This window comes from Triplophysa dalaica, chromosome 11 (assembly GCF_015846415.1).
Source record: "Triplophysa dalaica isolate WHDGS20190420 chromosome 11, ASM1584641v1, whole genome shotgun sequence".
Taxonomy (NCBI): Eukaryota; Metazoa; Chordata; class Actinopteri; order Cypriniformes; family Nemacheilidae; genus Triplophysa; species Triplophysa dalaica.
In genome coordinates this window covers 3,969,394-4,023,469 of record NC_079552.1, presented here as the reverse complement: position 1 = coordinate 4,023,469, position 54,076 = coordinate 3,969,394, and the positions used below count along the sequence as shown (strand labels likewise).

At 37.8% G+C, this 54,076-nt stretch overlaps 2 protein-coding genes across 3 annotated transcripts; both read left to right on the top strand.

The window, feature by feature from the left end:
- Positions 1–7,824: 7,824 nt before the first annotated feature.
- prkg1a (protein kinase cGMP-dependent 1a) lies at positions 7,825–49,216 on the top strand. 2 transcript variants are annotated; one of them, XM_056761311.1, is made up of 19 exons: positions 7,825–7,956; positions 10,904–11,465; positions 18,721–18,887; positions 25,097–25,210; positions 34,234–34,339; positions 36,370–36,433; positions 38,670–38,747; positions 38,839–38,933; positions 41,638–41,703; positions 42,408–42,482; positions 45,460–45,556; positions 46,058–46,197; positions 46,364–46,453; positions 46,566–46,707; positions 46,799–46,962; positions 47,045–47,167; positions 47,260–47,322; positions 47,640–47,706; positions 47,819–49,216. In XM_056761311.1, the coding sequence occupies exons 2-19, from the start codon at positions 11,212–11,214 to the stop codon at positions 47,915–47,917; spliced, it is 2,004 nt and encodes a 667-aa protein (XP_056617289.1). In that variant the 5' UTR covers positions 7,825–7,956; positions 10,904–11,211; the 3' UTR covers positions 47,918–49,216. The 2 variants fall into 2 exon arrangements, with proteins under 2 accessions (XP_056617289.1, XP_056617288.1); XM_056761310.1 differs by lacking the exons at positions 7,825–7,956; positions 10,904–11,465 and adding an exon at positions 13,941–14,511.
- A 2,142-nt stretch (positions 49,217–51,358) lies between these two features.
- dkk1a (dickkopf WNT signaling pathway inhibitor 1a) lies at positions 51,359–53,276 on the top strand. The gene is made up of 4 exons (XM_056761236.1): positions 51,359–51,601; positions 51,922–52,063; positions 52,151–52,300; positions 52,561–53,276. Exons 1-4 carry the CDS (start codon positions 51,419–51,421, stop codon positions 52,809–52,811), a joined length of 726 nt encoding a protein of 241 aa, XP_056617214.1. The 5' UTR covers positions 51,359–51,418; the 3' UTR covers positions 52,812–53,276.
- Positions 53,277–54,076: the final 800 nt, after the last annotated feature.

The following is a 54,076-nucleotide window of genomic DNA, read 5'->3' as shown; positions in this document are numbered from 1 at the left end:
ATTCCCAAGGTGCTCAACTAAAGAAATACATTTTCTCCATGCACTCAACACAAGCGGTTGCTTAGTGGTGCAGACCCTGTCCGTTTCATGAGGTTAGATGCTATATTAATTTACATGCCGCTCAGGTGTATCGCTGGATTATTAAAACCAAAGTGATTCTTTTCTGAGCCACAGCGCACCTAATGTAAATTAAATCTGTTTGTTCACATGGCCAGGTTTGGCTTGCCATAACTTTGGCTCAATCAGTAAGAGAATAATGGATGACTGAAGGAATGCTTTAAACGTGCAAGTTGACTTGATAGAATACTGTAGTGTACCAAACTCTTTATTCATTTGCTTAAGAGGAGTCAAGTACAACATACAATATAAGAATAAGAGGGTGTGAGAAAAATGCTGGGAAAAGAGATTCACTGTGCTTCAGTTTGAGGCAGCTGGGAAAACAGTGAAGTGTTCTGGTCAAGGAATAGCTCATGGATCGTATACCGAAAGATTTTCCAGTCTCCTAGTTTCTCTCCCATTGTTTCATGGAATGCTAGGATACGCGTTGCCTAATGTGTGACCATGCATTCATGCACAAAAATCCAAAGAGAACCCATCCAATAGCCATTTTCCTGAAAGTGTGAGTTCATTCCATTGCAGTACATTCCATTTGTGGCGGTCTTTAAACACTCCTCTGCATTGTTTTAAGGGAACAGCTTCGAATAGAGGCCCTAACACAAATATGTGAGTGCAGAAACCAGCCGTGGACTCTCAGGAGGAGATCTCTGTACGTAAAATTATGCCTTTATTTTGGGTGTCTGTCCTTGGCCAATGTTTACTCTCATGTCTGACTCTCAGAATGTTTTTGGCTGGGTTTCAAACCCTGGTGAGCTGTCTTGCTGTCTACTGCCTACTGTACCTTCTAAGGCAGCATCTTAACAGAATCCTCAGTAGTGGACGATTTGTTACGCTCTTCTTAGGCAACAACACAAGCAGTCACTGCCTAAGTGCACTTGAGATTTGAAGTCAATATTGTTGTGACCAAACCCCTTTAAGGCAAGATTAGTTCCTGTATGCTTGAAGGGGTGAGATCTTTAAAATGGTTTGCCAACATTACATTTCTTGACAGCGATTACATCGGAAATATAAATGGTTAGTTGACAAATATATTTTAATTGTATCCTATGGTGTGACAGGAAAAATGTAACAATTAAGGAGAAATAATGAAATGTCTCTAGTACGCTATTTTATAGGGTGTTACAACAGAAGTATCAAATATTGCAATACAAAAACATTCATAAATGTATCGTAAAGCTATGGCAATATATTTTTAATGTTAAAATTCAGTTTAGTTTTTCTGCGACAGATCTATTCAGTTTTTAGTAGTTTATATAAAGATGGATGAATTAAACCTTGAATGTTGTCAATTCTTAAACACAGTGGCTATCAAACCGGGGGCCCAAAGATGGAACCAGGAGGGACGCAGATTATCATTATCAGAAATTATCATTACATTTACATTTAAGCATTTGTCAGATGCTTTTATCCAAATGAGTTACATTGCATTATCTTATTTTTTCCTAAGTAAGTGCAATCCCCTGGGATCGAACCCACGACCTTAGCATTGTTAGCGCCATGCTCCTACCTCTGAGCTACAGGAAAGCTATGATAGATTTTATTCAATCAAACATCAGGAAAGCAAGACAACCAACCAAAATAATTGATGTTTCAGCATTGTATAACTGAATATGTATCTAGTTTAATTAAAATTCTAAGTTTAAGATTATAAGTCTTTATTGGGTGGGGCACAAAGCGATGGACTCTACACAAAGGGGGCCTTACATCAAAAGCGTTTGAGAACCAATGCTTTGTCAAAAAACAAAAGGTGAAAAATCTGTCATTTGTGTGTCAGTTTCGTATTTTTCCTATTTTTTTAAATTTCATGATGCAATCACAATCATAAACTATAGTTTCGTGTATCGTATTTTTAGCTGAGCCTATCATTAAACCCCTACTATATTATATTATAAATATTAATAATATAAAATATAATAACAGTCTTTCTGGAATACAACCAAACAATAATATATATTTTTAAATGTTGCATTCATGTCCTAGACTTCGTTCGTACCACCTTAACATACAGCCTACAAGGGACTTACTTTTAAAACAGACTAGTTGTGTGCTGTCCTATCCTTGTTTTACATTCCGTCCTCCCCGTTTCCTTCGTTCTATAATCTCCTCTATAATAACTAACTCTTATAAATGAGTTTCTTTGATGGATCACATGGACAAGGCCTCTTGTCTTTTTATCTCCTGAATTGTTTACGTTAATTAACTTTGTATGAGATTAGCAGATCCTGCTCTAGATATCTCAGCCTGAATTATTCTCCATCATGCACTTGATGTCTGATTGATGCCGATTTTGCTGTTCTGATCATGCAGTGGCTCTTGAATGAACCCTGATTGAAAATCTCCCTTCTTCCCATCATACTGTTGGGCATCACGCAGAGAATCAGGTGTTTTGCAAGAAACAGTCACATTGCTTGCGTATACTTGTAATCGTGTATTTGTCTGGGTTTTAGGGTGAGTAATACTTGGAAAGGCAGACTGTGGGGAGGATGTTTGGAAAGGTTTTATCTGTGTTTATTTGATTAATAGAGCTGTCTTTGAGAAGCTTAAAATGCAGTGTGTTATCTACATGATTTTAACGCTCATCACGTCATGTTTCCATGGACCACGTTTTGCATTACGCTTCAAAGGAAAACTGAGAAACTGATGTTCAGATTATCTGATCTATTTTAGGTTGGATGTTTAAAGCAGCAGTTACATCGATTTTATAGGGCAGAAGATGTAAACCATCAGCTATGAAGACGTATTCTGTTGTATTCTCTTCTTTGATGAAATACGTTTTATGACTTCACCTGCTGGAAATCTATTTTAATCCTAATCAAATTAGCTATTGATGTCACTATAACTGTCAACAGGAAGAGCATCTTGGCCAAGCACAGAGCCGTAGTGCTCATTAGATGTGTCTGAAAGAAGAAAAATTCTGCCGTGCAAGCATAAATATCGGAAGTCATCAAGGCTGTCTGAATTCAATATTTGCATTACAGCCTGTATGCTGAGATGACTTCATCACGACTTCAGTGTTCTTTGCTGTCAGACCTCTGCGTGCAGTTTTGGGGGTTTGTGGATTTTTTCCATTAATACCTGGATCGAAACGCACAGGATTTTGGGATATCAATACAAATGGAGTCTGAATATGATTCATTAGTTGGATAAGTGTGTGAAGTTCTTCTGACTAAAAACCAACCTAAGTATGTTTATTCTTTAGCGTTGAATAGCCTTTTTACTTCTACATTTACATCTAGTCATTAAGCAGACGCTTTTATCCAAAGCGACTTACAAAGAGTTTAGGAAGCGATAAGCGACATGTCATACAGGAGCAATAATACATTAGATGCCAATACAAATTTACCGGTTTCAACAAAAGCTAGACCACTACCTGTTGAGAGAAAGGGTTAGTGTTTCTTTTTCTTTTTTTATTATTATTATACATATACACATTTGCTGAAAAAAACAGCATGCAGGTCCATGGCTGGACTTTCTATATTAAAAGAAATGTCTAATACTAATAACGTTTTTGTATGGATAAAATTTTTTGATTAATTAAATTGGCTTTAAATGTTCGTTTTACCATTATTTCAACTAATCCAACTTTTATAAATTACAGCAATTTACCATAAATTTTAAAATTTGATTTAAAAAAGAAGACATTGACTATTTGATTATACGGTATTGATCAAATTTAAGGCAAACACAAAATCACAGTATGTTACGTGATGCCCCTCTGAAACCTCATATCTCCATATTTTGTGATTTTCTTTGCCATACATCATTGTTATTAGCAATCATTTGTAAATATCTAACCAATAAAATGTAAAAAAGTGATTTTCAACTTTGATAACACAGGATTTAATCAACTAAAAAGTACAATGTTTTTTCCATAACCTGAAAAACAGTGAATTTGGACATACAAGTTTTCAGGGCGGCAGCGATGATATGCGTCCTCTCCGTCATTTCCATTTAAAGGTTTTCATTCTCTATTTCTTTGGCTTGTTTTCCTTTTCTTTTCCTCTGAGAATGTTCGACAGGTGTTAAACCTGTGGAATGTGTGACTGGAAGGGGCAGTAGATCTTGAGGCCTTACTAGATCAAACTCAGCAGAGGTCAGAGGTCACAGGGTCCTCCTGAGCAGTAAAACACCTAAGGCACAGCTCTTCTGTCAGAGACGTGGAACAGAGCGTGTTTACTTAGGGTGAACATTGCACTGAAAACAGATCAGTGGGGCTCCGTCAAGCAATGAAAAGCAGATATTCTAAAACCATATTCTTGAAATGACATTAAAGAGATGCATACTTGGGTGGATTGGTCGTGTTTATGGTAATCATGAAGAAGTTTAGATCACATGGGCTTGTGCTTCAGGCAGGAAGTTGTTTGGAACTCATAGTTTAAGACTTGTTTCAACAGAGTCATGTTGTGATTTATGGGAGCCCTTTTAACGGTCTACATCTATCTTTGGCATGTTGGGGTTTTACGAGGATATTTAAGGGAAATAGTATTTTGGTGGGACAGCTGACAGTAGCTGACCGGCTGCTCACACACTGACTCTGCCTAACACCACTGAATCATGCCTGACATACCTGCCTGAGGCATCCACACACTCGACACAAATGTTTACTGAGCTAAGGGAGGTGACATACCTTTGACTTTTATTATTTTTTTATGCTTTTAATAGTAGCCTACAGTATAGTTTGCTAATACTCATTTTTTATTTGGACAATTTATTTATTTTTGTTTGTTTCATTGAAAGAAAAATAATATCATATTTGATAAATATGCATTTTCTACCCTTATCATAGACCAACCTTAACCTCAACTCTAAACCGTTTATTATTTTATTTTTAGAAAATACATGTATACCTCTACTTCCAATTGAGTCCAATTGACGTCTCCAACAGGAGGGAACTTCTGGGAAGAATTTGATCACCAAGCTAAGTAAACCAACCCACCCACACATGCTTGAACCCATTCATGCACCGGTCACATCAGAATCTTTTGTTTCCCAGAAAGGGTGGGTCCAAAACCCAGGGCATCATATGGACTATGCCCTGGCCAGGCTGAGGCTTGACCGGTCATGTCCATCTGCCCCGAGAAACTGTCATGACTATAAATACTGCACACACTTTCAGAAGTCAGAGTCAACCCAAAAGCAAACAGAAATATAATCATATTTACAGAAATAGTGATGTAAACATTTGCAAAGAGACACACACACGCTGTGGTATATGGATTGAGACTAGCTGTACCCCAAAGCCCTGTCAGGGTGAGTACTCGCACTGTGAAGGGACCCTGTTCTGAACATTTATGGTTAAGTAAATAACATCTGATTCCTCAAGTTAAACTTTCCTCCTCCAGGAATATATAGGCCTATGATTAGAAAAATATGCTTTAGACCGGTTTGGATCCCATATGAATGAGTTTATTTATAAACCCAACTCTTAACACAGCTTAACATTGATTTACTACAGATCGCTAGGGCATAAAACATAGAAAAGAATTATATAAATGTTCTAAACAAACACTAAACCGAAATAACAGAGATTTTAGCATTAGGCTTGATAAGGGAAGGCATATATGGTATTTATTTATTTATTTTTGCTTTTAATCAGACTCTAAATGGCCAGTAAATTTGCATAGATTTAAAGTCCCCGTGAACCGAAAAAAAGTGTTCATTTTTACTTACGTATTTTGACGAATTTCTAAGTGAAATGGAATTTCTAATGAGAAAAAATAGAGGGCGTGGCTTTCGTTTTTCTCTGCGATTTGATTGGATAAAAACAACCGTTGCATTTCGAAATGTAACTGGCAGTAGAATGACAATTGAAGGGGAGGAGTTAACGGATGCTCAGCCCAAGCCATCATTTAAGATGGATACTCATTACAGGAAGGAAGTGCATTTTCAGATTTTAATTTAAGATTATGAGGGCACAAAAATGTAAAAAGAGAATGACCCAACTATTTACAATAAATGCTGCAATATTTCATAAAAAAATAGGCATTGTCATTTTTAATTTCACTTGGAGTTTAAGAAGGTGCCCAAGACTTTACGGAGAAGCGACATATACTGCCACGAAAAAAGTATTAAATTTATTTATTTATTTGTTAATAATATTATTATTTTAATATTCTCAGTTTTTCTGAATTAATTTTTATAAGTAGGCTAGGTAAAATGATAATTTTTGTTCAATTCTGTGAACTACTAACAGCATTTCTCCCAAATTAAATCATATTGTTTCTATTTGCATTTATTTGCACTGTGGAACTGTGGAAAAAGGTCAAAATAACATGATAAGATGCTTTGTGTTGTTTCAGACCTCAAATACTGCAAAGAAAACAAGTTCATATTTACTTTTAAGTGACTTCCCTTTTCACATTTATGTGGTTTTTATCAGTGTGTCTTGTCATGATGTCAGTCTTTCATATTGCTGTTGGATGACTTTATATCACTCCTGATGTTTGATTTTGTTCAAATTCAAGACACAGTGGACTGGAATGACCACAAGACATCTAGAAATGCTGATTAAATGAAAATTTGGAATCTTGCCTTAATTTTTTCCGTGTCTGTGAAGTATGAAAACCAGTATTTTTTTTAAAATTCATTTTAATCATTTTTTATTTAAGCTGCCCAGTTTCATTTAAGCAACGTGATAAATACTGTATACGAGAAAAAAACGAACAGATATCCTTTAGTTCTAGCAAACAACATTAAAATCCGTTAAGAAATAAGCTTTTGAATGTGTACATTTATCATGAGGGTGCTTTCTTTAGTTATAAACCTGGAGTACAACATCCCTGATGATACCGCACAACATGTCTTCAAAAAGAACTGAGCGTTTGTTAGCTTTTCCGCTTCTTAAAAATACACATCAGCTTATACTCCCTGACAGCTTCTCTGCCCTGCCTGCTAAGTAAGACATCTGCCTGTTGACCTTTCTCCAGCAGTTCTTTTCTTACTTGAACGTTACACATACACATACACACCACGTTCACCCTAAACACTGCAGCGCCCACACACAGGAAGGGGCAGCCATGTAGACAGATATGCTGTTTTCCACTGTAGCTACAATTAGATCAGGTTATCAGAGGAAGGATTGTGTCTGTGCTCTTGCTGTGGCTCTCCGAGGTTGAAAGATATGTTTGCTGTCTTTAGCCTCATGGCAGGAAGAGGGTCTCACCGCTGCATGATCTTAGCCAGCCCAACCATTTAAGGCCCGCTACGCTCCTTGTGCACGTGTATACACACACCATCACTCTGCAAATACACTGCAAATACACTGCGCCAGTGTCAACACAAAAACATCTGAAGTATATGTCGGTACAGTAGGTCTGTCTTTGTCCCTGTCCATATGGGAGTAGCCAGAATCTCATATCACAGTATCATTATGAAATATAAGCTAGCTGTATTTTTTGAGTTATCATTACTTAATCAAAACAACCCAACTGTAGTTTTATATTACTTGGAATGCACAATGTAAAATCATGACTTTTTAAAAAGTTTAAAAACGGAGTTATTTGTCATTTTTTGTCACTTTATCATTTATCTAGGGTAATATTTATTTTTATACAATCCAGTCGATTAAAGATGTTCATAAAAGCTATGCTTATCTTCTATTTTTATTTAGAACTTAATGGACACCAGCATCTGTTGGTTGTTGGACTCTTGAGGAACAGGTCAAGAATGAAAGACCTCATTCGACATAAGGGCAAGCCTCCAATGCTACGGCGCATAAATTCCACCAGATGTTGGAAGTTTGGAGGTGAAAACGCAAAGATCCAACATTACAATGGTTTTGCAATGCCTCTGCATCCTGATGGCCATGAGAGCTCTGACAGTAAATGAGTGAGTCAGAAGGTGAGTGACTCAAAGATCTGGACTCTGTTTCCCAAAACCTTTGTATCACTACGTTGTTCTTAAAAGTGGAGTGAGGCCAATATGGTGTTCCATACTCAAAATATTGCTCCGCATTTTACCCATCCAAGTGCACACACCGTGAACACACACCCAGAGCAGTGAGAATATATCGCTATAGGTACCACTCTTAAAGTTAATGTACTTAAGAATAATGTAGCATTAAAAACGTTTCGGTAAATCCACCCCTGTTTATTTAACACCACATACATAAAACGTCCATCAGCTTAGAAGAGATGAACAGCTCCAGTCTAGTGGTTAACTGGTTTGATCAACCATGTCATATTATGACCATATTTCCCTTACTCTTATAAGACGCCGCATATGACAGCTGAATATGTGAAAATTGATCACACCATTTGAGAACATTGTCTAAAACCACTCCTCTTTAAATACATGTGTATAACCTGAGGGCGACGACAGCGTGAGGAACAAAAAGAGTAAGTGAGAAGCTGAGCGAGCGAGATGAAAGCAGAAGTCAGTTCGGTTTATATCTGGACGGATCTCCTCCTTTACAGAATGTGAGCTCAGGTCCTGTGAACTGACAGTCAGTCAAATGTGAACAGGCAGAGACAAACTAATTGGTGTACCTTCTCTTGAAGGTTCGGAGCCGACTGTTATTTTATAACCTTTTCACAGCCCTTGTTTTCTTACGACACATCTGGAAGCCGCTGAGAAGGGCATTTCAACCAGTAACCTCAGAAAAACGACTCTTTATTTCAGAAACGGGAATGTTTACGTATTGTTACTGGTTTCAGGGAATGTGTGATGCTACAGTTTAAACTTATTTATGCCTGCTTCACAAACAAGGCTTAATACTAGTTTCAGACTAAAATGCAAGTTTGAGCTGTCTTAACTGAAAATAATTTGCAATGACAGGTCCTAACACCGTGTCATGTTAGTGCTTTTGTTTTGTCTCAAGATTTACACTAGCATAGTTTTTACTGAAGCATTTTTACAAAAGTTACTTAAATTTCCGTATTTAACTAAGACCAATTCTTGTCTTAAGCTAAGCCCTGTCTGTGAAACCAGGATGATATGTTCACATTTATCTTGAAAATTTGAGCGGTGCTCAAAAAAGAAGATATTTTGAGAAATGGTTCTTTGTCCATGCAATGGAAGTCAATGGGGCCAGTGTTGTTGGGGTACCAACGTTCTTCAAAACATTTTCTTTTGTATTCCGCAGAGAAAAGAAAGTCATACAGGTTTAGAAAGATATCAGGGTGAGTAAATTTCGTGAGCGTTTTCATTTTTGGGTGAACTTTCCTTCAAGTCAATGTTCTGTTGATCAGACTGCTTGTTTATCCCCAATTTGCATCACAGAAAATATGGTGATTATTTGATAACTGAGCCCTGATCTGGTCCATCGTATTGCCCGTGTCTCCTTACTGACTTCCTGTATCCCAGATTTCGGAGTGCAGAGGCATAACTGATCAATGACTGACAGAACGACCTCTGGTTCTGAAGGTATCCTATTTGGTTTCAATGGGAGAGGGAGAGAGAGACAGTGTAGCAGGAAAGAGATGAGTAATGTCTGTCTCCGTTCTTACCCCCAGCGCCTCCCACAAGCCCCGCCCTCCTTAGCCTGTAATCCAATCAGTCTCTCAGGTGCACAGCAATCCTGTGCTAATCATCGTGTCATCATTCACACAGCAGGAGAGTGAGAGAATGAACTCATATCGCATCCTTGTGATTTACACCAAAGTCGAATAACATCTGAAAAATCCTTGTATTGTATATTTGAAAACTACCAAATATACAGTTCTACAGGTAGGCACAATGTTAAATAATTTAAGACGATAATAGTTAAAGGGAAAGTTCACCCACATATGAAAATTCTTTCATCACTGACCCTATTTTGTAGAAAGTTGGTACCCGATCAAGGCCGTCGCCCATTCACTTCTATTGTATAGACACAAAACCAATGGCAGTGAAAGTGAGCCATATAACAACATTTTTCAAAATATCTTCTTTTGTGTTCTGCGGAAGAAAGAATATCATGCAGGTTTGAAATGACAGAGGGTGAGTAAATCATGACAGAATTTTCATTTTGCGATGAATTATTACTTTATTAACTGTACTGGTGAATAGATTGTTTTATTTCCAAAATGTTATAAACAATGCAATAAACCACTGAGAGAGTTCGTAGTGAGTTTATTCTTCAAAGTTTGTCTAAAGCTCCATTTATCAAACCTTTAAATATATTTAATTTCCATGATCATATTTTTTTGGAAAGTCATGGGTTCGATCTTAGGGTATTGCACATGGTAAGAAACAATAGAATAATGCAATGTAAGTCGCTTTGGATAAATGCATCTGCCAAATGCATAAATGTAAATGTTTTCTCCTGTAACTGATTTAGAACTCCCTTTTCGTATCATGGGTGGCTAGTTATGAATGCACAAAAGCCTACTGTATTTCCCTAGAGTGATTACAGATGTTAATGTTGCTATGATAAATTACATTATTCAGCTTCTATACAGGGTCTATGATAAAATGATAATCTTAAAACAGAGAGTTTTGTCCTATTGGAATGAATGATCTAAGGTGTCTTAATATTCCGGTTTGTGATGTTCGTGTCGGGTTACACAAAGTTACGTCATCCTTTAGTCACCTGACCGTGATAAAGAGGCGCTCATTGATTTTGAGGGGCGCCGGGGTCTTAATTGTTTCTTTGATGTTCAAAGCATGTGAATAAAAATGTGATTCATTGTAATCATTGTATTTTATAAGTCTGTAAACTATAGGTGTGTAGTTATAAACTTTTTTTGATGACCATCTTAAAACTAGTAGTTAGTTTATAGTCTATATTTATACATGTGCATCGCCGTTGCGCATTGAAATGTCAGGATAAGGCTTTTTATGTAAGGCTACATCTCGTTTTCTTTAGGTTTGTGTACACCCCCGCCCCTCTCCCCCCACCACAGACACACACACTTTACAAAAGTGAAACTCCGCCTATACTGAAGACCCGTTGGAAGAGGCGACAGCCCGTGCCCGCTGCGTGTTTTTTGACGGGAATGTTTTGGACAGAGGTGGCCGACACCGGGACGGACACAGAATCTCGTCTCCAACCGTAAACACGTGGATAGATCAGCTGTTTTACACTGGATCTCCAAAACCGGTGCGCCTCTGGACGCGTGATACAGTGCGCCTGGTTGATTTCAAGGAATAAAGTTATTTTTGTACTACCTCAGAATGAGTGACCTAGAGGAAGACTTTGCCAAGATTTTAATGCTGAAGGAGGAGAGGATACGAGATCTGGAGAGGCGCCTGGCGGAGCGAGAAGAAGAAATACACGAGCTGAAAAGAAAGCTGCACAAATGTCAGTCGGTTTTACCGTGCGCGCAGATCGGGCGCCGGACGCACCGAGCGCAGGGAATATCAGCCGAACCGCAAACGCACCAGGATATATCAAACCAAAGCTTTCGGAGAGTTGCCAAATCTGACAGGTGAGAAAAAAAAGAAGTGTTAAACGTGTGCACCAGATGCTTGTTTTGTTTTGCACGTTTCTTATGTTATATTTTAATAGTTTCATACTTGGCGTTATTTGGTGGCACCGGTGCGCGTTTGAGCTGGAGGATAAAGGGGATGAATGGAGAAACTCATGATGACAGAGCATCTTTGTGCAGCTTCAAAAAAAGCAGGAGGTGGAAGAGAGAAAGTATCATTGATCTGAACTATCATCATCGTCATCGTCAGCTCCCAGAGGGCTCCGCGCACAGGAAGCCTTGTGCATTATCGGCTTTTAGGGTTTGAACGTGTAGCGCCCAAGAGCCTGTCTGAGGATATTTAATACGCCATTAGAAAGTGCTTTGTTTGACCATATGGTTCCCCTCCCATCAGCCATATATCTCTCTGATCCTGTGAGGTTTTATCAGAAGATTCGGTGGGATTACTAAATTTACACACAAAATATAGTTTTTGCTTTGATTCTTTAAAATCATCATCAACAGATTTGACAGAATAAATGACATTGGATCGCGTTTTCATCTTTATAATATGAAGCAAATTTGCTTAGAGTCACAGCTAGCATATTTAGGATCCTTCTGTAGAGATCCTTTATTCTTTCCATCAATTATATTCTGCTGAAGCTCACGCATCCCCGTGGAACACATTAGCAGCATCACTTCACATTTGATTTGCATGCAGTAATGGCCACCAGAGGGCAGACGTTTGTTGTTGGATATCTTTACATCACTTGATTTGAGGGCCATCTAACTCCAAATGAGTTTAGTAGTCTTTAAAATTGTATTTAAGAAATAATCCCACTTTGAACAGAGGATGTGCAACTAGGTTTTTATGGTAGTATTGTATGCTGACAGATGTGCTAATGATTCCCACCTTAATGATTTCATTAGGAAGAAGCAGAGAGTGTGTGGCTTAATGGGCTCTGAAACCAACCAAGTTGATGAACAAGTGGTGCATTTGTGACTCTCGGTTTTACTAAAAGTAAGAAAAATAACAGACAATTTAAGCTTTAGGCTATGTTTAAGTGACTTGAGCACCTTGCTAGCAATGGAGAGGTACTGTTTATCACAATCACATATTCTCATCTTCATAATCAAAATGTTGAAGTGATCATATGGAATTAAAAAGTGAATTTAAATCCACGCAAGCTCTGTGAACTCAGAAGTAAAGTAGATTTTCACAAGAGAATGTCCAATGTTATTTTATTAGAGTTATCAAGGGTTCATCTCCTGAGCAAACATTTGTGTGGGTCTGCTTATGGTTAGTCAGATCTTGTTGGTCTCGTCTAAAAAAGAGTTGGTGCACTTGTAAGGGTTCCAAAGAGACAACATGGCGGCAATTGAGAGTCTGTGGCAGAAGAGAACAGTCGCACTAGTCATGTTACACAGATCCTCTTTCCATCGATCCACAGACGAAGAACCCTGCAGGAAGGTTTATAGAGGTGAAATTTAAAGCCTCTTGTCCTGGGAGAGGTGCTTTCAAGGGCATTGACAGCAAAATAGAGATGGAGGGACAAAATTGTATTAGAAAAGAAATACATTCCTGAAAAATACATTTTCAAATTATTTTTGGTAGATGTCAATTTGTATGATTATTAAACGGAATGGATTCATGATAAATATTTGGGTGCTGTAGGGGGCCAAAGATATTTAGGTTACAAAAGATGAGAGTTTTGTCTCACTTTAACCAGGTTTTATACTAGATTGTGAAGTTAACACATATTTAATTCACAGGTTTTTGATCCTGCTTTGTAGCTACTTTTCATCATTTCATATCGCTTTATCGTTTCTACTGCGTGTCTTGCCTATTCTGACACCAGAGGGCGCCTTATATCCTTGTAAGTGCCATTTCTGGGTTTGGTACCTTATTCCCATTGTATAACATCTCCTCCATCTCTCAGAAACGGCCTTAAAAGGTTTTGAAGCACTATAGATCTTATAACATGCGATTGATATGCACCAATAAAAATGTGACAACCTGCTTGATATTAATGAAAAGGGTAAGAATATAGTTAAAAATAAAATCTGTATAATATAGTTGACCATCCCCTTACTGTATCTAATTCATTTTATTTGCTTTCTTCAAGTTTACTTTTTATCATACTGAAAAAACGATGAGCTTATAGTGCTTTAAACCTACATGTTTGATATGACATTACTTATATAAAAAATATATAGCATTTTTATGTTTTATTAAGTGATTTAAAATATTTTTCCTCAAAGCATAACATCAACCTGACTTGTCATGGGTGTACAGCGGATTTGTTAAAAGTCAAATAAAAGTTGTATTGTTTGGTTGACACAAGGTGGTTAAACATCACACAGGGGGTTGACTGCTCAGGAATTCCGTTCTGTTCTCTGACGCATGCACGCGCGGGCTCTCCGCTCATTCATCACGTCACTACATGCACGCGACGCGAGCGCGCACGGATGCGTTCTGTTAGCGGTGTGAGGACTTGAGCGCTGTTTCATTTCTTTTCCTCCACGGATGCACTGACGGAGTTTTTCTACGTTTCGTCTGGTTTGGTAGTTCCAGTTAATTTTGGACTAGAAAAGAACGGGACAGAAAAGAATATAAGATAATATAAGAGAGCATAAACGTATAGAATAGGGTGTGTTTTAGTGGGTCGGGTTTTTTTCCTCTAAGTAAAGTTACTAAAAGTGCAGTTTGGTGGAGATCTACTGGGTTTTATTCGTGTTCGGTTTTACTCGGTTCAGAAAGGATGATGATGGGGACTTTACGCGACCTCCAGTACGCGCTTCAGGAAAAGATAGAAGAACTGAGACAGAGAGACGCGCTCATTGACGAACTGGAGCTTGAGCTAGACCAGAAAGACGAACTCATCCAGAAACTGCAGAACGAGCTGGATAAGTACCGCTCGGTGATCCGCCCGGCGACACAACAGGTCCAGAGGCGCACGGAGCTACCGGAGCATCAGCGCACCAAACGACAGGCGATCAGCGCCGAACCCGCTAACGTCCAGCAACTGAGTCACGTGACACTCCCCAACGTTCCCAAGAGCGCAAAGTAGGTTAACGTAATAAAATGAAGCACACAAAATTATTATTATTTTTCCATTGAATTATATTATATTTACATAGTACCACCTTAATGTCAACAATTTCATTGCAATTATCAAATATCACTTTAAGCTATTAATGAAAGTTTGTTGGACTACCAAGTTAAAGTCGCCCAATGCCACAACAAGAATAACATAACAAGGGCTAGCTAATCCAAAAAGAAACATAATGTTATCATTTATTCACCCGCACTCTTTTGTGGAAGTTTTTTTGAAAAATGTCCATAAGGTGAAGTCAGTGTGTCCAATGTTGCTCAACATTAAGATTATCTTCTATTGTGTTCTTCAGAAGAAAGAGGCAGGTTGAGATGAGGTTGTGTAAATGATCATGACAGATTTTTCATTTTTGGGTGCACTATCCCTGACAACATTATATTCGTGTAAAAGCTTACAATCAATTATTCTGTTGCGTTCTTTAAATACCACTTTAAGCTTTACAAAGACAGCATGAAAGTAGCCTAATCCGTTATTCATATTCAAATCATACATTCATCTCAGGGCTAAATTCACTGCCACACATTTACAATTTTAGTTGCCAGGGCAGATTGATAACTTTGAGTGAATCGCCTGCTGTCCATGTGAACACCCTTACATAAAATTACCATGGTAACCGTAGTGTCTGCCAAAACGCAAAAGTATCCCTTTCTTATTGTTTCCTCTTTCTCAATATTTAATATTATGTTATGCATCTCAAATTGTGTAAGAAACTTTATGCATGTGATGCATTTTTATGATAGGATAAAGTGCATCTTTACTGCGGGGACAATAACTGTTACAATGGCTGGAAATACAGTTACCATGGCAACAAAAGGAGGGCAGTATCATGTAAATCCAAAAACTCACAAAGACAAACAAACTCATTATTCTTGTGTACAATGGCATTCGTTGACATTTGCAGAAGCGTATCGTGGATGACACTCCAAGAAACTTTTCCCCAAAGAACCAACCGAACCAATAATAATGTTCCAGTACTGAGCTATAGTGATACTGATGGGATGAAATGCCCAAGGACATATAATAACTGCTTTGTTTAACAGACTGAACATTTATTTGCTTATCAAAGCAGCCTGATACCGTGCAGCAGGTGGATCATTTTGCTCATGTCATTTACATGATCCTCTCTTATTATACACAACAACGTGTCGTGTTGTGCTTTAACTGAAATGGACCTGACCAGACAAAACACACTAAGGGTCTCTGTGTGACAGCCTCATGACACAAACACACACTGCTCTCTGTCAATTCATTTGCATCTAGTGGTTTGGCATCACAGCTACATCATTGTTCTGTTTCAGACCAGCGTGGTCTTCCCCATCTGCTGTGCATCTGACGTTTGACAGCTCAACACTGTATTAATTTACAACATAACCTTGTTTTGTATGGAAAAAGCCTTTGAGCTCCAACGGAGTGGAGACTGTTCTGCCTTTTGTCTTTCTAGTCTTGAGCTGGTGAGCTTTGTAATGAAAGAATATCAACGTTTAAAGAAAAATAACAGAAGAAAAGCTGCCAGAACTTTTTGTGGAATGACCAAAAAGGAATGAACTGACATCAATATTGTTTGAGTCTAGAACCTTAGGACGTGTTGGAAGATTTTATATTCTTGGTCAGGGAGATTACGTTGTTTTTGGATGAAAAATCTGTTTGTCCTTATTATGCTTGTAAATTCTTTGCCAATGCAAGAATGAATCTGTCCTGTTGCTTTCTTTGCTTTTCTTTTCCATAGTGGGAAACACGAATACCCTACTTTCACCTAAAATTGAATTACCAAGATTCTTAACATTTGAATGTCACTCGCGCGGTCTCTCTGCCCCTTAATATCATCCCGTTTTTATTTGATCAAGCTATTTAACTTTGGAGTGGCACGTGATAGGTTAGAAATGATGAAAGACCAGAAGTTTTTGATCTAATATTTTTGATTGAAATATTTTCTCAGAGCTGGTTTTTGATATATTGAAACTGACAGCCGAATATAGTTTGATATATCAAAGATCTGAGTGTTTGTGCTTAAAAGGAACGACTGGAATAGAGTCTTTGACCTTTGGATATTTTATGTAATCTATTTTGGGCTTGTGGTAAAATCTCATAGCTAGCCACTGTTGTGCTCTTCATCGATGGTCAACCAGGATGGTATTTCTGATGAAGTTGGGTGACCAAGGGATTCTTGCTAATAACGAAACCTGGTAGGGACACCAGTTTATGAGAATACAATGGTGGTAAACCGCAGTGCATAAAAATACTGGGTTGGTTCAACCCATTGTTGGGTAAAATACTAGGAATATTGGTCATATTTTACCCAACAATGTGTTCAATCAACCCAGCGTCATGTTTGAAAGGATTGCTGTCCAAATAGCCTTTTTTTTATTAGTTCTCTAAAAGCCAACTCACATCTACCGCAATATTTAAATTGTGTCACATTGGAATTGGCAGTCAAATTTCTGCATGCAATGTGACATGGCACAAGTTATTTAACAGATCTTTAACAATGTCTAATCATTTTCGGTGCATTTTTCTGGTAAAAGTTCTATACAGTTATTATAGTTTTGTATACAAGAGCCATTAACACGTCTACATACCATGACAAGCTGTTAAGACATTACGTCTTCACGTCCACAACTTTTTCAAATAAAATTCTCAGCTTTCAGCCTCAGCATACTTTGTCCTTTTAAGGGAGGCAGTTTGTGGACATGTGTGTTGTGAGTATCCTGCTGCAAAAGGCAGTGAGTTAAAATCTAAGTCAAACAGAGGTTGACGTGTTGTGGAAATTGGGGTAGGCGGTCACAGGGAGCTTTAGAGGTCATTTGCTGTAAATGAGGCAAGCGATCCCTGCGTTTCCGCAGGATATGAAACATCTCCCTTGACTCTCCTCCAGAGAACCGATGTCACAAAATGACACAAAAGTTTAGCATGATTACATAAGTCCAGCCACACACATCTAGCCAAATTGATATTTATGCTCATAAGATTCATATTTTTGAAATTGCACAGAAAAAGAAATGGCGATGTAAAACTGCCTGTAGGAATTTAGATTTAAAGGCGGGGTATCCGATTTCTCTTAACCGTTGTTGATACAGCCCTACCCCCAACTTTCGCCTTCGTCAGCGCTCGGCTCGACTAATGTCCATCCTGTCCACTGTGAACCTTACTGCTGATTGGCTACAAGTTTGTTTTGGTACTCGGCCCGACTTTGTCTAAACTAGCGTAATTCGGAAATCGGACACCCCGCCTTTAAATAAAAATCAGATTTAACGTGTTTAAAAAGAAAGCAAACAGAAAGATACGATGCTTTTCATATTTTCTTTTGAGAGAAAAGACCCCAGTCCTCAGATGTTTTAGAAGAGATCTCGACATTGTCACACATATATATATATATATATATATATATATATATATATAATTTTCAAATTTAACATTTATTTTTAAAATTTTCAGAGATCAAGTTATTTGGTTTTAAGTTTTATAGTCCTATATCCATCATTTATTTCAACAATGTATATTTAGTTAGATTTTACTAAAAATTGCTTTAGAGTAATGTGGAAAATGCACTGCAGAAAGTACTGCAGAGATGTTGAGAAGTCCCTGTTTCTGCACATGGTGGAGCTTGTCTGTGGAATGTAAACAAAGTGGGGATCATATGCAGGGTTTTGAGGGATTTAGCAGCAAAATCATGTGCCTGGCATCGTTAAGTCCATAAAAACAGGAGAGCTGCTGTCACAATAAAAGTGTCTGATGACGAGAAACATTTAGAGGTGCTCGGAAGTGTCATATATACAGCATGTTAAATGCATATCTGCTATGATAATGGGATTTAATCAGGTTTTTGAGACCCTTCGGGTCGTAAAGTTGTAAAAATAAAGAGAACAGGCATAGCCCTTTCATATTTTTGTTGGAGTTAAAAATTTAAGTATCAACTTCTTTTCAAACTATTTATAATCTTGACTTTTGTGGCACATCTGAGGATAGTATGTAAAACAATCTTATTAACTAAATTTGTGTTCTTTTGTGTGCTCATATGTGATGCAAACCTTTGGAATCTGTCCATTGAGATTTATTTATTGAGACTATTTACTATATTTTCTTGTGAAATGTGTTTTCTTAGTGGAGCATCTCCTTCTCTGTACTGAATAACCCATTGCTTTTTAACCCTTCTCATTGTGCAGGTCTAAGGACCTAATCAAGTTGGCTATCCTGGACAATGACTTCATGAAGAATCTGGAGATGTCTCAGATCCAGGAGATAGTGGACTGTATGTATCCGTTGGACCATGACAAAAACAGCTGTATTATTAAAGAAGGAGATGTGGGCTCCCTCGTCTACGTCTTGGAAGGTGAGGGACAGGAATGCTGTCAAAAAAGCTGGGAGAGTTTGAGCTTTTAAGTGAAAGTGACCTATTTGTCAGATACGGTGACCTATACCCGAAATGTGACCTCTGCATTGAACCCATCCAGAGAGTAGTGAACATACGCATAGCAAGTCGTGGTACACCCGGAGCAGTGGGCAGCTATCACTGCTGCGCCCGGTGAGCAAGTAGGGATAAGGTGCCTTGCTCAAGGGCACCTCAGTCGTTACCCGGCGGCCCTGGGAATCTAACCGGCACCTTGTGGTCATGAGTCTGACTCTCTAACCAATAGGCCACTACGGTGTCATTATGTCAATATAAAAAAAAGATGTTTAAAGCCTTCGTGTGAGAACTCGACCAAATAATATCAAATTGGGTGAATAGAAAAGGCTGTGAAAGGGATAACATTTACATCATACAAAACTAGTACTTTATAGGCTGGTAATTACTTTTCATTAATGTTGTTTGTATAGACCATTTTGCAAGACGTAAGCAATGCTGATCCAGAGGCACTTCCTGTTTCGCTTTTTTTACACAACAAAGACGTTATAACAAAATAAAAAATATAAATAAATAAATAATAAACGAAATAAAAAACTGAAACAGGACCAGTGTTGTTTACTTCTGGAAAAATTGTCTTTAGTGTACCAATAATGTAAGAAGTCAAAAACTATCTCACAAGGGTTCGTGCTACTGATCGCTGAGTGGATGATATTGATGCTTTGATTAAATTTTGTTGATTAGGTGCCTATTAAATTGATCTTGTCAGGGAAACCAAATCCTTTGAGAGCTGTGAAGGTGACCACCCACCCCCAAATATGGATAAAATAAAGATTTTTCAAAATAATTATCAGACCTCACTGCTAAAAGACTTTCAAAATGTACTAAACTCTCTATTTGTGAATATGCAGACACATACTAAATAATAAAACAAAACAAAAAATAATGAAACATTTAAAATTCTGAAATGAAAAAAATGCCTTTTTCTTTATCTTCCAATTAAAATGTCTATTCAGTCAAAAATGGCATTACTTAAAAATGAGCCACTTCTGAAAGAACATGAACTTAGGCACAAATGGAGCGAGCCCAGATCACAGATATTTGTACAGATGATCAGAATGTTTCGATGATGGTACAGCTTGAGAATGCTGATTCACAGCTGTTTTATTGTAGGAGACAGCCAGGATGTGTGCATGCGTGCAGATTCAGTGACACCTAGAAATACTATGAAGCAGGAGAATAAAAACAAAGTCTTCTGTTTAGTCTTCTTTTCAAATAAATTACAGTCATTATTCATCAATGCTTTACTTGCTGTTGTTCAGTTTTAGACAAATATTAAAAAAAAAATGTCAGAAGGTATTTGCATAAAGGTATTGCAGTTGAATATGTGTGACTAAACCATTAAGTGCTTTTGAACTCACTGCAGAGTTACACCCAGGGACCACTGCTAATGTATTTCATTACAAACAGTGAAAGTGCCAGAAAAAAATGATTGACTGGCCGTATTGTGTTCTGCAGGATTTTAACATGTTTCAGATTTTGAACGATTTTCAGTAAATATTTTGGTGACACTTATAACAAGCACGTTTGAATTTTCCTTGGACGTTGATGTCAAAATCAATACACCTGTCTCTGATGTCAATACATGTATTACAATATAGTTTTTTCAACAGGATGACCGGACCAGAAGATTTGTTTGTTTTCCTGAAGAAAACAAGGCTCACTTGCTTTGAATTAAGGGATTTTTGGAATTCAGTGCTTTTGTGGTACAATTTAGGCATTCATCCAACAAACCTAATCCTGGCAGGGAGAGAACACATTAAATTGTATGTTCTTTCTGTATGACAATAAGAAAATAGAGTATAAAAGCAAAACTCTATTGAATTAACATTTGCAGATATTACCAAAGCGTATAACAGAAGATCATAGGGAATAGAGGATTGCAATAGAAAGAAAGAAAAAAATCTTGTTTAGAAAACGAAAACAAACAGTACGGCTTCAGTCCTCTGTGTTGAATTATTTACATCTGAGAACAGCAGAAATAAACGCAGTAGATTGCAAAGGCAGTGAAATTTGAGATTCAGAAAGACTTTGATGCCAAACGAATCCTCCATTCAGACTTCAGTTTTAGAAGAAAACATCCGTTTATCCAACTTGAAGTCTGGATCTTACGCAAAGGTCAGTGATGGTGTTCAGAAGATCGATAATAGTGATCTGACCAGCATTTCCTTTTAAAGCCCAAATCACATTAGGTGAATCGTGTATTTTTTGGTCTGAAAGACCTTGATGGGGAAATGTATTAGGGGCTGGTGAGCGTTTAGGCTTTCAGTCACACAAGATGGATGTTTCAGCTAAAATAATTAGTTTGGCCTAACGAAAGGAGTGCCAAGAAAGAAAAGATGATGCCACGCTATTATTGAGCCTTGAATGTCATTTTAGTGTGTGAGCTGAAGTCCCCGTGTTAATTAGCCCCAATCTGAATAAAAAAAGACACGCTTAATGACTGCAAATAATATCAGCTCTTAAATTGCAGCTTGTGCATCTGATGCATCATTTCAGTAGACTACATTACCCTAAAGCAGTGGTTCCCAAACTTTTTACAATGGCGAACCCCTCAGGGATTTAACATCATTCTGCGTACTCCAAATCATGCTCCATGCTGAGTCTGTGTCAATATTTGTTCTTTATTAATTCAAGTGCTGAAAACCCACTCTCTCAAAGGTACGTTGTGGAGAAGTGCAGTAATGTTTTTCGGCTATCCAGAAGTCTGTCTGTCAGTCATTTTTTGTGCAAAGTCAATTCTCAAAGCGCCACTTGTAGATATTTCAACGAGAGTCTCTCGCTCAGAAACAGGCAGGTGTGCTGATTGCAAAGAATGGATGGGGAAATCCAGGTGATTGAACTGTCTGTCTCGGGAAAGTACCGGCACAACTGTGAGGACAGCTCGGAAAGGTGTTTCATTATGTCACGCTTAACGCTGTTAGTAAAGCTGAGTTAGTTTGCTAGCAAAAAATCATGCAATGATAAAAAGGCTTCGGTGTTGTTCTTGTTGAAGCAATTTGTAGAGCAGACTTTTTGATCATGGTCTCAGATTTGTGCTGTCCATTAAATATGGTCGTGGCAACTCTCTGCATTGAGATGTTCAGCTCATTCAGACAGGAAAAAACAACCAGTACTGTAAGCCACCCTTCGTAATTTAAGCGGTTACTCAATTCAAAGGGATGGTCGATAACAATCTCCTCTCCAGTTTCTCTGCCTTCAAACAGTTTGCAAAAAGGTATTTCTTCCATAACTGAACCATCATAAATGTACCAGACATTATAAGAAGATACATTTGTTTCTAAATGCCAGTGCAAAAACACTGGCTGAATGTGTAATGAGATAGTGATTTTGCATATATAACGCAATGTGGTTTGGAAAGTGATGTTGGAGGGACCCTGGGTGAAGTCAGAGGACTGTGGATCCTCGATTTTATTTTTTATTTTATAAGGAGTTGTTGCTTCGTTCCAACCCTCATGCAGTCGAATAACATGAGGTAAGCAAAGACGTGCGCTTGCGCATGAGACTTGAGTAGACGCATATTTTTTGTCTGGATGTCATGAATTTGACCTTTTATGGCACTACCTGACTACTATTTTGCTGTCTGTACACTAGGGGGAGCACGTCTTTATATTTAGCTTGTGAGAAAAATATGCCTGGTTGAATGTCAGGTGCGTTATAAAAGTAAACAGTACATTTCAGCATTTTGTTCACGTACCCCCTCCGTCACCCGGCATACCCCAGTTTGGGAACCACTGCCTTAAAGTCACAATCCAAAAGCACACCGCTAGTTCTGTCCTCAACCTTCTAGCACTATTGAACCATTTAAAGACAATGTCAAATAAAAATAACCAAATTTTCTTTCCTATTAAAGCTACAATTCTGTACATTTTGCCTCTCTATCGCTATCTGTTTGAATCATAAAATTGCATGCCTTACATACTTTTTTTGAAGGGAAATTATTTTGGATTTCTTTTAATGTACATGCCCATGGTATTTGCAGCTTTAAATCTTTTATTATCTTATAAAAACATCTAGATTTTGGATCAAATGGTTGCAAAGGCTTTAACACATTTTGGAATTGCTGCAACCTTTTTGCCAAGCTTTAGAGAATGGCCACATGAAAAATAAAAACCAACAACCTTTAAGTTTTACAATCCGATCAAATCATTATGTGTTAAATCAAGTCCTAACCGTACGCTGTTTCCTGACGAATGTTTTGTTTCACTCAGACGTATAGCATGAAGCTTGCAGAACAAACACAAGACAATCTCCCATCATTTAATATCTGTCTTCAGTGGGCTTATCAGCGACCCGCTCTCTCTATTTCATTTCATGCATTATTTCTTGCCTCCCTGTTTGATCACTTAGCATCTGTCTCTGAGTTAATAATGTTTGTGTAGTACAGCCCATGTCAGAGAAACATCTCTCTCTCTATCTCTCTCTGCCTCTCTCTCTCCCTTATTATCTCTGTAAATCTCAGGCAATAGATGATTAGCTGTAGGGCATTAATAGGAGTTCAAGCTACGCCTGGGCTGCCATGAACAATACCGCTTAATAACCACGACAGGGCAAACACTAAGAACAAATGTGGGAGGGGGTCACTTGTCATCTAAAATATCCAGCTCTGTACACACCCGTGTGTGGTGTGTGTCCGATGTTGCATCATGTGAAATTTTCCATTCTTTGCCCAAGAAAAACATCAGCGCATGTTGGGAAAAGTAATCAGTTGTTCAGAGCAAAGCCCTTGACCATGAGGGTCATAACTTCCTGTCTGTTCTGAAGGAGGAACTGAAGGTCACACTATATTGTACATTATTACTTCCTGTTTCTGCTGTGGGTGTATTAGTTGGGGAAAAACATGTCAGGCAGTTAAATTTCAGCTTTTCAGTTCGAATCAGACCATGAGCTGAATTTTTTAACCTTTTGACTAAAATACTTGATGGGCAACTCCATAAATGTTTGTTTAAAAGACTTATGACGTAGATTAATTTAGTCAATTTTCATGTTTGAAATGTTTAATCATGCCCTGCGGTGCTGATAAGCTGTTTTCATAATTCTTATTTTATTTTCATTGGCTCAGTTAGTGATTTTCACGGCTTTGTTGTGGAACTTTAATGAATTTTTAGACTGCTTTGAATTTTATCTTGTCTGTGCACTGACAATGTAACGGTTATTTGCATGCCATGACCACTTATTTAATGTGATCTTACAGCATGTGGTTTAATGGTTATACATCATGTACACATACATTACAAAATGTTCTTGCATTTCTTATCTTAACTACTTGAATATTGATAAGATTCAAAATATGATCATTTGTATGTTCCTAGAGTGATTAAGCATGTGATCAGAGAGGTCCATTTGAGTGCATTTACGATGTGGTGACAGATGGAAAATTTGATGCAACAAAAATATGAGGAACTATGGATGAAGCTCTTTTTTTGACAGGTGCAGTTTTTATATAGACAGGTCTATCTTATAAATTAATCTGCGAGCATTTGTTTTTGTAACAAATACAGAGTAATGGACGGTGTACATTCATTGTGATTAAGACAAAAACGTATTTCTCTAAAACAAAAAACAATGCAAAATACCGTTTGAGACCCTTGTCAAAGGTTTAGTTGGGTCAAGAGCACATGAAAGTCATTGTACCCCATAATCCTTTCCTGCCAGAGCTGAATATTAATGATAATAGTAATAAAGTCCGGCATGAGATAAGGGTCATCAATTCTCTCTCTCTCTTTCCTCTAACAATCTGATTTCTTCAGTCTTTCATCTCTAAATGCCTGAGGTGACCTTCACACCATTTCTGTATCTTTCTTCTGTTATATGGCCATAGACAATGTCAGAGAGACAGACAGGTGTCTGTTATCACATGTGTTGAAAAGTGAGAAGTGCTTTTAAACTTCCTGTTGTTCGTCCCCCACACACAAAAAGTATTTGCATTAAGAAAATGAATTGTTTGTATTGAATTGTGAACTTCCAGTGACTCCACTATGTTGAATTAAGCCAGTAATGTTGAATAAGAATGTGTTCTATGTGTATTTGTGTGTAAACTTTACTAAATAATACATGACTAAATGTGTATATAAATTGATAAAGTGTTTGGTTTAGTCTGTTATTAATCGCTGTGGTTTGTTTTTATTTACTTTTAGAGGGGAAAGTTGAAGTGACTAAGGAGGGATTGAAGCTGTGCACTATGGGACCAGGAAAGGTCTTTGGAGAGCTTGCCATCCTTTATAACTGCACCAGGACGGCCACAGTAAAAAGTGAGTACACACACGCACACACACACTAGTTTTATTGGGACATTCAATAAACGTCCATTGATTTTATTTCAGGCTTAACCTAATAATCACACAAACCTTTCTGCATTTCCTTAAAATTTCAATAAATATAATTCTGTAACCTATAACCTAAAATTGTCCCCACAAGGTGAAAATCTACTTGTACATTTTACATTACATTTACATTTATACATTTGGCAGACGCTTTTATCCAAAGCGACTTACATTGCTGATCTGAGTATGTGCAATCCTCCGTAATCCATGACTTTGGCGTTGATGATGCCATGCCAGTTATTTTATATTATTTATATTTCTAATTTAAAATAGCATAAGATAAATCTGTCTGAATTTTTAGTTTAATGTGATATAAAAGATTTGATTTCAGGACACATTTGCTTTCTGCCAGCTGTGGGATTCCCTCTTGGGGTAAATAATTCCTGATGTGACTAACGACAAAAGTGTCTGCGCTCCATCTGTGATAGCGAATTGTGCTCTTATCAATAAGGAGGCCAGTCTGAGAGATTCAGGAGGGTTGAGCAAAACTATGATAAAAGAAATGGAAGATTTGCGTTCAGAGAGAACACGCAACACTTACACATTTCTGGTTTGTGTGTCTGTATGTGGAAGTGAATTTGACATAAGTAATGTATGTGCTGAGACAAGCATGGGTACTATTATAGCTGTTATGCATTTAAAAAAACCTTAAGTATTAAGCTTCAGTATGTAATTTATATGCATTATGAAAATGATCTCAGATTAGGAGTTTTCATAGGAGAGGTGTGATATTACTTTCTAAGTGATCAGGATGCAAAATATTTGCTTGGTGGACAATAAAACACGCAGAAAACAACCACCAAAATCCTCTGTAGTGTGGTTGCGCCTGTTGTTCACAAAATGCAAAATTCTAGCTATAATGAGCTCTGTTATCCCATAATTCTTTACTGTTTCCTTTTAACCAGATCATCTCATATGCACAGGCCTGTGTGCTGTTGTGTCTTTCCCCTCATTTTTTATTCCATTTCTCATTTCATTTTTTTGTCCCCTGTGTCCTTTAAAGATATTTTCTTCTTTCCTCTGTTTGGCTCTGTTTCTTCATCCTCTTTTCTCCTGCTCTCTCTTCTCCACTGGCTGTGTTTATGGTTCCTGGTCTCTGGTTAGCATCTGGGACAGGAAGTGAACTGGCGTGGGATTAGAAGACATGCATGTGTCTGATCTCTCTGCACGCGGCCAAATACATAACACGACATACGACTTGCATGCGTGATTGAGTGCAGCAGTGTCTAATCTCACTCAAGAAAAACTGAATAATAAAGTTGATTAAAAGGTTCTTCCCAGGGATGTCATACACTTTGATGCCATAGAAGAACTTTTGTGTCTAAATGCTTCCATAAAGAACCTTTAACATCCGAAAAACCTTTCTGTTTCACAAAAGGTTCTTCTCATGAAAAAATCAGATTATGAAAAGGTACGAAAGAGATGGTTCTTTAAAGATCCTTTGACTAAATGGTTCATTGTGGAACCAAATATGACTTTCCATGGCATCACGGGGAAGAACCTTTATTTTTAAGAGAGTAGAAGAACCATTTTTTGGTTCCACAAAGAACCATTTAGTCCAAGGTTCTTTAAAGCACATATCTTTCTTACCTTTTTATAATCTACAGATTTTTTTCTTTCTTTCTTTTGTGAAACAGAAAGGTTCTTTGGATGTTAAAGGTTCTTTATAGAGCCGTTTAGACAAAAAGGTTCTTCTATGGCATCTTGAATCACCTGTAGAACCCTAACGCTTATTCAGTTTTTAGAAAATGTAGTTTTGATCGCATAGCTAGATGTGTGGTCACTCTCTCTCTCTCCTTTGCCTTGTCTCTCTCACTCGTTCTTTTTCAAACCTGTTGTTGAAGTTTGTTTCCAGTGGCGTTTGCATGTAATTGAGACAGTAAAAGTAGTCCTAGTGTTTCATTCCTTTGAAAGGACCAGGAAGTTTTTTAATCACATTCTATTGCATTGTTGAAACCCCAGTGGATGCTCTTCAGATATTCTAAGAGAAACATAGAGACAACTAAGCAAGTTTATTATCAGCCTGCAGGAAAACAAACACTATGAAAATAAAAGTTTAATATGGCATCCCTGTGCTTTAGAGAGTTTAAATCTGTACTGAACATTTTAGTGGATTAAAGGGAACATGAGGATTGACAACATAAGCCGAAAGATGAAAAGTCATTTTTTGAGAAATAAGATTACTAAGCAATGACAAATTTGATGAAACGCCACTATTCTATGTTTTTTGTAAATTTAAGAAACGATGTGAATATCATGAGTTTGCTTTTTCTGTGGTTAATAAGATTGGTTCTATCTGTTTGGTCAGTTGTAATCATTGTAATCATCGCCATCACATATATTTTTTATTTATTTTCCTAATTTATACCTATTACTGTTGTATTGCTTAAAAGTGAAGAAGGAACATTCTTTGCTTATTTGAGGTCTGAAGAAATACATAGCATCTTTTCTATTATTTTGACCTGTTTCTCCGTATTTATTTGAAATGTGGGAGAAATGTTGTTAGTAGTTCACAGAATGAAATAAAAATGATCATACTACCTAAACGCATACCTATAAGTAGTTCATTTTAAAGTCAGGAAAACTGTCTCTGAATTGGTCTTCTGACTTTAAGAAAGTTTCACAGCAAATAGATAAATATTGAGATTCACCTGAGATCAGGTCCTTTTGTTATTGTCTGTGTTCATGTCTGCGAGCAGTAGCACTGATGCTTTTTTGACAACTGCATCATTTCTTTAAGCTGAGGAAGATAAGCGTAATAATTTCCATGATAATTTCCAGAGGGAACTCAATTCCTGAAGATGCTAATTTCTTATGGGTTTACTACAAACATCGAGAAATCTTCTGTATGTATGTGTGTGTGTATAGACAACCCTATTTCATAAAGTTTCTTATACATCCAGAATGCTCTGGAAATACGTTCTGTATCTTCTCGATAACAAACGTGACCCTGTGCTTCTGATGAAAAAAGTGCAATCTCAGGGAGAAATATTTAGTTAGTGTTATGGATAGAGCACTGGATAGAGAATAGCTTTTTTTGAGAAACACACAACTGGGCCAAGTCTAGAAAGGGAGTGCAATGGGCAGCCCGTGGGGAACAGCAGGCTAGGTGGTATCAGCCCGAGGAGGAATGAGCTGACTGCCGGTTGCTGAGAAACTGGGGTGCCGGACCCGCGCAAAGGGAAGGGGAGAGTAGATGCTGGGAGAGGATTTCCCCCAAGCAAGAGACACAGTTCGCATCCGAGAGACCAATGCCTGTGCAGACAGCAGAGACACCTAAAGAGCAAACTCCCACAGGTGAGGAGATCAGTCCAGTCCGGGCGATTGCACCCGCTAGGTGGGGCAGAGAGCCCGAGTCGGAGGGCCGAGGGGGTAGATGGGAATCTGGGAAACAAACTGAAGGAAGAGCAAGGGGGGCAAAAACAACCGAAAAGATGGAGCCCGGGCAGACATCCAACAAACGAAAGAAAAAATAATCCAAAGGAAAGGGAAATCCGACAGAGTAGAGAGTTCATCCACACAACAAGACAAGAAATTCCTAAAAGCAAGGCTTGAACGTAATCCACACATAAGGGCTAGAGGGCATCAATAGTACTTAGTAGGAACGTCTAATGAATATCGCACGAAGAGCAAAGAAACACAGAGGAATTGATAGGCCAAAATGAATGAGAACACCAGGTAGACAGTGAAAGGCAGACAGGTATACCAACGATGTATATGGTTGAATTTGGAGATTTTAAGGTCCTTTGTCCAACATTACTCAATCAGTCAGACAGTTTGACATTTCACCTCAATTTGCTGCTTCACCAGCTTAAGATTTGTTGTTTGTTTGCTTCCATCATAGAGGCATGGAAAGCAAGAGAAACAGAAAAAGTAAGTTGGAGGAATGAATTTGACCTTCATGTCAGTGTAGCCGATATCTCACACTGCCACTCCGCACCAGTTGGAGTTTTACTTCTGATATGTGCTTTTCTCTGTTTGGCTGAGAGAAAATACCCATTAGGGGTTCGGTTTGCATTTCATTTCACACTGAAGTTGTTTTGGTCAAGTCAAATTTAGCGGAGCCCATCAGTCCGGACCAGAAATGAGATTTTCTTCGGGGGCGATTTCTGTTTGAAACAATCCAGTGGAGAACTGAGCAGCGATGCTGGAGGTGTTTGGCCCCTGATGAAACTTCCAGCCAATGAGACGCCTGCACTGTAGTGGTTCCATGGTGAAGCACTGACCATATGATGTGGAGAGAAATGGCAAGAGCTTTACTCTTTCATTCTCTTTGGCTTTTGTGCAATCTGCTGTTTTGTACAAATTCTTAGGCTGTTACAAAAAGAAAGAACTAGTCAGTGGATTTATCCAAATGCGTCAGTTTGGAAGAATAGGCATAATAGCAATAGTGATAGTCTGCTTTATAGTCTTATTTTTATTTATTTATTTTTTATTTTGCCCTGATCTGAAAATCCCTCCTAAAATTCTCTCTAATATCCGTTATTTTGAGAGGTTATTAGTAAAATTACTCAAAAGCTTATATCTACATGCAGTGTTCGGTTTAATAGTTTATAAACTATACAAGGCACAGATGGCCGTTGGTGTTTAACAGCTGCCTGCCTCTCCCTCTCTAATAGATTATCTTGTTTTGTCTCCTTTGCTTATTCCTGTGTTTGATTCCCTGGCAGACCAAGACTGCTTCGATTTGTTTTTCTTCTTACCGTTGAAATGAATAGAAATTGTCCTTGAGAAATGTTGTAAAGTTTAAAGTGATGCGAGCATTTCTCAGGAGAAGGAGCAGAATGTAAAGTCTCTGTTTCCAGGATACTGCTGCTGATGTGGCTTTATGTTTGAGAATATCTTGTGCTCATATTCTCTTTCCCTGAGGTTCACGGTTTCTGCCATGATGGAGGCAGGCTGGACTTGAACACTAAAATCTTTTCCACCTGACGATTGAAGTCCTGATTGAAGGTTTATGAATCTGAATGATAAGACAAAGGGACTTCCTGGTTATTATAGTGATTCTTCATACTAAGTGTGGGAATATTAGAGCACCCTATGATTTGATTTTGATTCACAGCCCCATTCCAGAATCCTTTTCAATTCATGTCAATTTTCAGTAATAGCATAAGGATGCATAACGTTGATGACTGCAGATACTGACCATTTAGTCTTACGGTCGGACACAGCTGGTGGATTTAATGTTGTTACAGCGTTCAGCATTTAAAATCTAATCGTCAGTGATGACATCATAATAGCCTGTCTGCTTTGGCTGCTGCTGATGTCTGTCTGTCTTACCCATCACATCTCTTCTGGATCAATTATCATGTATATATAACCAAACACTATTCTTCTGCTGCTCTGGTATTTACTTCACAAATTACACCTCATTTAAAAAATATCACATTGTGTCCGATTGTAGTTTTGAAAATATCTCACTGTAAATTAAAAGGTCTGTGTATGTGACATAACCAGCATAACCAATTTTGGGGGAGAGATGAATCTGTACATTATAAGATGGGGAGAGAACGGGTCGTGTCAGGGCAAGTTATGTATTCCCTCTCCCTCATGAATAATATTAACTCGTGTGCTATCAGAGAGCATGCTGGGACATGCGTCCTTTCTGACCATAGAGCTTCTACGACTCAATGTTAATTGAGAACATCTTTTAATCAGCGCCACTGGGTGCTGATGGTGTCATGTTTCAAATGTTCCCACATCACATAGGCAATATAGCTAAAACCAGTACAAAAAATGTTTGCATTTGCTATGGAAAACTATGGAAAAATCATGCCCATCTATTTCAATCATATATCATCCATTGATAAGAAATAAGATCTCTTCCAGGTTTAGTGATGGCCGGTGATTTCCTTGCATGTGATATGCATGCATATAAATGGTTAGTAGATGTGTTTGGCTTAGTGATATGGACATCTGATCTAGCTTCAGATAAATATGGAGTTAATGTGAAGTGCAGCACAAACAATGTTTGTATTTATGAACATATGTTGGATTGTGGCTGTGTAGGTGGATGTTTTTTAGTTGATGGGTGCATCTGATAAATTCTGTTGTGCCAGGGGGCTGAATGTCATTATGGGTCCAAACGGGAGCCGATTTTCTGAGTTTGCTCTTTAATACGCAGCACTGAGTGGGTGTTTCAGAGGGTAAATAGTCACCCGTCTGCACAACGGCGGTTTTGCACTAAACAAAAGCTAAATCTACTGGGGATATCTGTTTATCCATTATGTGGCTCGTCTCTTTTCGGTCCTTGCTCTTTCGTTGTTTGCCAGAGAGGCAAGAAAGAAAAAGCAATGAGCTGAAAGAGAACGATGAGCTACACAATATAAACGGATAGCATTGGTAGGTTTCTGTCTTGGTTTCTTTGTGTATCTCTTTGCTACCGGAGGCAGAAAATAATACAGGTGTCAGAAGAAAGTCTGATGTATTTAGTTTATACCTTTGCTTGAAGTTGGTCTGGCAGAAAACACAGCTTGGTCCCAGCCATAGCTACCTCTCATGATAGACGAATTAAGGGATTTAGGGAATTTTGTTTATACCCTTCTGGCCAACCTTTGAATGGAAAATCATCCATCAGTCGTCTGCACATCTGCAAGGTTTTAGCCTTTCGGTATAATGTGCTAGAAATTGAGTTTTCAAGCAAATTAAGGCACTGCTGACATTTTAGTAAATATAAAAATCTGATTTGTTTCTGTGATTACAGCTCATCAAGCTCTCTAAGATCTGAAAACTCTGGACTTTTGATAAGACCTAGAGTAACTAAAGCCACCAAAGGGAGTAGAGCTTTCTCATAAGTAGCGCTTCAACTCTGGAATAGGCTTCCAGATACTATGCGAGGGTCAGACACACTCTCCAAATTTAAATCTAGATTAAAGACACGTCTTTTCAGCCAAGCTTTCACTTAATGCATAATATGCTAAATAAACCACCGGGAGACTGCATTAATTAGATTATTTACTAGAATGATCTTGCCTGTTTTATAAACACCATGTGTTTTACCTTTTTCGTGTTTTACTATCGGCAAAAGTTGCTGTCTTACTGTAAAATACTTGAGTTCATTTCAGGTTTGTTTAGAGATATTGGCTTACTGTGAACAGAGAGAGCAAAAGAGGACAGTCGACAGACCCAAAAGGGTAGTTTGTTATTGTATTTTAGAAATACTATTTAAAGAATCATCACCTCAAATGTCTCAAAACACTATAAGATATATAATCCCCAAATATCTTAACAGCAGCAGTTTTAAGACTTTTATTTACACCACCACACTAGAAATATTAGTACTAGTACTAATAGCACTACATGTAACTGTTCCTTAGAAAAAGAAAACATGACCGTACTCCGCACGTCTGTGATGATCTTTCCTCATCTGTTTGTGTATTTAAAGAGATTTAGGTTTTGTTTTCGAAGGTTATTGAGAGTAGAGCCAATATAACAGCCCTATCTCATGGAACAATCAGCAAATTGCTATTTTGATTATTAAAGCTATTGTAAAAAGTATCATCTCACATCCAGACAGACCACCTGGGTGCCCTGATAAAAAAGACCACCATGAATTTCCATGCAGGTTAGTCCTGGTGGAAAAAACACAGACTGGGAAGCTGCTTGACCATAGAAATCCCATTGGCTACCCTATATTAGAAACCTGGTGGTCAATGACATATTGACCAGGCACATGAAGCCATCCGCCAACAGCCAACGATACTTTCCGGACTGTTGGCTTTTCTTAAAGCCTCCTTAGAAAGCCAATATTGCCAATATTGTGTTGTCATGATGGGATTTTAATGTTAATCTACTTGCTTTGTGAATCCTAATACATGTGTGTGCGTGTGTGTCAGTGTTATAAATGATGAATGTTATCACCTTAATTGATAAATAACTGATGTGCAGCATAGTTTTGTTTCGAAGGCTGTTTATTTCCTTTTGTTATCAGACTCTATTAAAAGATTTGAGCCCATCATAAAGTCAGATGAGTTGTGCTGGATGAGGTGAGTCAGTGACTATGTTCTGGTGCTCAGTAAATATTTATTGGAATAACTGTTGTTTATTGTTTGTTGTTTTGATTTTATTGCATGATTTTTAGCATTAAATGGTTATATTTAGCGTAAGTGTAAATAATTTCTAGCATCATACAACCAGATTATATATCTGATTAAAATAATTAACACGTTACCATTTCAAATAAGCTTTAATGTAGGCCTACTGTGGCATGCAAATTTTAATAGTAGCATACTAGCATGTTAGCAAAGTACACTTTAAAAGGGTAGATATTGTCCGTTTCTCAATATGTGTTCTTCGGCAGTCTTGTGGCCTTGCGTTCTCGCTACGTCGCCAATAACCGTCACAGTCCAATTCCAATACTCAAGAACACAAGAACAGAGAACGCACGAAAGAACCCGGATGTGTTCTCGATATCAAGGATGGACCGTTTACAGCTTTGCACGCCTATAGAAACCCAGAAGTCCTAGAAGTCACTGCGTCACACAGTTCTGACTATGTTTTAATACATTAAAGTAAGAAATACAACTTCAAAGTAACATCTCCATAACTGGTTCAGAATGAGTCTTATTTTTTATTTTAGACCTTGTTTGATGTGTAGTATACAGCAAATGTTTTCTTTATATTGTTTGTGTCGTCTTTGCATTAAAATATTTAAACGTTCTTTAAACAAGCTATTTGAAAAACAAAACAGTTGTAAGATTGCTGTCGGAGCATATATCTAAAATAACGTTTATTTATCTTACCCATTGGCTTTTTCTTGCTTGAGCATAACATTAACTAAAATGTGCTTATAATGGTTTTCTCTCTAAATGTCCAATGCAGTTTTGTTTCTTGAGCAAATAAATCTTTTCAAAAGTCAATTATTTTGAAGTGCGTTACACAATATTAAAGAGAATGAGTAAGAAGACTAAAGTTAAAGAACTGATGCTGTGTGTTTCTGATGTGTGTTTCAGCTGTGACCGCTGTGAAGTTATGGGCTATCGACAGACAGTGTTTCCAGACTATCATGATGAGAACGGGACTCATCAAACACGCCGAATACATGGAGTTATTGAAAAGGTGAGCAGATGTCTCATCATGAAAGCGTGTGCTCTCTGAAGCCCCTCCCCTTTCTTTACCCCGCCTTCTTTCTTCCCTTCCTTCCTTTCTTTTTTCATCTCTTTCATTTTATCATCAGATATTTAATTTGTATAATGGCACCTAGAAAAGGGAACATGAGGCACATTTTACATATTAAAGATGGAATTCGTCATTGTCAGGATCCTGAGCCAAAACTGGATGAAAGAAATCTTCATCAAAGACTTTGAGATGGAGCAGAAGAGTTTCTTGGAGGCGTCAGTAATTCATTGGAACAAATAGACTCTTAAGCTCCTGAGGTCTCCTCCGTCTCTTTTCATGAGCTTGCTGTCAGTCTTATAAAAATAATTCAAATGAACAGTAATGAAACCATTTTCAATGAATCAACTGATGCGGTTTCATTTAATGTTAATATTACCATATTCCTACTGCTATATATATATTTTTTAATGCATAAGCAGCACTTGTATGTTTTTCATTGACGCTTCACCAGCTGTTCACATTAAAGCTTAGTGCATGTGGAAGCGTCAGACGCTGAGTCAAGCTTGTGTGTCTGCTGAGTCATTTCGGACTTGGTTTTAGCCCAAAGGAAATCTTGTCAGGCAAACATGCCTGTGATGTAACACTATTTGCAGGTATGTGGTGCCATCTGCACAATACTGTAAAAGGAAAAATACATTGTATTTCTCATGGCCCCATTTGTTCTGAAATGTCTAATGCATCTTCTGAGATGTCATTTTAAAGGGATAGTTTGTCAAAAAATAAGAATTCTGTAATGAATTACTCATCCTCAAGTTGTTCCAAACCTGTATGAATTTCTTTTTTTGATTGAGCACGAAAAAAGATATTTAGAAAATATTAGCAACTGACATTTCTGTGGCATCATTGACTACCATAAGTAGGAAAAAACATTGTATATTTTATTTATTTTAATAGGACTCAATGGTGTCCCAGAAATCTCAGTTGCTGACATGCTTCCAAATATCTTTCTTTGTGTTCAACAGAACAAAGAAATTTATACAGATTTGGAACAACTGGAGGTTAAGTAATTTATGACAGAATAGTCATTTTTTTGTGAACTATCCCTTTAAGTCATCTTAGGATTCAAATTGCACTTTATATATAAAAATATACAGTATATAATTCACACAATAATAGTTAAAGCACCAGCTATTAAAAATCCCTTCAGCTGTAACAGCTTTGGTACCTGTGCCTCTCCAGCTCACCTTAATGCTGCACTGCTTCAGTTCTTACATACTGTAATATGAGATTTTAATGGACTCGTGAATTTTTTATGACATTTAAAAAATTTATGCATGAGCTCTTATTGATGTATAAAGATCTCATGACACACGAGATGCAGCTGCGAGTGTGCCCGCGTTCACTGATGCAACAGATAAACATGTACAAATCTCATCAGGCACAATTGAGTCCCGCAGGACGGCGGATCAGATGCCCTGTCCTGCTGTCTTATGATAAACATGATTATTTAGTATTTTATTAATTACAGCTTGTATTATGTGTGTGTTAGTAAGTTATTTACTCTCTGTGCGCACAGAATAGCCAGACACAAACCTTGTCCTCTATTACGTAAGTATCCGGATGCGTTTAGAAGTATTAAATTAAGGTGATTAAGTGATATTATGGTTGGTTCTGTGGCTCTGGGTTTATTCAGAAATGTGATGGTGACCAGCTGTGTCCACTGTCTCGGGCGAGAGAGGAAATTCACCCGCTGCTCGGAATATTAATCAACGCGGAGAGAATGAGAAAAGATAAAAAGTGCTGAACGTGTCTGTGAAATAATGAGACGTTAACATTATTTCATAAGGAATAAAGACCGTCTGGGTTCAAGTCTGGCCTGCAACATGTCCTGATCACATTCTCACATGTGTCTGACTGATTAAACCTGAATATAAAAAGGCCACTACATCTTTAAATAAGGACTTCTGTCGATTCATTTACTTTTACATGTAAGATTCTCCATAATAATGTAAGGTTTGTCTCGGTTGCAGTGTCCCGACATTTCGAGGACTTCCAGAGGAAATACTGAGTAAACTGGCTGACGTCCTTGAGGAGGTAAGAGATCTTCCTGATCCTTGAGCAAACACAGACGTTATTAAACCGAAGTCTGAACTGATCTCCGAACAGTCAGACACTGCAAACAGCTCTCTAGCTGATATAGATTATTGTTTATTCACTCTGTGAGTATCTGCTATTTGTATGTTTGTTTGTTTAGACAGAAGAACAAATACTTGGTTACTTTGAAGACATTTTGATAACTCTAAATTTGATCTTCAAACAGCATAGCGTAATAGCTGCGAATACCTTTAGGCTGCGCTACGATCCTACGAATGTTGTGTACTTTTGGGTATCTTGGATTCTTGTATTTAGTGTCTCAATAACTTAATTTGGAGATGATTTTACTCCCTCTATTACTTCTCAGATAGCATGCGTCTGGCGTCCACTTGTACTTTGCACAAGGCATCAAAAAGACACAATCAATGTTTTAAACTAAATATAGCAAAGGAGGATGGGCCATAGTCGTTGTGGATACCTTAGTCCTCATTCAGTCTGTCATTCACACACATAATGGTCTACATCACCTTACCTCACCCCATCAGCAGCAGAAAGTTTACCGTTGGGGATTGGGCAGCCGTTCTGTGCGTTTAAGGGTGAAAGGTTGTTGTTTTCCAGTCTGTGTGTATTTGTTGATAACCCTGTGACCGTGGTCTAGACCTGGGCCAATATATGACAGAAAGTCACATCAAACACCAGTCAAACTCTCATTCCACGGATGATTTTTAAGAATATGAGGACTCAAGAGCCTCGTAATCGACTTTAAATGAGACGCTGAAATTTTCAACTTTCATTGATTTGGGGAGTCCTATTCAGAACATGGACTTGTATTTAAAGCAGCTCCACAATCACTGTAGCCGACTGATATTTAAAATATCAGACATCGGACCATACTGAATATTTACGCCAGCCTGAGTACTTTCTGTCTCAGTTTATCCACTTATCTTAAAACAGTTTAGCTGCAGTGGCACCAAAAAGCATTTGGATGCTTAAGACACACTTAAAAATGCATGAACGTCATTGGCTTTGGATAACAAAATATCAAACCAATTGGCATTTTTTCCCCCCAGGAACACTACATGCTTTTAAAACAATAAAAGATGTAAAAATAAATATTTTTCTAACATTAGGTTTTAGAACATATGCTACACATTAAAATGAAGAAAAAAAGGGCTCAACCACTTTATGGATCTTACCATTTTTCAATGTAATAAATGACATTATACGTACAGAATATGGAATACGAAAAATGACTCAAGTATAAATAAATAAATACATGTAGAAATGAATAAATAAATACATGTATAAATGAATAAATAAAAAAATGCATAGATCCATAAATACATAAACAAATACATGCAGAAATTAATAAATAAATTCATGCAGAAATTATTAAATAAATACACGAAATGCCATTTTTGTAATACCACATTAATTTCTATGTTTCTACTTTTATTTTTGCATTCTAAATGTATTTATTTCTGTGTCCATATGTTAATAAGATAGGCGGTCCATCTCAATGCAGGGTAGGTTGTTTGCACCTAACATCACGTTAGTGCATTTCAGTAGCACCAATAATGTCACATAAATGTGACCAGGATGTAATATTTTCTGATAACAACAAGCATCACTGTCTAAATCGTATTTAATATATAAGAGAAAGGCTTTTATTCTGAATGACTCAGAAGATAAAATACAAAAACATTCCTCCCATGGCCGTTTAACCTCTGCTCCTTTTCCCAACCTTAACCAAAGGAGAGTTCGCAAGCATCTCTCTCTCTCCTCCCCAGATCTCACACTGCAGGAGGTGTGTGTGGGTTTTGTTGGAGGTCAGGTTGGAGGTGATGTTGGAACAGAGTGTTTGCTTGTGTCGGAGTGGGTGGGGTTCAGTTTCCGTGCTGCTGGTCATATCTGATTTCAGACTAACGTGTCTGGAGGTCGAGGTCTCGGCTAGCACGCTGGGGATCAGAGAGATGCTGGTTGTCAGCTGGGGGTTGTTGTCTCTCCAGCGAGACGTTTACATCAGCTTGGTTTTGTGTTTGCACGTCGACCTGTTCATCTTCTGTATTTACAGGCCACACTTTCTTTCATTTTTGCATGTAGACCAATGTAACAAAATGTAGTTTTGTTTATTTAACAGGGACACAGTTGAACATTAATGTTCTGAGTATTCATTTACATCTCCCCATCTGTATCTCCAAATGTTTTTCTCTCTCTCTCTCTCTCTCTCTTACAGACGCACTATGAGGACGGCGACTACATCATCAGACAGGGGGCACGAGGAGACACTTTCTTTATTATCAGTAAAGGAAAAGTAAGTCAGTTTTTAGATGAATGCAGGTAGTGATGACATGAAGATGACTCCATTTTAACATCACACTAATGTCCATGCTGTCTGCTCTCAGGTGACATTGACTCGTGAGGACTGTCCTGGTCAGGAACCCGTCTACCTGCGTACTCTGGGGAAAGGTGATTCGTTCGGGGAAAAGGCCCTACAAGGGTGAGATTGCTTTCTACTATGCAGCTCTTATGATCCCTTACCTTCCTGCTCTATAAACAAATAAAATGCATAAAACAAATTGAAATTAATGCAAAACCTAAAATACACAGGCATGTTTGGAGGTATGTTCAGTAGGTCTCTAAGCTTTTAAAGGTCATGCTGCCATCTTGTGGCAGCTGAGAAGAAGCGCTCTTGGAATTTGAAAAAGTTGTGACATATACACAGTTTAGTGTTTGCACTTTTCAAAGCAAACACTGACATCTCATTCTTCTTTAAAAGCATTGCTGTTTTATTTAGTGAGGCCACATAATAACATAAACATATTTACACACTTAAAATAGCTTCTGTAACATATCCACCGGATCACTTGATAGATGCAATCCATTAAAAGGATTAGTCTCACGAGGGGAAAAACAAGATATTAAAATTAACTTTAAAACATATTCATTCTTACTCTAAACAAAGTAAGGGGTTTCTAGGATACATTTAATTCACTGATCTTTATCAGTTCAGATGAACTTCAGAACATGTGAATCCACGATCCACATTTCAGTTACATCTGTGTTTTATTTGGACGAAGCAAGTTTGTTTTTACAGCCCCAAACTCAAAGTTCATCTGTTCCTATAATCTTTAAAACACAGAAAACACATATGGTTTTCTTAATGAAAGCTAGTTAGGTTACAGAGATATTATAAATAATGTTGAGGTTGGTGACGTTGGTGTATGCAGTATATGAGAAATCCATCACAAATAGCATCTGTTGTAATGAGACCATTTCTGTTTCAAAATAAAGAAATAATTTCACCAAAAATTATCCTGTATGAAAAGGGATTCCATTCTATCATATTATTATATCTGAATTCGGTTATATTTTCTTATATAAAAGCTATTCTGCTTTGCTTAATTCTATATTTCTATTCTATTCCGGTGTATGGGGACTGTTTACACCGATTATAATCCTGCGTGAGTTGTGTTACCGGGAAACGGCGATCCTGATAGTGTGTTGATATGCTCTGGTGTATCAGGTGTCCTGCTCGACAGTCTTCTTCTGGAGCTGTGAGGGTGTGATCTGAGGTAAAATATGAGCCACGGTTCTGAACATCAGAACATTTTACACGGTCACTCGGGTTCCTTTCACCGTTCCTCAGAGACCATTTAAACACTTTCGTAAGAGCAGAGACAGTGCCCTGATACTGCGTGCGTTTGTGTTTCATTTGGAGATCTTTACCGATCAGAACTTGATAAAAAATCTCTTGATCCTAGGATTAATTTCATACGTGTATGTATGTGTATTTAAAAGCATTTGACAATGATCGATCAGGGATCAATGTTTGGCAGCTATATTGGTTTTCTTTTTTGTGCTGTAACTTCTTAAGCAAGTGGACGTGCTCTAGTAAAAAAACACATTGAAGTTTATTAATTTGTCAGAAGCTTTAACATTGGACTCATTTTGCATTGATCCCATGACCTTTTTATCTTCTGGGCAATTCCGTGAAAATGTCAACCTTACCACGAAAATATAACAGCACAGATATAACATTTGGTGGCTCAAATACCCATGTGTGATCTCTCTTCAAATTTGGAAGCATTTGTTTTATTTTTAGTGCAAGATATTTCAAAGACAGCTACATATTCCTCATAAATGGACACATAAAAAATTTAAACAAAGTGACTGTTCTATAAAGAGGCATCCCTTCTCCATTCATTGGGTATTATTGCTTCAAGATTGTGCATTTTATTTCACAGAAATCTTACAAAGTTTGTCGTCTCCCAAAAAACGTGTCCTTTTTTATCACATGTTTATTTCCCTTTTTTAAAATAGAAAATTTGTTTATAGACTGACATTTTTTATGTTAAGACTCTATCAACAAGGGTTTAGAAAAATATAAACAGAACTGGTCAATATATTCGTAACAAATTCATTCTCTGAGCATTTTTATTTCACATCCATAACGCGAAATGTCACGTCCATAACGTTGGAATTGCCCTTCTTCTTTTCTCTTCTCTTCTCCTCTCCGTTCTTCTTGTCTTCTATGTTGTGAAGCAGCTGTGACCTTTGGCTCTAGTGTTATTGTGTATTTGTGCTGTGGCAGCTTTAGATCCGCTGTGTTGTGAAGAATTCTCACCTCTGCTTGCATATGTGCTAAGATGGAAATGGATCCATCACCACACATGCGTGTATGTGTGTGTTGTCCTGCACTATGTGCTGTTGGACACTGGTGCAGACGGCGGCTTGCCTGTGCATTAAATGTCTTTGCCTTTGGACAGTTGATGTGTGTTCTTTCTATGGTCAGATCTTTCAGGGGTGGGACAGATGTCACAGATTCATTGTTGAAGTCTTGGTGAGATGTGTACAGTAGGCTACTAGTGTACAGTATGTAAAGTTAGGTCAGATAGCGAGTGAACACATGCAGAGCATCATGAGGTCAGATTGGGATTCAGACTCTGATGACTGGGGCGACAGTGACAAAGAAGAGAATCAAGAAACTTTAAGGCACAAGTAAATCGCTCATAGTTTATTAGGTTTGAATTTAATAATCTTTCTTTGCTGTGGAACTTTTTACGCATTTTTCTCAGTTTTTAATGGTATTTCGTGCAACTTTTATGACTTCTATATCTGTCCGCCTGTCCAATTATGCTTCTGGATGTACACACATATTATAAGCACTGTATCACAATATTGTATTGTATATTTTTCATTAGTGAGGATATCAGAACGGCAAACTTCATCGCATCAGAGACTGTCACGTGTCTTGTGATTGACAGAGAGTGAGTACATATCACATCTGCAGAGATATTCCACTTTTTATTGAATTTTTACAATGCTTTTATTTTGTAGTTGTGAATCTGTGGGTATGAAGGTTATTATCTAAGCAGATATAAAAGTCAGAAAATCAAGCTCAACACAAATAGCTAAAGCATCACACGTGTCACAAAGCTGAAGAGAGAATGAGACCGATAGTATGAGAGAGACATGTGACCAGGGAGAGGGTTAAAGCTTATTTTATTCTTAAAGAAACCATTTCATTTTTATGAGTTATTTCATTTTGTACAAAAAAATTCACTATCATTTATTATTTGTCCAAAAAAATAAATAAATAAAAATGTAATTTAACTGTTTTATTAGGAGATTTATCACATATATTTGAAACAAAAAAAACATAAAAAGACTACAAAATTTACAAGAGAAACATGTTATTTTTTTACAGAAAAAAGTATTACTTTAATGGTATATTTCTGGATTTTTTACAGGATATTTTTGAGAAAAACATTTTTACAAAAGATATTTTACGGAATATTGCTTATGCCCCAGTTGCTAGAAACGTTCAGATATTTTAGAGTATTTTTTACAGTGAAAAATAATGTCCTTTTAAAAGTAGTGTGTACTGTAGGCTTACTTTTAAATACAAAATCTGTAAAAATAACAAATTAAATTAAACAAATATAAAAATGTTGTAAATATTTCTTTGCAGTTCTTATAAACACCTGATTGGAGGTTTGGAGGACGTGACGAATAAAACCAGCGAGGATGCTGAAGCCAATGCAAAGTGAGTCAAATCTGTTCTGACTTTCTGCACAAATCAATATTTTAACGTTGTCTTAAACTATTCTGCATATACTGTAACTGATCACTTTAAATTAGTTTTGTCGAAGCAATATTTGGTGACGTTAGCCAATTTTCCCCTTACAGAAAAATATGTACTGTACTGTATAGAACCATAGAATCCAGAGGACATGTTATGTAAGGGCAGTCGGCAACTGTTTATAATCAGAAGAAACGCGATAAGATAGAAAAATGTTATCATTGAGTGGCGATGAGAAAATAATCCGCTCTGAGAAATATGAAACCTTATCACAGCGACAATTCATAGGGAGAATAACAGACGTGCACAGACAGAACGAGGGATTGTGAGATAGCAGAAACTCATTTTCCACTACATAACCCTTACATCTGAACTGAAACTTTTCTGTTTCCTACTATTTCCTATCTGTTGATTTGCAATGTAAATCAGCGCTGATAAATAATGGAAAGCAGTCTGTAGCGTGCGACTGTCACAGATTTAAGCTTATTAAGACACATCTGCAGCTGTCACCTCCTGCTCTGCTTCCTCTGTGATCTAAACTACAAACCTGAACCTCGGCTGCCTCATTGACACATACAGAGCGCTTTAATGAGACAAATACACACTGCCCTACACATTTATACTGTCACACCTGCTTTCCATGCTAGTATTTTCTCAGTGCTACAGTTTACTATGTTAGGAGTTTGTCCTTGAGTCATCTATTCTGGTATAGGGTCTATTATAAGATTATACTTAACAACTTTATTCATATAAAGTTGCTTTTTTGGAAATATTTTTATTTTAACTTGCCATCAAACGTAATTTATATTCTTAATCTATATATTTTTTATGTATATGCGAAAAGCTGCTTAACAAGTTATTGGGACATTTTGAAAAAAATAACAATTATTTAAGTAATTTATTAAGGGTCCATTGTATGAAATTTAGCGGGATCTAGCGGCCGTTGAGGTTGCGAATTGCAATCAATGGCTCACGCCACCCCTCCCTTTCGAAGCACTATGGTGGCTGACACAGGACTAAGATGTCGTCACTTTTCCGCTTCTTTGCCGAAGGAAATCACCTATTTACTAAATGCACTCTGTAGAAGCAACATGCCGAATTCCATGCAAGGGGACACACGGTACATGTAGATAAAAATTGCTCATTGTAAGGTAATGAAAACATTACGTTTCATTATGTAAGGTCTTTATATGTATATACCGTATGTATATTATATTGCATTTCTGTCAATAGATCCTCCAATAAATGACACATTGGACGTTTAAAGAAATATTACACTTAACCATCAAAATCCTACAAATCTAAATTGTAAAAAAAGGATTATTAAACATAACATTAAATACAGTTAAGTTAGTAAGTTAGTTCAATAAATTTTGCCCAGAAGAGTACGAGTGTGAACCCTAAACGAAGAGCACCAGAATGTTAAATCTCGGTTTAGATAGATGCTTCTTAAATGTACAGTTTTAGGAAGAGGATAATGAGCCAGTGGCTGTGTGTGAGTTACCCCCGCAGGTTAATATTTGACATATTAAACAGCTATGACGCCATTCTTCAGATCTCAGCGGTAGGATGGAAGCCTTCTGACATGAAAGTAGCAGAATTTAGAAAGCTCACAGTCTTGATCACAACAGATCCATTTGAGCAATAAGAGATTGTTGAGACATTTTCATTAATGCAATTCGCTGTAATGTTTATCCAAAACCACATAAGGTGTCAGTCTACACATTTTAGCAGTATGTACATTTCATGGAATACAAATCCATGACCTTCGATGTTAACTCGAGAAAGCAAAATGAATTTTCAATATTGTTTCCTTTTGTAAAATTAACAGAAAAGTCAATGTTCAACCATTTGGTTTTATTTTACCAGTACAAACGTCTGTAGTGCCACCTTGTGGTCATTTAAACTCACTTTCATGTATTAACAGAGGCTACATTTTATAAATAATGAAATGGGGGAATGTAAGCCTGGGGCAGTGTCAGACACAGTCAGCGGGGGCACCAGGGTTTATTTTATAATCAAAGCAATTAATAAACCAATTACTTTGTTGACTCCTGGGGACATAACATCAGTTGACCAGGAAACTTGTGAATAGTTTTATTCCAGCAAAAAACAAGGTGGAAGGTAATTTCAGATCCCTGCGGCCATCACATACAAAACTCATTTAATTCCTTCATGGAATCTTTATTATCAATTTATCTTTATGTACAATATTGTTATCCAGGTATCCTGCTGTTCTCTCTCCTAATCCAGATCGTAAATTTCGTCTTTCATTTCAGCTAAGTACTGAATTTCTTTGGGTCAGTACGGTCAGCTGTTTTGACTTGTGTCCGTGTTCACATTTCTGACCCAGAAAAGATTTCCTTCTCCATTGGTTAGCCAAGTAACTTATTATGTGAAACGGACTGGCTAATAACTGATGCGTGTGTGCTGTTTTTTGGGACCCCTGGTAGTGTGTATGGAAAATCATAACCTCTGACACTGGGAAGCAATTTTTGCCAAGCCAACAACATAAACTCACTCAAGTGAGTTATTTTCAAGGAATTTGATTGGCGGTTCTGCCTTGTGGGCCCTTCTGTGAGTTCTAAGTGGAGGAAAATACACGGCTGTGTTCGCTGGTCACTAGAACAAGCTTGAGTTTGCAAACAAACAGTAAGCTGTGTTTTATTTGGAATAGTTTCAGGTTTTATGTGTCTTAACCTCTCCTGATGACAGAGAAGCTAAAAGCAGCGTTCACTTGCTTAAAAATAACTTGATGCCAGTAGCGGACTGGTTTTTGTTTAAATGCCATATATCACTTGTTTCATATTGCAGTAGATTTATCAGAGTTTTTTGGGAGGAATTTCGGATTTAGTTGATATCCCACATGAAGAAGAAGGAAAGAACTTCCATGTGTTCTTAAATTTAACCCTCACTGTTTTTCTGCTGTTTTAAACTTTAGATATGAGGCAGAGAATGCCTTCTTCTCCAACCTGAACCTCTCAGACTTTAACATCATTGACACTCTTGGAGTTGGAGGATTTGGACGTGTTGAACTGGTAAAATAATGTTTTTTTTTTAAACATATATATATTTTTGTTATATAAATAAGTGTCATTGTTTTTATTATTATTACTTTGATATACTTTCCAATACAAAAGTTTTTTTTGCAAGCGTGCTATTAGCATGCCAAAAAAATAAGTATACTTTCAGTCTAAATTGTATGTACTTCTTAGAAATATACATACACATACATTATGTATTTATGTACCACTAGGTATGAAATTACACCTAAGTATATTTTATAAAAATGTATTCCTACATAGGAACATAGTATTAAAGTGAAAAAATCATATCTAAAAAATAAGCTATAAGAATTATGTTAAATTCACTTAAACCCAAGTTATACTTAACTAGTATATATTCACTACATAATCCATACATGTACTTAAAAGTATACTTGATGACCTTTTTAATTAATTGTTCATTTAAATTCATTGTTACCATAACATATCTTTAAATGTAAATATGCTAAAAGTTCAAAACTGTTGTGTTTTCAGGTGCAGCTCAAGAGTGATGAGATGAAGACGTTTGCCATGAAGATCCTGAAGAAGCGTCACATCGTAGACACGAGACAGCAGGAGCACATCCGCTCTGAGAAGCTCATCATGCAGGAGGCACATTCAGATTTCATTGTCAGGTACTGTACCATCAGCACCCGGGACAGATGCTCATTGGTTAACATCAAGTTTTTCTGTTTATGTTGTGAACTTTTCCTCTTTTATAGAATGTTATTTTATGCTCCTAAGGTTAAAGTAGCTGCTGTATTATCAGCATTTGAAAATATCTTCCTCTTGTTATTGTAGACTATATAGGACTTTTAAAGACAGTAAATACCTCTATATGCTGATGGAGGCGTGTTTGGGTGGAGAGTTGTGGACCATCCTCAGAGACCGGTGAGATATTACAATAATACAAATCTGTTCGCTCTTTATTAGTATGTTTTCTCATAATGTCATGACTTATATTCGACTGGAATAGACTTTCACAACCTTTTTTTAATCCCAGGGGCAACTTTGATGATTCAACAACGCGGTTTTACACGGCGTGTGTGGTGGAGGCGTTCGCTTACCTGCATTCCAAAGGAATCATATACCGAGACCTCAAACCTGAGAACCTGATACTGGACCACAGAGGTTATGCCAAATTGGTGAGAAAAGGCTCTGAATGAAAGCAGGTCTAAGTTTGCCACTTGTTTCAAGAGGTGAAAGAAACAACCTCCTTGTGTAAATCCGTTCTAGGTGGATTTTGGCTTTGCTAAGAAGATCGGTTTTGGCAAGAAGACGTGGACATTCTGTGGCACGCCAGAGTACGTGGCCCCAGAGATCATCTTGAACAAAGGACACGACATATCTGCAGATTATTGGTCACTCGGGATCCTAATGTACGAGCTACTGACCGGCAGGTAAGGCGGAGAGGAGCACGTCGATGGAAAATGATTATGTGTATAGCTATGCAAAAACAAGCCTTTAATTTCTGTTTCTCAGTCCCCCTTTCTCAGGCCCTGATCCAATGAAAACATACAACATCATTCTCAGAGGCATCGACATGATAGAGTTCCCAAAAAAGATTACCAAAAATGCTGCCAATCTCATCAAAAAGCTATGCAGGTATGACCATCAAAACGTCAGAAATATATAGCACAAATTTGACTCTAATCCACTCGTACTCACAATGATTTCTATCTTTTCTTTGTTCTCAGAGACGCTCCCTCTGAAAGACTTGGAAACTTGAAGAATGGTGTCAAAGATATCCAAAAGCACAAGTGAGTTTGAGACGTTCCATAAAGGTGCTGCAAGTGATATTTCTTTGTAACACCACACATTAAATGTGACAGCCATAAACTCTGAAAAAAGGTATAAAATCTAATAAAAGTCAGCCCACTGCTTTTAGCCTATCAGAAAAACTCTCTCGATTATTTTACACCTTCAGGTTTGCTTACATTTCTTACTTAGTTGAACAGATGAATGTGATCCAATGGTTAAAAATTGGAATTGCTTGCATCGCCTTAAAAACATTGACCTTTATAAAGACACTCATACAGTTTTATGAATCATTCCATGTCATAATATGTGTGCACAGATGGTTTGAAGGGTTCAACTGGGATGGATTGAGGAAAGGGACATTGATGCCCCCCATCATTCCTAATGTAAGTATCTAATGTAAATACTCATGTTATACAGATTTAATCTGTAAAACAAACGTTCCTACCCTTTAACACACTAACTGCTAGCGTGTTTCTTCTTTTTGCTTTCATGCAGTTAACGTCATCCACGGACACCAGTAACTTTGACAGCTTTCCAGAGGACAACGAAGACCCACCGCCTGATGACAACTCAGGATGGGACATAGACTTTTAAACAGACCTCCACACGTGGCCACGCATACATAGACACTTAACACTGCTCACATAGGATTTGCTTTGGACGATTGACTACTGTATGGACATCAGGAGAACTGTTCAGAAAACAAGAAGAAACGATGAAGCTTGTCCGTCGTGACACGATGTACTTATGGAGCGACTCTAAAAGGACTGTCCATAACGCAAAAAATAATCCTGTGCGTGTTTGTGTGTGTGTGTGCTCATGTTTAACCAACTGTGAGGTAATTGAAGAGACAGTCCATTTCGGGAAAAGGTTGTGACCTCAGTGATTTGTTCTTCTCCCTGATTGGCTGCAAACTCTTCATGCACCAATCCGTGTGCAGACTACTCTGAAGACCGTGTGATGTACGGTCCAGACAGACCTGAATGTTACTCTTAAAGTAATACTCATTCATTATAGCACATGTACATAGTAGCATAGTATCACACGCATACGCTGGCGTTCTCGACATGTAACGTTTCCTGTTTCACGTGTATGGCTTGGTTTCACCATGCAACGCCGGCATCATTAGACGCATTATCTCACCTGTCTTTGCTGTTAATTTATTGCCAAGTACGATGGCCATTACGGTTCATAACGTTCTGAGCCCAGGGCTGGTTTTCTCGAACTGTTATTCCATGAAATGACGTGCCTCAAAATCATAGCTTCATTGATAAGAGCGTACTGTATTTATTGCCCTAGTTGCATTTATAATGAGGAATAATCACTGTGAATGGCCAGATTTTACACCCGAAGAGTTAAAACAGAGAAGGAAAACTTGGATTGGTTGGCCGTTTCCTGACCGCGTGCTCAAAGGACTAATGGGACTGCAGGTATACTGTAAACATTTCTGCAGAGATTCAGCTGTGTCAGAATATGAACAGTATTAGTGCCTTAAACCAACGGCATCCCGAACCGCTCGTCGTGCTGCATGCCTTCAGTACAATCCCTTCAGCCTGCTGCTGTCCAATGGACGCTCTCTGTGTCCTTTTTATACAATAAAGCAACTGTTTTAGACACTCAGTGTCCACACGACAGCTTCCTCTGTGTGCCTGTGAAACCTTAAGAAACAGCGCTGCTGGAAATTAAACATCTGTCAACATCACTTTCATCGTTTTCTCTCGAGGATAAAAACAGTGAAAAGTTTTTTTATCATTTAAAGTTGCTGGGAAGATGATAAATGACAAAACGTTTACATCAAAGTACACTACAGGTCAAAAGTTGCTCGCCGAGTTATTACGCACAATTTTTTACCTTTTTGAAAAAAAGTATGCTCACCAAAACTGAGTAACACTAAGGGAACCATGAGGATTATGTTGTCATTAAAACAAATCAAAACATAAAACTTGTCTTAATTAATCATCTTCAACTTGAATAAGAAATGTTCTCTTGCCATTTCCAAGTAGCTTAATACAGTATTATGGAACAGAGTTCCCATCTATTCTGTGGTTTTACAGAATGCTCTTTTTTCATTATTTAGTCAAAGTCATACATTTCAAATTCATTTTTATAAATACAATTGAAGGAGTTTATAATGAAAAAAGTTTCTATTTGCACAATTATATTTGTCTATAAAATTAATTTCAGACATTTAAGCATACACCTTCATACGAAAACCTTTTTAGGAGAATGATAAATGTTTCATCCAAGTGTCCAAAAACTTTTGACCGGTCGTGTATAATAATCCTTTAGACAAGTCTATAAGCAAAGCTGCTGTGTGACAAACAAAAAATCGAAATGTTTATTACATCAAGATATGTTTTGTTAGGTTTTAAAAAAAATCATCTATTCTGTTATAAAGGCATTCATATGTAAGCTCTGACAAAGCAAAAAAGAGAAACCAACAAAGAAACATTCAGATTTTTTGTTGCGTTTCCATGTAAGTGTCATGCTCTACAAACCGAAAATAATTGATTTTCTATGAAGACACACGAGTGCCCCTTAAAATAAAGTGTTTCTGAAGTTGTTTGATGAGCAACTCTGCATGTGATCAGAAGGGGGCGACAGTTTACCAGTTAATATTAGACAGACGCATCCGCAAAAATGATAGGAAAATCACAATAGACCTACTCACCTCACAGACAGACGATGACTATGAAAACGATTGATTTCAAAATAATACTTCATCAGATCTAGTATATAGGCAATGAACAACCAGGTCACGCACTGGGTTTCGAAAACAAACCCTTTTAATTTAAGAAAATCTGATCGATCAAAGATTTACGCATCTCCAGAACTTGTAGCCTTTGAGTTGTCTATACTCAAAGGTGTGGTAAAATGAAACTGACAATGGGAATTTTACTTTCTACTTGTATCCTTAAAAAACTATTTCACATTTTTATTCATGCACAGACACTTTTATCCAAAGCTATTACAATGCATCCAGTCTGTGTTCTCAGGGGCGCGAACCTTTTCCTTGCAATCTGCGCTGACCTAATCATCTTAATCTATTTTAATGATAGCCAGTCATTTTGCATTTAAAATCTGCATTATAGAAATGAATGTTCTTTGCAATAAATCGTATGATAAACCGATAATAAACAGTAAATTTTCATTATGTGCTGACAGGTGAACGACCAGTTAATCAGTTAAAACGCTGCTTAGAAACCGTCCAAACTTTGATCTTGCGATCATTTCTCAAAGTGCGTGCTTGTGATTCATAGAACGTACGTACGCACAGAAAATGCGTGTACACCTCTCTGTCAGATGTGAAATCTATAAATCACAAATGATCTTAAAAATTGTGCATAGCTGAACAGTTTCTGATCTCCGCCTTCTAACGATGTCTAATTATTGTCATTAATATATGAAAGAGCACCTGTCAACGTCCAAATCCCATACGATTGGCTTATATTTTAAAAAGCCCGCAGCACTCGGACAAGCAAAAGTGCGTACGTCTGCTCAGACCCTGACGTGGCGCTGCACTTTTCCACGGCAAAGACTTATTTATATTTTTTATAAATATGAGATTTTTGAGCACGCTTTATAAATGAGGCCCCAGGACTTGAGGTCTGCTGACAGGCCCCGTCGTGTATAATGATATCCTTTAAGGACCACCTGAAGCGCTTTATGTTTGCTTTGGAGAGGGTGCGGCGGTTATTACGCACAACCGTTGCGAAAGATGATACGAATAAACCAATTCTTATTATAATATATTAAGTGAAATGCATATGCAGTATATTCATCTGATTGCGCAACTGTACGCTCCAGTTACCGATAGCTTTCGTACGACTAAATGAATATGCATAAACCGGGGATGTAGTGCGCCTCTGCGTAACTATTCCACCTGCCTGCGCAGACGTTTGCGCTGGGTGTGCGCAAGCGATAAGAGGGGAGGTGGTAAGCGCGTGGATGGGGCGGGAATATACAAACAGTCCCGCGTGTATAAAACTCATGTGTCTATCACAAACTCTTGGAGACGCACGAGCTGGTCTTGGATATATTCACTCACCTATCATCTTCATATTCTGAGATATATTGTGAAACAAGGATACGAGAATGGTCTCGTTGCTCTTCGTTGTGACTGTTTATCTTGCCGTTTGCGGAGGAATCAATGCAAATGCTCAAGCTGGATCTCTGTTAAGGAACTCCATCAGACATCAACCCGCCGCATCCAACCAGAGTGATGCGGTCAGCCCGAGCCCGCGCGTAACCGGCACCGAGGACAGCGGCGGGCCGGCGGTACGTGTTTACTGGATGCTGAGGCTCAAATGACCTAGGAACGCACTGATATATTACTTTAAACTTTGACCTAGTTGTTTTACATTTTATGTGGTTTCCACATGTATGTCTATGTAGTTTATCATGGATATAAATGTTCCAAAGTTGTGGGTTCAAATCTAAGGAACGCGGGTACTGGAATGTACGTGTAAAAATAATATTGTGAATGCACTATAGGCTGCTTTGGATTGATTCATCTGCCAAACGCGTAAATAAAAAAATGTGACGTTTGTGCATTCTGGACTCTAATGTTAATACAGTGAAAATGTATTCTTTCACAGTTACCAGACTGCTCGGTTGATTCTGAGTGCAGACTCGGTGAGTTCTGTAACGGGTCCCGGGGAGTCTGTCTGTCCTGTCGCAGGCGGAGGAAGCGCTGCGCACGAGACGGGATGTGCTGCGGAGGAAACAAATGCATTAACGGTAAAATCCGTTTTAATTTTCTGACGACCTAATTTAATTGACTGCTTGCTATTGGAGTCATTTTGCAACATGTGTCATTTTTTTCAGGTGTGTGCCAACCTGCTGATATACATGCCACTCAACAGGCTGGCAAAATGGACGTGCCTACTGTAGCAGTAACACGAGGGCAGAACTTCACTATGATGCCACATCCAAAAAGAAACACAGTCCTGACAAGACCACAGCAGTCACTGAAAGGTGACAAATCTGTCTCTTGAACTCTTATCTCTCTTCTTTCTCATAATGTTTCCGTTTACTCCTTTTTTATCTTCTCAATCTGTTTCTTGTCTTCTCAGTCTCTTCTGTTCATGTCTTCTCGTTCTTTTTCTGAAACATATTTTCTCACCACAGTCTCTATTTCTGCTGCCCGAGTGTGATTCCAAAACTCTGGCTGTCATGAATCAAGTTATGACTCTTCACAGCACCGGTCTGACATCATTGTCATTTCTCTCTCTCAGGTGGCGAAGGCGAGACGTGTTTGCGGTCCTCCGATTGTCTGGAAGGCCTGTGCTGTGCCCGGCACTTCTGGTCACGCATCTGTAAACCCGTGCTGACGGAAGGGCAGGTGTGCACGCGTCACAGGAGGAAAGGTACCCACGGTCTGGAGATTTTCCAGCGCTGCGACTGCGGTGTCGGTCTGTCCTGCAGGGGCCAGAGAGAGAAAGTAGGAGCAGAAACCAGAAACCTGCATACCTGCCAACTGCGCTGACCCCGCAGACGCAGGAACCGCTCTGTGCGCCACACGACACATGCACGCATGCATGCAGACACACGTGCAGCTGTGACAAATGAGAACTGACTCCACGGAAGGATGCGCCATTAAAAGGACCGATCGTATTTCCCGGACGGTCGCAGAGAAACTGCAGCGTATGGATGTTTCTATTGTACACTCTGCTATGTAAGACTTTATTTCCTGGATCATCACAAAAGGCAGATTGCTTTTGTTTCCCTTTATAAGGAACCTTTTATTCTTCTTGCAGTAAATTACTGTATTGTAAATACGTAGTCAGAAATTGCACTTAACACTGAGCATATGGATTCTATAATGGTATATTTTATGATTCACATATTGTAAATGTGCAAACAGTATGATTTAATTGTTATCGGTACTCTGTTTTTTATTTTAAGGAAACTGTAAAGATATTTGTGTGATTAAAATATATCATTGAAGTAATATTAACAACCGACGGACTTGTGCTCTGTATTCTCTGATGGATGTTTCTGATCAAGACTGCCACAGCTGCAATCTAAAGAAACCACTTAGGGATATTTTAAATCTAATGTCTTACACTGTTCGCTATATTCCGCAGTTTAAACTTTCAGCATCCAGGGACACTAAACTTTGCAAAAAATACGCTTTATATTGTGTAGCATTACATTTGTAAGCTGCTTTGGATAAAAGCGTTTGCTAAATGAATAAATGTTAATGAGGAAAAAATGGGCCTTTCTAATTCAATGTATGTATTTTCAAGTAGAAAGCATGGGCTATTGTTGCTTATTTATGGAAATACATATTATGGTTTAAATACATGGCGAGCTATGCTTCTGTGGCAAAAAAAGTTAAAAAGATAAAGAAAAAGGACATGGGTTCATCCCTGGAGACGCACTGATTGAATGTAGCTTTTATCTAGAAGTCACTTCAGATATGCCTCATACAATTGGAAATTTAAAAGTAACCCTTAGTTTGTAACAACATTGAGAAAATGTGTAGAGAAGTGTAAACACAATGCAAATTAGAGAGGAATTACCACTTATCCCCTATGTTTCGTCTTAACAGTACAGTGTATGAAATTTAGTGGTATCTAGTGGTGAGGTTGCAAATTGCAACCAACGGCTCACTCCACCGCTCACCCCTCCCTTTCGAAGCGTTACGGTGGCTAACACAGAACCAAGATGTTGTCACATTTTTGCTTCTTTGCCGAAGAAGATAATTATTATTTACGAAATTTAGGAAACACACTCTGTGAGCACTTT

What these genes read in the sequence shown, in the direction of transcription:
- dkk1a (XM_056761236.1), top strand. Translation starts at nt 51,419, where the DNA reads ATGGTCTCGTTGCTCTTCGTTGTGACTGTTTATCTTGCCGTTTGCGGA. An exon ending in AGGACAGCGGCGGGCCGGCG is followed by an intron (nt 51,602 to 51,921) that starts GTACGTGTTTAC and finishes ATTCTTTCACAG; the next exon opens with TTACCAGACTGCTCGGTTGA. An exon ending in AGGAAACAAATGCATTAACG is followed by an intron (nt 52,064 to 52,150) that starts GTAAAATCCGTT and finishes CATTTTTTTCAG; the next exon opens with GTGTGTGCCAACCTGCTGAT.
- prkg1a (XM_056761310.1), top strand. Translation starts at nt 14,207, where the DNA reads ATGATGATGGGGACTTTACGCGACCTCCAGTACGCGCTTCAGGAAAAG. An exon ending in GATTTGGACGTGTTGAACTG is followed by an intron (nt 45,557 to 46,057) that starts GTAAAATAATGT and finishes TTGTGTTTTCAG; the next exon opens with GTGCAGCTCAAGAGTGATGA. An exon ending in TGGACCATCCTCAGAGACCG is followed by an intron (nt 46,454 to 46,565) that starts GTGAGATATTAC and finishes TTTTAATCCCAG; the next exon opens with GGGCAACTTTGATGATTCAA.